Consider the following 72,089-nt stretch of genomic DNA (forward strand, 5'->3'; position numbering starts at 1 on the left):
CGGACCAGCGAAACCTCCGCAGTCATGCATGCGGGAGGTCCGCTGGTCCCGCGGCTCCGGTGCACCTCCCGCAGGCATGAGTGCTTGGGGCGGCCAAATTGCTAGAGCCGCCCCCGCCCAGGAATGTCTATTGGGGCCTCAAGGCTGCAAACTCTGGAAAAACCCACACCTGGTTAATCAATAATCAGAAGGAACCTCTTGCTTGACCATTGAAACTGCTTACTTAACAAGTTTTCTTTAAGGGACATGTCATTCTACTACAAATATATAAATAAGGGGAAAAGTTTGAGGTAGTTGGACTCTTTTGGACTCTCCCTCTGGATACATCTTGTGGTCCCCACCAGCAGACGGAAGATTTGGCCACTGGAAGCCTGCCACTATGTTACTCGAGAGCCACACTAGGCTGGGTATGTGCTTATGCAGAAACAGCAGCTAGAATTTTAGGATTTTGCCTCTTGTCTGTTATACAACATCAGTAGTTATGCTGAGTAACTGAATAAGTGTTTTATTCTCGTTGCTGAATGAGAGCGGAGCCGTGGCTCAGAGAGGGAACAGATAATCTGCTCATTCAAATTACTATGTTAAAATAGTTGCAGTATTCAGACTTGGGAGGGACGTACTCATGGTTCTCAGACTGAAGCTAGAAGAGAAGAGACTAGCAACAGAATTTATTCCTGTCAAAAAGAAATATTTCAAAGATGAGGAAACACTATAAATTGTGGTACATGGCAAATCTAGTAGAAGTACTGTGAAACAAAACACCAGGGTCGAATGCTGTATAGAGCAGGTTACACATAGAAGAAATAAAGTGGGAGAGCAGAAGAAAGGCCAGTTTTGTGTGAAGCTCATTATACCTATAGAAAACATTATGCCGCGAGTGGAATGTAAGGCAAAGGAAATAGCCAGGCTTGTGTATATAAAAGTGCATTAGAATATAATTAACCTAACAAATTACTGAATTTCTTTCCTTGCTAACTGTGGTCTTTTAGAAATGGAACTCCTAACACAATTGAGTGAGAGGGAGGTAAGCTCTTATAGGCAAGGGTTGTCTCTCATTTCTACAGTGCTAACACAATGGGGTTTGGGCCTCCAGGAACCTCTAATATCATCCTGAAAGCCCTGTAGTAATCAACAAAACACTTTAAAATGGCATTCTAAGTATCTGTGGAATATATGGTTCACATAACATTCTTGATCTGTTTTGTGAATGCTTATTTTATCCATGTTAACATTGCTTCATTTTCTTCCCAGGTCATCTCTTTAATAACAAAGCTCAGGTTCAAGCACTCCATCTAATTTATGTCTTTATTAATATTGGTCATAATTGATTCTCATTCTTACTACAGCAAAATGGATTAAGTAGCAAACTACTGATGGCAATTAGCTATGTTTAAAGAAGTGTTAATGCCATTCTCTGCGTATTTATTCCTTCCAGGGGCGGCTCTAGGCACCAGCAAAACAAGCTGGTGCCTAGGGCGGCAAAATCTAAGGGCGGCAATCCGCCAGCCGTGCCGCGCCCAGCGACCAGTCCTCATGTGCATGCTGGAGGGAGGTGCTCCTGCTGCCCAGGGGGCCTCCGCGCAGATGACTGCTTGGGGCGGCCAAAAAGGTAGAGCCGCCCCTGATTCCTTCTGGTTCATTCCTTGTGCAAGTAAAATTAACAGCTGGTGCACACAGGGCACAATCATCTTGTCATTGAGGTCAATGGCAGTTTTGCCATTGAGTTTGATGTGAACAAGATCAGGCCAAAAAACAAAATTCCCTTACCCATCAAAATAAACAAGAGTTCCATCTGCCAAAGCCAGCTGGTTCCATCAAGAGCTGCACAGATCTGAGGGTAATCTTAGTGATATAGGGCGTCCTCTTTCTCTTCCAATCTTCTCCCTGTTCTGTTTCCTATACCCGATCCTGGCACCACAACCCCTGTCCATGGTAGCAAGGATGAATCTGACCCATTAAGTATATAGTAGAGAAGAATAACTACATCCGTTGCAGAAAATATTGGGTGAAATTCTGTAGCCTGCATTATGCAGGAGGTTAAAGTAGGACCATTCTGATCACCTTTCTGGTCTTAAAAATTATGAACTATTCTTTACAGCTCCACTTTGAGATACAGAAATTCAACTGGCGCTGTGGGCAGGGGAAAAGGATTTCCCTTACAAAGACTGAAGTAGGACTTAGGAGATACATTCGCCCAACATGGAGACCCACAAGGCTCAGTAATATTAACAACTACAGACACCATTTAACTGAGTGGAAGGATTATATAGTGGCTCATCTGTAAAATAAGGATACTATTTTTTTCTGCTTCTGATGAGTGTTGTGAGAGTAAATACATAAAAGATTGTGAGATGGTAATATATTAGAGAGAAACGGAAAGAAAAGAACTTTCACAGCTTCTCCATCCTGTGACTGGAGGCTAGGACTAATTAAAACAGGCTGACTAGCATGCATTGCTGCTATCTGCAGGGGCAGCTCCAGGCCCCAGCACGCCAAGTGCGTGCTTGGGGCGGCAAGCCGCCGGGGGCACTCTGCCAGTCGCTGGGAGGGCGGCAGGCAGGCTGCCTTCGGCGGTTTGCCTGCGGAGGGTCCGCTGGTCCCGCGGCTTCGGTGGAGGTCCACCGAAGCTGTGGGACCGGCGACCGGCAGAGCGCCCCCCGCGGCATGTCGCCGTGCTTGAAGCGGCGAAATGTCTAGAGCCGCCCCTGGCTATCTGAATCCAGAATACCACACTAAAGCCAAAGCCTGACAGGTATTGGGTGATGGCAAGTGCTCACCTCTGAGCATTTAGCCTCAAGTGTCTATTTACCTGAGAGACTTGTACGACGTCACACAAAACTGTACACAGAAAAATCCGATCCCAGGCACTCAAGAAACACTAGTTATACGACCGCATTATTGTATTTAGAGTGAAAGGATCCTAGGACTTCAAACCATCAGAATAAAGGGAAAGACACTCCAGTTGACTGGCTAATGGAGTAATATATAAACTTTGAAATCTGGAGACGGTTCTAAGCAAAGAAAAGCTATTTGACAACACAAAATGGTTACACTGCCTCTAGAGCAGAGCAGCAATGCTCTGAATGCACAGTTGAGCAAGAACAACCAGGAAGGAAATACAATCATGGGTAGCTTCAGTTACTTAAATTTAAACTATGCTTAAGACTGGGGTCTGGCCTCCATGGCCCAGTAAGGGAGAAGAAGGCATGCCCCATACAGCCTCTTTGCTTCTGTGATGTATTGAAAATTGTGTTAAAATTGTGATCTATCACATTAAATCCTTTTTTTGGGGTGTGTGTGGGGTGGTTCCTAGTCCTGCTTTCAGGCTAGAGGGGTTTGTAGGAAAGCATGCAACCAGCTGATCCTAGAAGCAGTCAGTCTGCAATGAGCCAGCCTAGAGCAAGGTAAGGTGAGTTGTGCCACTCTGCCTTAGGGAGCAGCCTTCTTTGTCTCTCTGTGTTGTGCTCTTGTGAGTTAGGGTTCTGGAGTTTAAGAAATAAAGTAGTGTTACATTGCAGCCTTTAGAACAAGTATTTTTATGCTTTTGTCTAACTTCTCTGTCTGCGTGCTGTGAATATCATACTCTCCACAACAGCTGCAGTGAGAGAAACCAGTTGTTTCAGCTACTCCTTCCCTTCCCTGGAGGAGGTGGTGGGTGAGTGGTGGGAAAAGGGGAGCAAAGAATGGGAGTAGCCTTATCTCCACATTCTTCCCATGCACCAGCTGGTTCACCTCAGCCAGCATGGGGGAGGGAGGGAGACAGTTGTGCTTAGTAAATTGCCACTGATATGGGCCAATAGTTTAATGCTCTCAGGAGCAGGGAAGGAGTGGTGCCTCTCTGGTGGAGTTGAACGTGTCTTCTCAGGGGCATTCCTTGAGAGGGGTGGTCTAGCTGTGCCATACACAGGGCAGTTTGATTAAGCATAAACTAACCTTAGTGCTTGTCAATGATGACGTGGTATGGAGAGAAAACATTTAATTTGTTCTTTATTTTTCCCGGTTTTGGCCTTGTTCAGAAACAGAAGCCATGTTAGACTGCATAAAACAGTAGGTTTATTGCTAAGTCCAGACCCAACATAAGACACAGATGACATTTACCCCAGTACCCAGAACCCACCACTTAAGCCTTTCCAAGGAAAAATCTGCTGTCCAGAGCACAGCATCATTAGCTGACCTGGTTTCAATGGGGGTTGAAAGGTTTCTTCCCTTTCAACCCCCATTGACTGTGCCTAGGACTTCAGTGAAGTTGAACCTGGTGTTACATTTTCAAGTCACATTTTCTCTCATGTGTGCGGTACCTGTTTGAATTCTCACCAGTCCCCATTTACAGAATAGAAAAGCTGGTGAAGCATTTGGTAAAGGTTTATTGTTTATTTTATATATGTCTTCATTGCCATCTGTCAGTACAGTTTAGTAGGCGTTGTCATCCTTTGTCTGTACTGCAATTGAACCATATGTGCTTTTTGTTTAGATTTATTGGCACGTCTTACAACAGGAATTGCAGTTTAGTGTTTGTAATTAATTTTTTAATTTTTTTTTTACAGTGCAGAATTTTTTTCCCTAGCAAAATATATATTACATTTCTCCTGATGACTTTTAAATAACGAATTACAATTCTGCTTCTCTTCACACAACAGCAGATGTGACTTAATCTCCCCAGTTATTTTACATTTTGCATGTCTAATAAAATAATGTTAAACACTTAAGGCTTTATTGTTCCAGTCTGCTCTGAGTAAGGGACAATTAGTTAGCTGCCCTAGATGCAGACCAAGGAATTGTGACTCATTTGAAAGAGAAGAAACTTGCTGGTGCTTTTGACCAGCAGCATGTTATTTCTCTCCCACCCTTGCTGTGACAGCTCAGCTCTGCTGATTAGTACATGGGAGCAGGGGGCAGAGCCAATGCTCCATACACTTCCTGCTGCCACTATTCCACCCCATGTGTGTTTGTGTGTGGTGTAGAAAGAAGTCGTGAGTGGCTCCACTTAGATTGTTCTCTGACCTGGAGCTATGAATGACCATTCAGATAGCTTGATGCCTCCCATTCCCCACCCTCCAGGACACATGGAGCAAGTGCCAATCTTGTCTTTAAATAGTGCTTTCCAGCTAAAAATTTCAAAATGCTTTACAAAGCTCTATTTCCTTATCCCTGTTTTACAGACAGGGGACCTGAGGTGTAGGACGACTAAGTGACTGACAGGCCAGACAGCCGTTTTAAGATCTTTATAATACTAATATACAGTTGGAAATTGTAACATTTTACTCCTGTAAGGGTGCCTGGGACCCTGATAGGTGTTGGAAGAGGGAACAAATATGGTCCCAGCCTGTGTTCAGAGCTGCACAAAGATTTTTGGAGGCCCAGGGCAAAACCTGAAACTGAGACTTCCCACCCTTCAAAATAGTCACCACTGAGGGGAAACCCAGGACATTTTGGAGAGTGAGCTTGCTTCACACTTTCCCTGCAGCAGAAACTTCTGTCCCATTGGGCCATGCCCAACTTCCTGCTCCAGGAGTTGCTGTGATGCTGGCAGACCAGGTGCCACCCATGCCAAAGCCCCGGGCCTCCCTGAATGCTTGCAAAGGCATAGGTGAAAGCCAGGCCAATTCACTTGTGTATTAGTACAGCTCAAAGTGATTGTTAGATGTCTGAGTGTATTTGGTATTTAAACTTCATGGAAACTAATGGGAGGTTACTTGCATTGTTTTCACGTATCTGTATCCTGGTCTAATGTAATAGCCTACATTTACATTGTATGTACCCCTGTAACTAAATAACCCATTAAATGAGAAAGAAGCCGCGTGGAATGCAAATGAAGAAATTTAACAGAAAAGCGCTAATTTCAAAGCAAGTGGGCATTGTGTGTGATGATCGGAGATCAAAGACTCTAAGTACATCCCTCAGTCTCTGTCCTCAAAGGAAGAGCCCATGTGGGTAGTGACCCTGTCAGCTTATTGTCTGTGAGAAGAAGCTGTAAGTATGGATTCAGGGAAAGATCCTTCATCTCTGGCCCATTTGGACTCTTATAGGGAAGGGTACCTATCAGATGCAAAGTGGAAATCCCCAGAGACAAGTCTTGCTGAAAAGACTTTTGGCAAACGCAGTTTATTATATCTCTGCCACTATTTGGAATTACAGACTGTGACTCACCTATACATATATTTTACCTGCTTTAGCCTCTTAATAACTCTCATTCTTTTCTTTTTTTTTTTAGTTAGTTTGCTACAGAACTAGCTACCTGCATTGTCTTTGACGTAAGTTCGAGGGTACCAATTGATCTGGGGTAAGCAACTGAAGGCTCAGAGATGTTTCAGGGTTGTCCAAGTTAGTGCATTGGTCTGGCGATAATGGATTTTCAGGGTTGCGGTGTATCTCTGGATTCTACTGGGCCACTCTGTGAGCATTTGCTGTGTTCCTTCTGTGAATTTTAGATCACATCCTCTGCTCTCTTCTGCAAGTCAAGATGCATGGCTGTCAGGGAGATGGTATCAGAGACTGCAGTCTTTATGCTGTATATTTCATGCTTCTTTGCTGTCTTTTGTACTTCTTGACTTGTGGCAAACCTAATCTATTTAAATCAGTATCTGAATAACCATGAGAGAGAAGTGAAGATATGTAACCAGATAACTGTGGTATTCAAATCAGGATTGTGATCCTAACTACTCAGGAGGTGCAGCTGTCACTGGGTCAGTAACATAGCAAGCTTCTGAAAAGCTTGGATTACTTCTTGTTTGTTTATTTTTAATCCATTTCTGCTTCCAAGCAGGAACTGAAGTGCCTAGCATATGGACAATATCCAAATGTAATGTGTGCAAGAAATCTCATGAAAGCATCTCATCTGTTAAAGAGCTCAAAACAAAAACCCAGGCCCATCTTCTGAAGATCACATCTAAAATCTGAGTGTGTGCTCTGTTTGGACAACTGTAATAGCCACCCTGTTTGATTACCAGCATATGCCCTGTTCATATTGCAATTTTCTCAAAATCAGACATTTTGTTTGATCTTTTGTTGCCTTTGTTTCTCTCCAGTAACCATATTATTTAAAGGTCTTCAATGGCTCTCTGATTTTATCTTAGGCTTTCAGCCTAATATTTTGACCCTGGCATTTAAATCCCTTCACTCTGGAACATGATTGTGCCCACACAATCTAGCTTCTGTACATACATAGACTAGGAATCATCACTATTTCTGGTCTGGCTCTAAAATCTACATTCTCAGCATCTGCCAGGTCTAAATATCAGTGTTTTGCTGTGTCTTCTAACTGAAGTAGAATTGTCAGCCCTCCGAGATTCACATTCTATGTCTTCCATTTTAAAGCTTTGACTTAAATTGAATTTTCTAGCCAATATAATACACTGCTAACTCTCAAACACCAGGTGCATCTATATATACAAAAGGTATACAAATAATCTCTTCACAACATTCTGCTCTCTGTTCCCAAACAAGACACTTCAGTGGCCACAGCCTTACTACAGGAAGTCAAACTAATTTCTAACTACAAAATCAACACATCCAAGGCAGATCCTTGATAAGAGGACACTCACCATTAGAAGTCAATGTGCTGTAAAGGGAGGAGAGAAGCTGGAATAATTAATACATGAAAATAAAGACAAGAGCAGAGTCTAAAGGCTGTTTGCCTCAGTCATTATGTACGTCAGGCAGTAAAAAGTGAAGAAGGCCAAGGGTCTGTTCATTGAACAGTGAAGATAAAAATAAAAATGGAATAGCTAACTCATTCACTCTATACCATCCAACCTGTAATCACAATCCATATTATAATGCAGACAGACAGGGAACGGAGGTAGGGTTGAATGGGCAAGAAATGAACTCAGAAAAAATTGTCATTATTCACAGGCTACCTAGATCTGTAGTACCTAACTAAGATTTATATTTCCCCACATTCTCTCTCTAAAATCACTTCCCATTGCAGTTAATGAGGAGGTTTCATTTCCTTGGAATCTGCAGTGACCTAAAACTACCAGTTTTCCTGGGTAGACAATACCTGAATTTCTAAACTAATCTCAGAAATGATCAGACACTCTTCTTTCTCCCTCCTCCCACACCCCCAAGACACACAGATAAAGGAAGCTTCATAGGATTTTTGTCTATCATAAAGAAACAAAACGGGACCCAATTGCAGTAGCACCTAGTAGCCCCAGTCATGGACCAGGACCCCATTGTGCAAGGTGCTGGACAAACACAGAACAAAAAGATGGTCCCTACCCCAATGAGTATATAATTAAGTATAAGACAAGAGACCACAGGTGGATACAGACGGATGGGGGAGCACAAGGAAGCAATGAGGGAGTATTATTTAGCATGACAGGCAGTGGTCGCAACACAACAGCTGCCTAACTAGTGCTGTGTTAGGGGGTTTGGTTTGGTATTTTTGTAGACCTCACTAGGTAGGGATTTTTAGGAGACAATGAGGTGACTTAATGGATGTATATAGGGCGCTCCACCCATGAGTGAAGGGCAGCATGAGAGAGAGCACACAGGGGCTTGTTTGGGAACAGAAGTGGACCGTGAAGGCTGACATCATGGGCTCATTGGGGTGGGAGTAGACCTCTCAATAGTGAACATTTCTTACTGAACTCTTGTTCACCAGGAGAACAGTTTTGTTGCCTTTCCTATCTTTATATTTTGCATCCTTTCATGTGTAGCTATTAAATCCCATATGTATATTCTAAATCATTAATCCAAGCTTTTCAGCTTTAATAAAGTATTAATACATTTTGAATCAATGAAAGTTAATGGAAAATATTGTAACACAGTCAAGCCACAAGCCAGACATGCCCCAGGGGCAATGTGAATATAACAGCTAACATTTGATTTTTAGAAACATGAGATTTAGATGGGGGAAATATTTTAAATGTGGCAGAAAAAATATCCACTTGTACAACATATGCCAGTGAAGACAACCAATATTCTGGTTTAAGACAAGAGTAAAATGCAATTATTTCAAACAAGGCCTGATTTTAAAACTCCTGTTATACACATAATCCAATGGCATTTTCACACTTGATTTACAGCCCAATATTGAAGTGGTGTCTGGCTTCAGTGAAGTGTTGCATGTCACAGGATCAGGCCCTTCCCCCGATGGATTTGGAAAAAAGAGGAGATTTATGCACATATTGTTATAGTGAGACAAGAAAGGAAGACCTTTGGCTTGAATGCATAGAATGAGTTAAAGCATGAACATGATGCATCCGACGAAGTGGGTATTCACCCGCGAAAGCTCATGCTCCAATACGTCTGTTAGTCTATAAGGTGCCACAGGACTCTCTGCTGCTTTTACAGATCCAGACTAACATGGCTATCCCTCTGATACTAGAATGAGTTAGGCACTTAAGTCACAGTTTTGGGATCACTGCAATGCACAAAACTCCTGCTGAACCCTGTAGGCATCTGAACTCACTCCATGCCTAAGTTTTTGCAGGAAAGTTTCTGCCTCTGAGCATGCTGCTGCTTCCCTCTAGGTGCATATCTCCCACTTAAGCTCCAGAGTGCTTCGCAAACCAGGGAAGATAGGCATTTGGCTGCCTACATTGCTTGTAGAGTCTGCTCCAGTAGGTGTGTTCCCACTCCCTCTCTGGCCTGAGTGACTGGGTTTCTGCATTCACGCACAGGCATGAGTGACCCCATAGCCTGGTGGCTAGAGCACTCATCTCTAGGGAGTTATTTGTCCATAATGCAACACCTTCAACAGGACAGACCTAGGGAGCCCCACATCAGAGTTTCCCATTGTCCAGTGGTTAGGGCACTCATGTGAAAGGTGGCAGACCTCTGTTCAGATCCCTTCTCCCCTCATGTGGAGGGGGATCTTGAACAGGGGCTCTCCTGCATCCCAGATGAATACCCTAAATAACTCGGATCAAAGTTATGAAGGAGGTCCTCCTCCCCACCCCCTAGCTTCTTGCTAAAAGAGCGTCAGCATCTAACACCGAAAGAAGTTTGCAGCTGAGAATCCCAAGCAGAACTAGGTGCTTCCCTACAGCTTGGATTGAGGCACCTATCTGAGACAGCCATAGGGTATGTACTGGTCCCTTTGGACAGCGTCTCCCATTGGCTAGGTTAGGCAGCTCCCTGCCTAGTATGTTGGCTTTTGTGAAACCTATCCTAAGGCACCTGTCTCTCTATTCGTTGTGGAGGGATCCTAGGTACCTAACTCAGGCTTTGTGAATTGGTGATTTTTCTAGATGCCTAACTAATTCCTTTTGTGCATCAGACCTTTGTGACTGCTGCTTACTGTGCCAAATATACTCATTTTGCTTCTACCATGTCATTCCTATGCTTGGTTTTCTCCATCTGTTCCTCTAGTCACAATTTAGATTATAAGCTCTTTGGGGAAGGGACTCATATATATATATATATATAAATGTGCATTGCACCTAATACAATGGGAACCTGGTGCCTGACTGGAGTGTCTAGATATTTCTGCAACAGTACAGCAACCTCTAATTTAACTATAAGATGGGGACAAGAAGGAGAAAGAATGAGCCACATGAAGCAGAGAAGAGGAGAAGGAGAAATGAAAAGGGGCAAGCTAGGGGCACTTGAAAAGGTCTGTTAAGTGAGAAATCACAACACAGCCACCACTGTTGCTGAAATGTGTGTACTGTGGCTCTGTGGATGAGGGGAAAGCAGTGGATGTGTTATTCCTTGACTTTAGCAAAGTTTTTGATATGGTCTCCCACAGTATTCTTGCTGACAAGTTGAAGAAGTATGGGCTGGATGAATGAACTACAAGGTGGATAAAAAGCTGGCTAGATTGTCGGGCTCAACGGGTAGTGATCAATGGCTCCATGTCTAGTTGGCAGCTGGTATCAAGTTGAGTGACCCAAGGGTCGGTCCTGGGGCTGGTTTTGTTCAATATCTTCATTAATGGTCTGGAGGATGGTGTGGACTGCACCCTCAGCAAGTTTTCAGATGACACTAAACTGAGAGGAGTGGTAGATACGCTGGGGGTAGGGATAGGATACAGAGGGACCTAGACAAATTAGAGGATTGGGCCAAAAGAAACCTGATGAGGTTCAACAAGGACAAGTGCAGAGTCCTGCACTTAGGATGGAAGAATCCCATGCACTGCTATAGACTAGGGACCGAATGGCTATAGGCAGCAGTTCTGCAGAAAAGGACCTAGAGGTTACAGTGGATGAGAAGCTGGATATGAGTTGACAGTGTGCCCTTGTTGCCAAGAAGGCTAACGGCATTTTGGGCTGTATAAGTAGGGACATTGCCAGCAGATTGAGGGACATGATCATTCCCCTCTATTTGGCATTGGTGGGGCCTCACCTGGAGTACTGTGTCCAGTTTTGGGCCCCACACTACAAGAAGGATGTGGAAAAATTGGAAAGAGTCCAGCAGAGGGCAACAAAAATGATTAGGGGGCTGGAGCACATGAGTTATGAGGAGAGGCTGAGGGAACTGGGATTGTTTAGTCTGCAGAAGAGAAGCATGAGGGGGGATTTGATAGCTACTTTCAACTACCTGAAAGGGGGTTCCAAAGAGGATGGATCTAGACTGTTCTCAGTGGTAGCAGATGACAGAACAAGGAGTAATGGTCTCAAGTTGCAGTGGAGGAGGTTTAGGTTGGATATTAGGAAAAACTTTTTCAGTAGGAGGGTGGTGAAGCACTGGAATGGGTTACCTAGGGAGGTAGTGGAATCTCCTTCCCTAGAGGTTTTAAGTTTAGGCTTGACAAAGCCCTGGCTGGGATGATTTAGTTGGGTATTGGTCTTGCTTTGAGCAGGGGGTTGGACTAGATGACCTCCTGAGGTCCCTTCCAACCTTGATATTCTATGATTCTACTTACCACTGAAGAGCAGTCAGAAATATATTTTCCCTTTCAGAAGTCTGATCCATCTTCTTTCAAAGTCAGTGGAAAGCCCCCTATTGGCTTCAGTGGGAGTCAGATTGGGCCCCAAATTAGTTATGACCCACTGAGTTCATCCCTCCACATAAACAAATCCCTTATTTTTTTCTTGTTTCTCCTACTCATTTCTTCTGTCTTGTTTCAAATTAGACTGCAAGCTCTTTGGGGCAGGGAATATGTTGACCTGTGTTTCTGCACAGTGGAGCTCCTATTTGCTAGAACAGGGTAAAGAGGCCTTTGTGTATACATAGTGAGCCAAAATCAGTTTTCAGTTACGTTGGCAGGAAGGCAGCATTAAGGAGCAGAATTCAGACTAGTGCACTATACTTCAAAACTTGATTAGAATTGTTCTTTCCCCCTTTCTCTGCTCCCTTTTTCACCATCTCTCTAGATTTGTTTTTCTTTGCCCACTCTGATATACTTCCACCCTCTTTTTTTCCCCCCACTGGATTTCTCTCTGCTAAGCAGAATAATAACTCAACGATGTTCCATTCTGAGTCAAACATTTGTATTCAGGATGCTACCAACAGTCTGAAATTAGGGAAGGTGAGAGATCTTCTATCCCTAATCTAAAGTCTTTTTTTTTTTTGGCTGGTTGGGGTGGCTGCAGTAGGAAAAAGAAATTTGTACTTAGCAGCAAAAATGAGCAAAGATATTGGAGAGATGGAACTATCAATATTAGCTGTTACATTTTTGGCTGAGGGAAATGTAGCACACTGGGGATGTTTTCATTATTTCTATAAGAAATCACTAGCGTTTTCTAGGTTGGGTGAATGATGCTAACCCCAGCAGAAAAGCACTGTTTTAAAAATGTAGATTGCATATGATTGCAATATGTTCATTATGCACTCTTTCCCCTAGGAAATGGTTATGGATTTCTTTAGTCTCAATGTGCTTAACATAATCAAATAGCTAAAAGCATGATTTGACTAGTTTCTTGCTGGCATCCTACTTTTTTACAACATATTTCAGGATTCTCTAAATCAGTGCTAACTTTGTAATGTCATTCCCACAAGTAAGCTCTCTCTTTCTTTTCACTTACATGTTTTACTTGTCCATTGCATGTGCTTATAATGGTTTCATTAGCATAATATTTCACCAGCTTGATGTGCTAAAGATATATTCAGAAAAAAACACCCACGGTCTATAAATAAAGAAGCCCGTGTCTACCTAATATGAGGAATAATATTAAAGTGTTGTCAGATATCTTGAGCCCATTTCTCAAAATACTGTATTCTACTGCATAACTTGCAACTCCCATAGTAACTTCACCGTGAATGAGATTCAATGACAATTGAGCAGAGTTTTCATAGTGGTAGTTCATCACAACGATATTTAGTAGTTATTCAGTATGGCAGAAGTACAAAAACATAATTCAGTTTTCAATAGCCCACAAATTTACATTCTACTCAGTGAGGAGTTATGGAATTGTGGATTGCAGCTTAATAGAACAGAACACATTCTAAATGGAGCCTCCAAGCATGCTTTTTGTCAATAGCAAATACAGACTTTCTTTTCCTGATCTCTTCCTTATCACCACTACATCTCCCACTCGTGGGTTCTGTGTTCAAATAGGCTTCCACTCTTACCCCACCAGAAATTGATTTTAGGGTCCTTTGTTTGCGTCTTGGTTCAAATCATGATTGAAGGTATTATAATCCATGCAGGCTTCATCCTGCATGGTGCAGCTGTTCTGAATTGAGATGGTCAGATACTTTAAACGACACTCACAAAAATATTTGAGTGAAAGTCAGAGACTGGTTTATTGTGATTCTTGAGGAGATTAATGTTTGACTATTCAAGAAAATGGCTGCAAATCCTAAATTTCCCACAAATGTTTATCTGAACTCAGGAATTGCTCCCACAGCTATCTTGTGGGTTGGAAGATGAAAGAGAGGAGGTTGGGTGACACGGGAAGTGGATTTTAAATTTGATAAGCTGTAATAACAAGGTGCAGTATAAAGTTTCCATGGCACAATCTTGGATCTGGATCACTAACTGTTCAGGAGAATGTATGTTGCTCAAGCTGTTCTTTTAAGATCAGATTGTACTAACCTTCATGGGCTAGTACTTTGTTTCTTATTTTTAGTGGGCCTTTGAGGAATAAGCTATTAAACCCGGCAGAGTGGCAGTCTGGCCCTTAATTATTACTTCTATTCTCAAGTAATCAGAGGCCTGTTCTAATTCCTGTTGTAGTTAATGGGAGTCTTTTCTAGAAGAAAATATTAATTTGTTGCTAATGACCACCCTGTAAATCACAAAAGGCTTAGATGAAAAATCCCAGAGTTCTCATATTTAGTGCTGGTCACCAAATTGTTTTGTGGAAAAATGGTAGAGCTAGCCAGGGGGTATACTTGATATGAAAAGGTTAATTTAACATCTCTTAAGATTCTGCTTGGAAGAGATGCAATTGAAGCAGGAAAGTAATTGTAGGCTATGCAATTTTAAAATAGTGTTCATATCAACCTCAGTTGTTTTTCTTCAGTTCAGAAATGATATGGTGGTTGTAATGGGAAATTAAATTAAATGCCTTCTGAAAATTCTAAGTGAGCTCTTTCCTTCCCAGATAATATATTTTAATAAGATCATACCTGACATCTAGGAGAATATCAGGCAATATTATTAATACAGAAGTTAATGCTACATTTGTATTATAGTCCTAGTCACTAATGTAGAACAATCAAAATTTTGTAAATGATGTCAGTCTGAACAAAAATGAAAGTATATTAATATCCTAATCTCATGCAGACAGCAATTAATGCAAATCATGCCAGAAAGAAGGTAACAGGACACTTGTAATGGCATAGAGAACTGTTTAGTCTCTTCATTAATAGGTTATACCTAGTGTAAGTTGATAGTGATCAAAATTCCTTTCCACCTGACACCTAAGACCTGATTCTATGTCCAATGAAATCAACGGAAAGAGTCTGTCCCATTGGCTTCACTGAACTGGATCCAATCTCTAGGCAGTAGCCTATGTGAAAGGAAATTGTGTCCTGTTCCTATAAATCTCCACCTCATAAAAATCAACAGGTGTCCCCCAGAAGGAAAGCTTGCAAGATGATGCCCCTTTTTTGCTGTCATAGCAGAGATTCAAAGGTTTCATGAGTCACCATGGAGACTGAAATGCCCATCTTTATAGTTGATTATTCTAGGGAGTGAAACTGAGAAGGTTCAGAACTGGGATTTGGCTTGGATAAGCCTCCAAAGGCTTGGATTCTTATTTGACATGTCAAATTTGTCTGAAAAGCTGGATTGTATATTTTACAATAACAGGCAGTCTCATGGTGTTCCTGCTACTATCTTCTTCTGGTCCTGGCTGAAGACTGCAAGGAAAACATCCTTTCTGGTGGTGTTTAGTACTCCAAATCATGGTCTCAGTCAGAATCTAGAAAATGGGTGGGTGGGGGGGACCTTATCCAAATATTTCAGACCTTCACCAACTAGGTTTGAGTTGTTTGTTTATATAAGTTGGTAGAGGTAGCAGGGGGACCTATGTAGGTGGGGAGAGTTAGCAGAGTGGTTAATAGTTTGTTCTTATTTTATCTGAACTGACTTGCCCATCCCAAGCTGAAGTGCATTGGAAGGGTGGTGAGAGAAATGTAGCACTGTGCACAGTCTGCCATGAATCTAGTCTGTGGATAAATAGACCATTTGAACTGCCCTCTATCCAGCATTTTGTCCAAGCAATTACATTAAAATGTCCAAGCAATTACATTAATTGTCCAAGCAATTACATTAATTGTCCAAGAAATTAACTTAAAATAACTTCCCCCAAAAGAGTCCCTTTATCTGCTTCATTCCACTACTGTAATATTGACTTTCTGTGTAAAAATATTTAGATCCAAACCTAGGCATGTGCCAAGCATGCTGTTGCACAGGGCTCTACGCTATTGGGGTGCTTTCTTCCCAGCAAGCCCTTTTGCCACATTCCCTGCCAGATGGCCTGCAATGTCTTGCTTTCTTCACCCCTGTGTGCGCACATTCACCCACCTTGAAAGATGAAGCTTGGGACCTCCCACCCCTCCAGTAACACATGCTCTGATCACTCTCACAAAACAGGGGGACTGGGAAGCAAAATGGCAGATGAAATTCAATGTTGATAAGTGCAAAGTAATGCACATTAGAAAACAGAATCCCAACTACACCTATAAAATGATGGGGTCTAAATTAGCTCTTACCGCTCAAGAAAGTCATTGTGGATAGTTCTCTGAAAACATCAACTCAATGTGCAGCCACAGTCAAAAAAGTGAACAGAAAGTTGGGAATCATTACGAAAGGGATAGATTATAAAACAGAAAATATTTTCTTGGCTCTATATAAATCCATGGTACGCCCACATCTTGAATAGTGCGTGCAGATGTGGTTGCCCCATCTCAAAAAAGATATATTGGAAAAGGTGCAGAAAAGGGCAACAAAAATGATTAGGGGTATGGAACAGCTTCTGTATGAGGAGAGATTAATAAGACTGGGACTTTTCAGATTGGAAAAGAGACAAATGGGGGGGGATATGATAGAGGTCTATAAAATCATGAATGGTGTGGAGAAATTTAAATAAGGAAGTGTTATTTACTCCTCCTCATAACACACAAACTAGGGGACACCAAATGAAATTAATTGGCAGCAAGTTTAAAACAAACAAAAGAAAGTATTTCTTCACACAACCCATAGTCAACTTGTGGAATTCTTTGCCAGAGGATGTTGTGAAGGCCAAGACTATAACAGAGCTCAAAAAAGAACTGGATAAGTTCATGGAAGATAGGTCCATCAATGGCTATTTGGTTTTGCATCTCTGTCCATCCTGGCTTTCTTTGAAGTGTTCTAGCCTCTGTTGCCAGAAGCTGGGAATAGGCAACGGGATGGATCACTTGATGATAGCCCATTCTGTTCATTCCCTCTGAAGCACCTGGCACTGGCCACTGTTCGAAGACCGAATACTGGGCTAGATGGATCATTGGTCTGACCCAGTATAGCTGTTCTTATGTTCTCTTTCCATAGCCAATCTTTCCTCCAGTTCTTCACAAGCATATATGTGTGTTGCTAAAGTCTGTATAAAGCTGTAGCACACCTTGTGAATAGAGTCCTTGAACTTTTAGAGATGACCCTGAGCAAATATCATATCTTATAGCTCAACGTTCAACTCTTATTTTTAATGGAACAAGTAGAATCTAGCTTTCATTGTAATTCTAACCATAGCAACTGAGCTTGCACTCTATTCAGATTCTGCCACAAGATACTTCACCAACACTAACAATCATATTAACTTTTCTCCTCTGCTTAATGATGATGAACAATCACTTGCAGGTAGAGCAAGTTGAATTATTTGTTGCGTATTTATCTGATTGCGAATCATTTGATAATGCTCAGATACTGTAATGCTGTGGCCCATAGGAGTAGATATATTAGATTACTCATTTCTGCAAATGTATTCTTCATTCATTATTCATAAATAGTCACTGAATAGTTCATGCAAACAAAATACAGCCTATGGGTGATTTGTAAATTGTTGAATTCAATGACTAGCTATTTGTGATGTGTAATTGGTCATTTCAGTTATAAATTATTGCTTCATGATTGGATGAGTGGAACATTTTAAACATTAGAATAACAAAGCCATCTGTTATAGATTCCAAGGCCAGAAGTATGACCCAGAAACCTCTTGCTGTTGGGTGCATAGTTTTTACAGAGATCCCCTGGGTTGGATGTATGCACAATAGTTAAACAAAGGGTGGCAGGTCAGGTGTCTACCAAGAGCAAGTAGCCCACTGGTCATCACAATCATTTCAAAATGGATGGCTGGATAATGTTTAAGGAGTTATGTATTTATACCAAAATTATGTTCTTAAGGTCACGGAGTTAAAGCAGATCACCAGGAGATGACATACCTCAGAAATGTTCCTTTCAGGAGGGAAGCAGCAGACACCTATCTCCTTTGCTGGTCTTCTGTGTATTCTATGCCCCACAATGTAAGCCTATTTCCATACTGAGCCACAGGCACAAAAAAAGATGGTGAAATCTTTGAGATGAAATTCACAGGATAAAACAAATAGCAGGGGAGTGTCCTGATAATAACTAAAGACAAAGGGTTGTTATGATATCTTTGGGGTTCAAGAAAACACACTGGAGCCTTCACCTGGGAGGCAAGCTAACAGCGTATTTGGGTCACAGCCGGCCTGGCTGAAAAGTGCTGCAAGGATTTTTGGGTGAGCCAAACTCTACAGGACATGAGCATATCTTGCTAATTAAGTCTAGGCTCTAGAATGTGTGTTATGACTATTTTTACATGGAACCATTTGTTTCCAATACTTCTACTTCTAGGGGGGAGGGATAGCTCAGTGGTTTGAGCATTGGCCTGCTAAACCCAGGGTTGTGAATTCAATCCTTGAGGAGGCCACTTAGGGAGCTGGGGCAAAAATTGGTCCTGCTAGTGAAGGCAGGGGGCTGGACTCAATTACCTTTCAAGGTCCCTTCCAGTTCTAGGAGATTGGTATATCTCTTATTATTACTTGCTATTACTTGAATATCTGTTTGAGTATCTGTGCTTTGTTAAATAAAACATCCACTTGATTTCATTAGAAGAGCTCTATGTGGCTCGAAAGCTTCTCTCTCACCAACAGAAGCTGATCCAATTAATGATAGTATATCACCGACCTTGTCTCTCTAATATCCGAGGACTGACCCTGCTACAACAATTGGGTATTAAGCAGAGCAGTGATCTGAGGTGAAACTGATAAGCTGGGGTGTGCTGTTTCACAATATTCCCAAATTCACCGCTTCCAAAGAGTGTGCAGTGGACTTGGGGCTGGACACCCCAAGGAGATGTTCAGAAGGCTTGAGGGCTGGAGCATGCCTATCACTAACCTACAGAGTAACAGCAGAGCCTATGAGGCCTATAGGGGAGTGATTGTGTTGTCCATGGTTAGTGGAACTGGGGTGCTGACCTATGGCAGGCACAGACAGGACTTCCTCATGCTAACAGCAGGTGGTAGAGAGGTGCCTCATAACCCTGAGGATCCCCAGGAAGTGTCACAAGAAGGGACCATTGTGATTATTTACTCTGACAGCCTGTATAACACAGACCATAGCATTCCCCAAAAATAATCCCCAAAGCATAACTTTTAGAAAAACAGCCAATCTTGATTTTAAAATGTCCTGGGATGGGAATCCGCCACAACCCTTGGTAAATTGTTCCAGTTGTTAATTACTCACTGTCAAAAAATATATGCCTTATTCCTAGCTTCAACTTCCAGCCTTTGGATCATGTTATACCTTTCCTCTACTCAACTGAAGAGCCCATTATCAAATATTTGTTCCCCATGTAAGTACAATAATTAACTCACCCCATACTCTTCTCTTTGTTAAGCTAAATAGAGCTCAATGAGTCTATTGATATAAGTAGACTGAAGGCAACATTCAATTTATTTTTATATAATTGTGACAGATTTTATTTTTTTAAAAGGAGGTACAAGCAATTTTTTTAAAAAGCAATTTTGTCTATCAATTATAAATTTTCATGGTTGTGGGAAATTTGAGGGATGGGGTCAGACAATTATTTAATGACAAACATTGAGATTCTAAAAGTCAAAGCTTTATAACCATTAACACAGAGATTGTCAACATCACAGGTCAAAATATACAAAGTAAATATCCCTAGATCAAACTGAAATTCTCAAGTAGCATTTTTCTTAATTTTCCTAGCTATAATTTTCAATTTATTATTAATGGAAATTTTTTGTCTGTTTGGGTGTATTGTGAAATCAACATTTGGACATTTACAGATAAAAATCGAATCCTGCCAAGACTCACTATAAGGCATGTTTTCTAATCTTTTAATTGTTCTCATGCATCATCACTGAACTCTCTTCAGGTTATCAACATCCGTCTTGAACGGTGGACACTAGAACTGTACACAATATTCCACCAGGAGTCGCACACATTTTTAGTATCTGTTTTCATTCAAAGAAATCATTTGTGCTAAAATTCATGGACCTGCAAGATTTCACAAAGAACTAACATAATATCACAAATAATAATGCAACAAGTCTGCTGTGTACATATGTGAAAATATTTGCTAATCACTTGACACTGAATTATTAGGGAAAGTTCTGGTCCTGTTGTCCAATGGCAACAAAACATGAGGGTCAGAGTCGGAAAGTGACCTTTGTGCTTGAGGCATTTGTTTAGTTAGGCATTGTTAAGTTTGGCATTGTTTACCAGTTTTGTTATTACTTTTAGAATTACTTGTTTTCTGTTTTTCTTTTTATTTCCAATCCCTTGTAGTTCATGTGAAAAGCTACTTTTGTCATTTTAATGTTCTGTAATTTTACTGGCTTCCCACTTCTATTTTTCCTTGCAAAAAAAAAAGTTTATAAAATCTTGAAACAGTTGGGTAGTCGATAAGGGAATAATCTAGTTGAAGCAATGCACCATATAATTTGCCTTCCACTGACTGCATTCAGATTTGGCTGTTATTCTAATGACAAAGATGTAACGACAATGAAAAATAAAGCAGTATACACATAAATGTGTTTTTCGTTGTAACTTCAAAAACTACAGTCTGACATCCTTAGTTGAGTAAGTTAGCTTATATCACAGAAGCCGCATCTAGAGAAGTAGGTAAATAGGTCTCTGTTCTCCCTTTAATATTGGCATAACACAGAGGAGTACTGGTAAGAAACTGGTCCCTGGCTGTAGTCACATGACCTGCCTGGGCCACGGTTCCATAGGCAAATAACTGTTACGATATGAGACCGGTCACTATCTGCTGCTTAAGTGATCAGCATTACACATCTCCAACAGTTAGGTAGGGAGGGAGGACAAAACTATGGGCCTACCATGAAAATTGGACAAAGTGTCTGCAGCTATGTCAAATATCTCCCCTCTCCCATCCCCAATATAGTTGCCGCTTTATTTTTTCAGGAATTCAATGTGGCAGAAGTGCCACAGAGAAATGGGGGTAGTGGCTCAGAGAAGCAGGGAGGAGTTAGAACAGCTTCCCTAAGTGGTAGGCTCCCCCCACTCTCCATTACAGTCACATTCCTGTTTGAAGTCCAATTAAGTCCTCTGTGTGCCTTGTCTATGATCTTGGAATCAATGGAGGTGAGTAAACTAGGCTGGGTAAGAATGGTGTCCCTAGCCTCTGTTCGTCAGAGGAAGGAGATGGATGGCAGGAGAGAGATCACTTGATCATTGCCTGTTAGGTTCACTCCCTCTGGGGCACCTGGCATTGGCCACTGTCGATAGATAGATACTGGGCTAGATGGACCTTTGGTCTGACCCGGTAAGGCTGTTCTTATGTTCTTATGGCCCCGCTGCTGTGTGGATAGGGTCTGACTGAAACAGAGGGAGAGACCCTCTCTGCTGCCATGTAAATGTTCTCTCTCACACATCTTTATGCGGGGCAGTACATACAAATTGTAAGTAATAGAAGCACTGGAAAAGTCTATAAGCTATGGAATTTGAGTCTGTGGGACAGGAGTTTGCACAGATATGCTGACACTGCAAAACACAAAGCCATAGTAAGTGGAATTTATTCTGTCCCACAACAAAGATCTGATCTTTACATGCCAAATGTGTGTGTAATATTATAAAGACATGGCCTTATCCTCCTCTTATTTCAATAGGTATAGACCTGTGTGTTTTCCACTGACTTCTATGGAGCTAGTGCCTATTGACACCAGTGTGAGTGAGTGTGGAATCAGACCCATGGGAAGGAAAGCAATGAGTTCAGGCACCTGTGTGGAAAAACTATTTATGTTTGCTTCGTATATTCTAGATGGAAGAGACTGAGCACTTGCATGATTTAATAAAGACATGTATTATTAAACATAGTATCTATTCATAATTTATACTCCCATTTGTTTATTTCATCCTTAAAAAATTCTACTCTCCTACTTGCCCAGGGCAAATAATTTTTTTTAAAGGAAAATAAAATATTTTCCCCATTATTATCAATCATTTTAAAAGGCAGGTGAGTACGTTTTGTCTCAGCTCAAACAAATTTTAAGGATAGTTTTGCAAGCCTATGATATTTTATTTATTCTGACTTAATTCCAAGCTCCCATCCTAGCTGATAGATAAATAAGTGTATCAAAAATAAAGGTAATCAAATTGGAACAGGTATATTTTAGACTGTCCATAGAAATAGCAATATCTGCTAATAGAACCAAAATCCCCAGTAACTCCATGTCTCACTATCCACTTCCCTTAGATCACCAACTTAAAGATGTTCCTGAGGAATCACAGCGTTTGGGTAGCTTTACGTGCAAAGTAACGTGAAAATTCCTCCACGTTTGAAACCCTGATTCTGTTTCTGAGTGGCGACAGCCAACATTAATCGGTGTATATAGGACTTTGCAGATGTTGTGTTGGAAGCAAAGAAACTTTCCTTCATTTCTTGTATAGTCATGGCTGTATAAGACTTAAATATCAATTGGTCAGCACCAACACTCTAATAATCTCATCTCTTGCCTTCTCCTCCACAAGCCATCTGTAAATCACAGTGACTTGCCCATGAGAGTAAAACCAGGGGAGAAAAAGCCCTATGGGGACAATCCACTGATAGTTGAGGAGAAAAGACTCAACTAGTCATGGAATGGTCTGTCAGCTGAATGATATCCTCCCCTAGAGTCCTCTGGAAATAAATAAGGGTATGCATTTTCATGTTAGTCAGTAGCAGAGCTAGCACATTTATTTTGTAAAGCATCTTTCCTGCAGGATGCAATAAAATAATGCCAAGGGTTATGGATGATAATTTTAGCGTATTGGTGAAGCCACCTAAATATCAATTAGAGTAGGCCCTACACAAATAAATACATTAAAGTGTACCCTCCATCAAAAAGGAAGAAAGTGTCATTTCTCTTTCCCTGTAGGATTTGAAAGAGATATGGAGGCTATCAGCTTGGAGAACAGAGTAGTAGCCAAAGGCAAGAAGGAGACGAGACAGACAAGTGAAAGAAAACAGAAGTTAGAGCTGCTTGCTGTGACATTTGGTGGGTTGCTTCCCTGCATCAATGATTTTGTGTGTGATTAAACTTCCAAAGACAATGTCTTCAATTCCATACTGCAATCCAATCATGCCCCAATGTTTACTAAAAAAAAATCCTCATCTTTGTTAAACAACACTTTATTATCTAGGATTAAACTGAATTGGAATGGTGGCACCTTCTGCTAACTGGAAAAAAATAAAGTCTTAGAAGTAGATTGAAAAAAGAAATTTAAATTCCCTCTTTGCAGCCTTTAAAGCTTATATTGTGCAGAGATATGGTTGGCAGAGTCTGACCTCCAACTGTGGCTGGAGGAGAAAAGAACATGATCAATGCAGAGACAAGAAATATGAGATAAATGGAGTGTGGGACACAGACTACAAGAATACAGGAAACGTGCCTGACCAACCCCAACTAAATCATCCCAGCTAGGGCCTTTGTCAAACCGAGTCTTCAACCTCTAAGGATGGAGATTCCTCCACCTCTCAAGGTAACCCATTCCAGCGCTTCACCACCCTCCTAGTGAAATAGTTTTTCCTAATATCCAACCTAAACCTCCCCCAATGCAACTTGAGACCATTGATTCTTGTTCTGTAATCTGTCACCACTGAGAACAGCCGAGCTCCATCCTCTTTGGAATCTCCCTTCAGGTAGTTGCTATCAAATCCCCCCTCACTCTTCTCTTCTGCAGACTAAATAAGCGCAGTTCCCTCAGCCTCTCCTTATAAGTCATGTGCCTCAGCCCCCTAATCATTTTTGTTGCCCTCCACTAGACTCTCTCCAATTTGTCCACATCCTTTCTGTAGTGGGGGCCCCAAAACTGGACACAATACTCCAGATGTGGCCTCACCAGTGCCAAATAGAGGGGAATAATCACTTCCCTCGCTCTGCTGGCAGTGCTCCTACTAATGCAGCCCAATATGCCATTTGCCTTCTTGGCAACAAGGGCACACTGTTGACTCGTATCCAGCATCTCATCCACTGTAATCTCCAGGTCCTTTGCTGCAGAACTGCTGCTTAGCCAGTTGGTCCCCAGCCTCTAGTGGTGCATGGGATTCTTCCTTCCTAAGTGCAGGACTCTGCACTTGTCCTTGTTGAACCTCATCAGATTTCTTTTGGACCAGTCCTCCAATTTGTCTAGGTCACTCTGAATCCTATCCCTGCCCTCCGGCGTATCTACCTCTCCCCCCAGCTTAATGTCACCTGCAAACTTGCTGAGGGTGCAATCCATCCCATCATCCAGATCATTAATGAAGATGTTGACCATACTGGCCCTGGGACCAACTGGAGTGCCCCAGGGGTTGATACTGGCTGCCACTAGAGATCGAGCCATTGGTCACTACCCATTGAGCCTGATGATCTAGCCAGCTTTCTATCCACCTTATAGTCTATTCATCCAATCCATACTTCTTTAACTGGCTGGCAAGAATACTATGGGAGACGGTATCAAAAGCTTTGATAAAGTCAAGCTATATCATGCCCACTGCTTTCCCCATATCCACAGAGACAGTTATCTCATCATAGAAGGATATCCAGTTGGTCAGGCATGACTTGCCCTCGGTGAATCCATGTTGACTGTTCCTGATCACCTTCTTCTCCTCCAAGTGCTTCAAAATGGATTCCTTGAGGACCTGCTCCATGATTTTTCCAGGGACTGAGGTGAGGCTGACCAGTCTGTAATTCCCCAGATTCTCTTTCTTCCTTTTTTTAAAGATGAGCACTATATTTGCCTTTTCCAATCATCCAGGACCTCCCCCAATTGCCACAAATTTTCAAAGATAATGGCATTCTGTCACACACATACAGAAACTTTTTGAGCTTTAGTTAATACAGATGTGCAGTAAAATGGTTATCCTGTATTGTTCATACTTATAACTTCATGGAGATCGTTAGAAACAAAGACGGAAGAAAAAGTGAGTGGAAATCATTCCTAGAGATGGGTGCTGGGCAAGGCTTCCTACATAGTTGCCCCATGTCATGGTCCCAGTGTTCTAACTAGAAGTTGGTCTGACTATTTTTCTTATGTCCTTTTTCCTTACACCCTCCACATCTCCAGGACCATATTTTAGTTCTCAGACCCTTGCCTAGCTCTGGGTGACCACAACTAAGATTTCTGATTGCTTGCATAAGCTATTCACATCAGATCTTCCCCAATGGTTTCGATACATAAATGTGGCTTCTCATGGTTACATGTACCTCCAAATTCTATAGAAACCCATTATTTCAACCCTTTATAGTGTACTTGTATAACAAGATGTATGTTGCTAAATCTTATAATCTTAAATCAAGCACTTTAGGCTAACTATCAAGGCCTCATACTTTAATAGATAATGTATTTTAAATAAAACATTTTACATTTGTTAACTCAACATGTATTACTGGTCTAATGACTTCCATTTTACTATCTTAGCACATGATATATAATTTGATCTTGCACCCTAAGATCAGATCAGGGGTTACAGGTCAACACCATCCTAGGAAGCAGTGACTCTGAAAAAGATTTGAGGATCATAGTGGATTATTATCTGAACATGAGCTTCCAGTGCAATACTTGGATGCATAAACAGGGTATCTCAAGTGGTAGTAGAGAAGTTATTTTACCTCTGTATTTGGCACTGGTGTGACTCCTGCTGGAATACCAAGTCTAGTTCTGGCATCCAAGGTTCAAAAAGGATGTTGAAAAATTGAAGAGAATTCAGAGAAAAGCCAAAAGAATGGTTAAAAGATTGGAAAACATGACTTATACTGATAGAATCAAAGAGTTCCATCTATTTAACTTAACAAAGAGAAGGTTAAGGGGTGACTTGATTATAGCCTATAAGTATCTACATGGGAACAAATATTTAATCATGGGTTCTTCAATCTAGCAGAAAAAGGTAAAACATGTTCTAATGGCTGAAAGTTGAATTTAGATAAATTCAGACTGGAAATAAGGCATATATTTTTAATGGTGGAAGTAATTAACGATTGAAACAATCTAGCAGGGGTCATGGCAGATTCTCCACCACATGCAATTTTTAAATCAATATTGGATGTGTTTCTAAAAGATATGCTCTGGGAATTATTTTGCAGAAGTTCTATGGTCTGTGTTATACAGGAGGTCAAAGTTGATGATCAGAGTGGTCCCTTCTGGCCTTAGAATGTATGAATCCATATTTGATCACCATATGTGGGGTCAGGCAGAAATTTTCCCCAAGTTAGATTGGCAGGGATGTAGGGTCCCCACCCCACCACACACACACTTTCTCCTGTAGCATGAGGCCCAGGTCACATGCTGAGATCATTTGGCTATATCTCAATGAATCAATTCCCTGCCATTGCAAAGGCCTCAGGCATTGGTTCACTTTGATCCTTTTTGTTCTTTGTCTCTGGCATACAACAGACTAGTTTCCTGAGGGCTGATATGCTTTGGTCTAGTTTTGGTGTTTGGGTTTAGTGTTTGGATGCTCATTGGTTTTGATGGCCTGTGATGTACAGGAGGTCAGACTAGCTGATCCGGTGGTCTTTCCTGGCCTTAAACTCTGCTTCTATTTGGATAAATACACATTTATTTTTATCTAATTATTTATTTAAAATAAATGATCACATATTTACATCATGACATAGTGTATCACACCCATAACATTGATGTCATCTCAAAGAAACGCATCACATAATTACTGTTTAATTCACTTTATTTGCACCATGCATTTCATTGAGAGAATTATAAAATACCAGTCATAAAAACAGTACAGCATAAATATTTTAACCATGCTATGTACTATATTCCAATGGGAGGAACAGCATCATTTATTCACGGTATATGTGATTTGCGTGTGTGTATAATGTGCGACTGAAACAGAACATACTGGTACTCAGGTGGTGCGGTGATGGGTATTCTAGAAATACCCTGGGTCCCAGACCTGTATTTGATCATATACAGGTGGATTACTGGGCCAGTGTACTATTGCAGGATCAGAGCCTTAGATAACATTTTATTTACAATTTACAGTACCCTAGTGAGAATGGCAATGTATGTTTTATAGATGAAAAATGGTTTATAGGAGGTTATTTTAATATATACAGATATTAAAATTCTGTACTATTTTTTTATTGTGGAAGAGGAGGAATAAACCCTTCAAATGTTGGCTTTAAAAGAAAAGGGTAGAAATTAGAAAATATAAAGTAAGAAGTAGTTGGTGTAGCAATGGTAATTGTGGATATTGATACAGTGCAATACCACAAAGTATCTGGAACTTTGCCTGGTCATGATGACCAATTGTGAAATCTGTCAAGAAGTCAGAGTATATGTTGCAAGTAGTTTATAGGCACATTGTCTTGTGTCTGTCAAGAAGAGTAACTTGCAGCCCTCATTGTGATGAAGCAGAAAACAAGACATGTTTCACAGGTTAAACTTGTTAAGAGATTGATGGGGAAGTTACTATGGAACTATTAGCAACAATGAGGAGACTCATAAAAACTGGGCACAGCTTGTTTTCAGGAGAGAGCTCATGGCTCTGGAACTCCCTCCCAAACAAGTGGTGAATGGCCAAAAACCGGCTTTCACCTCTTTTTTTCGCTTGGGCTTTCACAGTAATTAACAAGCTAGGATGGGGGAGGGGAATCCAATGACTTCTTGTAACTCATGAGAGAAGAATGGCAGGTGTTTTCACCTTATCACTTTTTTCTTATTTTTAAAGCGCTCATGTACTGTGGTGATGGGTATGGTATAAGAACCTTGATTGAATAGATTCAAGGTAACTTTTAACAGAGTCCTTTCCTGAAGTCACACTGAGTAAGAATTTCATTGGGTGTTTTTCTTGCGGCAGGACCACAGCCACAGGCCCACAAATAGCAGTGGTAAATTGAGGAAATTTGTAACATGAGCCTTTTCACCCTGGGAAAAGTGGAAGTAATTTTTCCTCCAAAATTTAAAACTTAGCATACCTTCCATAGCCTGCACTCTGCAATCAGAGGAGGCTGATATAGGAGCCATTTCTTGAGGAGTATGTTAAAATTGACTTTGGAGGGTTATGCAAGAATGTAACCCAAATGGAAAATGCCATTCTCTAATGGCAAATTCCAGAAGATAAATTCCATTTAATCATTTACCACTACTGACTCCAGGATTGATCTTGCAGCACATGATTTATGAGGAGAGGCTGAGGGAACTGGGATTGTTTAGTCTGCAGAAGAGAAGAATGAGGGGGGATTTGATAGCTGCTTTCAACTACCTGAAAGGGGGTCCCAAAGAGGATGGAACTCGGCTGTTCTCAGTGGTGGCAGATGACAGAACAAGGAGTAATGGTCTCAAGTTGCAGTGGGGGAGGTTTAGGTTGCATATTAGGAAAAACTTTTTCACTAGGAGGGTGATGAAGCACTGGAATGGGTTATCTAGAGAGGTGGTGGAATCTCCATCCTTAGAGGTTTTTAAGGCCTGGATTGACAAAGCCCTGGTTGGGATGATTTAGTTGGGGATTGGTCATGCTTTGAGCATGGGGCTGTACTAGATGACCTCCTGAGGTCCCTTCCAACCCTGATATTCTATGATTCTAATACTTGGGCAAAAAAGTCCTTGGAAGTCAATTGGCCTGATTTTGATTTGACTCATTTACACCACAGATTTGAGTGGGGTTATTTCTGATTTACTCAGGGGTAAGTGGCAGCAGGTTCAGGACCATTAAGGCAATTGCCTGAAATCCCCTTTATTGGTTCCTTAACAAAGACTATTTTTAAAAATAAGTCAAATTGTAATTACTGGAGAAATAATAAAAATATTTGATTTTGCTGCACCCAAAGAAAAAAGCGAGAACTGAGTTTTTCTCCGACAACTAGCATGGCATAAAATGCACTGGACATGCACTTGTAACATCAAAAAGAGAGAAGTCAGTGTCCTTTACCAGCTAGCAGAGTTTGTTGTTTTTATTTCAGTGCAGGGTTTTTTTTAGTCTCTAATATTGTTTGAGAATGGCAGGAAAATGCAGCTTTTAAAATAAATTAAAAATTCATGATCAATTTTTAAACTAAATGGAATTACTGGACTGTCTAGCACTATGTGTTGGTCCAGCACCTAGCACAATGTAACCCAGCTGTCAGCTGGATACCATTGTTATGCAGATGATCACCGTTCCAATCTTAATCATTTGCTACGTCACACTGATTGTTCTGTCAAGTTACCTTGACCTGGTTGTACAATAACTTTCCTCCGACATACTTCTGTTTTGGAAGTTGCTGAGTAAATGTCTGGCTGACCCCAGTCCTGCAAACATTAGAGAGATGCTTCACTTTAATCATGTGACTAATCCTACTGACTTCTTATGTCAAGTGCTAGATCAGTGATCAATTCCCAAAATGCAGTAATTTCACACTGGGTCTCCTAATCATTCATGTGAACGAACGAGGCTCTACTTTAGCACAGTAAAAGTAAAAAAACCAAACTTGCCTTGACAATGTATTTGAATCACAAGGCCTTTAAGATTATGGGTAGGCCTACACTACAATCATAGGGTATAACTGCAGTTCATGTAGACATATATGAGGTAGCTAGATTAAAGCTTTAATCTGGCTAGTTTGAGCACCGGTAGTAAAGCTGCAGGACAGTGTACAGTGTGGGCTGTACAAGCCTGCCTGGAACTCTCAGTAATAACTTGGGCAGCTAGATCACGCTGAAACTTCTGCTGCCACAAATTTACTGCTACCAATATCAGTTAGTTTAAAACTCTCAGGCATGTCTACATGAGCTGTAATCACACCCCATGACTGTAGTACAGACATACCCTTAGACTCCGATTTCCAAATATGTCCAATAATTTTGCTGCTTCCATTTGAAGTTCCTAACTTCAGACACCTCATGCCTGGGTTTTCAGAGGTGTTGCACATTGACTTCAGTTGGAATTCTGAGTGCTCAGCATTCCTGAAAACTGGGCACCATTATGGCTCCATAGCTGTGTTTATTAATATAGGATAATAATGTCACTATCCTGGGACTCCAGATGTTGCTATTCAAAGGCTCATGGAACTATTTTGAAGTATGATATGGTCTAAATTCTGTTCTCAGTTACACTGGAGCTCACTGGAGTTATTCGAGTACCAGTATAAGAGAGAACAGAATTTGGACCTACGTCCATTAAACTTTACATAGTCTGATCTGTTGATTAGTAAAATAATGCTTCTGAAAAATAACTACCACAAATATATTAATTACATTTCAGAGTTCAATAACAGGATCAATTTCAATCTTTAAAGGAACATCTATCATAACACTATTGTAATAATTAATACTTTCTAAATACATTGGATTTTTTTTCCAAAGCAAGAGAATGACAAATTATCTGTCAATGGAAGATGAGAAATTTTTTGACAGTTGTAGAGCTAGAGAAAACTGTTGATGTAAGGTATGTTCTATAAACAAAAACTGTAATTCAGGCAGAAAAATGCATTCCATAGCCTAGCAAAATTTAAATTAGAACTGCCAAAGTTATGAGAGACTCAAAATTGAGTTTTTAATGGAAATGCCAGTACAGCTGTAATTATAGTGACACTGTCAAGCACTGCTGCATGAAAGAATTAGATAAAAAGGCAAAGCAAGTCACAGGAAGAAAATGAAGTGGAAAGTAATACGCAGTGTGAGATTAGAAGATCCCCTATATAACAATCTAACCTCATGTAAGCACTATACCCACTGCTCTGACAGAGAAACCAAAGGAGCACAGGTGATTTCTCCTCAGATTCAATATGGGTTATTTCTACTACACAACCTACTGTAGTATCTAGTCCTTTGCTAGGTTATGTGAAATCCTAGGTACCTTATAGGCTCTCAAAGCAGCAAAACCTCTCCCTAGAACCAATTGGCAGAAGGTTTCTACTGGATTCATATTACCAATATGAAATTAATTGGACTTCCCTATTACCAGAAAGTTAACATTCTTTTTTTTATTATTATTGGTCCATTTCCCAAGTACTCTTTGTCCATAATGGAGCAATGGCCACCAACCAATGCTGACTTTGCCTGTATTCTCACATGCAGAGAGGAGCATTTCAGACCATGCCCACTTTTCTACAGAGTGCAAGAAAAGTGAGGAAACCATTTTGCATCACATTGCCAGGGCACTCCCTACTCACAAGGGGAAAGCAGGGTAGGATTTATTTTTGTTGTAACTTCATGTAGGGCCAAATTCTGTCCTATGGAAATTAAATGCAAGACTCCTCTTGAATTTCACAGGGCTGCAGTGGATTGAGTGCAGCTTTATCCCTTTCTGTAAACCACAATCCTCTGATCAGAGGGAGAATCAAGCTCCTGCTGTATGCTGTGTCTGTTGATCTAGGTTTTCCCACTGTGCCCATGACACTAGTATTTGAACACTTCTTACGTATTTCAAACTGAAGTAATCTCTCTGCTTTGTTCTTAGCCATTAGTAAAAGAAAATAACTTGTTTTGCTTATAGTTATTAGGTAAAGGGTAAATTTAACTCCCTTTCATGTCCGTAGGAACGCTTCTATTGACGTGGATGGAGTTGGCTCACGCCCCGAATGAAGAAATTATTGTGGGAAAGCTAAGGTTTTTTTTAAAAAAAATGAGTTTTGCACTTAGTTCCAAAATTGCCAAGATCAACACTAATTAGTATGTTTTCTGGGATTGAGTCCCACAGCCTGGCTGCACAAATCTTCCCCGATTAGTTGATAGGTTCATTGTTACAATAGAATATACGGTGGAGATTTCAGAGGAGAAAAACTCCCTGAGAAAGATAGGGTCAGTCCCAAAGAGGACTCTGAACATGAAGTCAGAGACTTTGAATTAGGCTCACTAAGCACTGGAAAGTCAATGTACAGAGTGGAGCAATGGGTCACGGTGACCAGCCTTGCCTAGCAGAGAGGTTGTTACTTTCTGTAGCAGCTAGTGCTTTTTAAGGTTGAGAACTTAGAACAAAGAAACACACATAATCCAAAGCACAATAGCCACAGCAGCAAATGGCGAGGGGGGTCTTTTTGTTCCAAAATCTCTCTAGGAAGAGTAGAAAAATTGTAATCACAATTATTAAGTTGTACCACCGTCTCCCACTGCTATTTGTGCTCACTAGAAGCTCATTTTTTAAAAAATCTATCATTTCTTTTTAAAACTATAAATTAACTTCCCTGTTTATGCAAGGAGCATACATATTCATGAGACAGCAGGCTCTCATTTCCTTTCCATTAGAGAAGTAGCACGCAATCACATACATAGTTTTGGGTTTTTTTTAAAAACCCACTGATGATATTTCAGCCCAATTTGAACTGAAGGCTTACATTTTAAACTCGAAACACCTGTCTTGCAACTGAAAAAATGCCATTACGTGAAAGCAGAGCTTTAAAGGGCAAACAGAAATGCTGCCAGTGGGAAATATTTATTCCAAAAGTGACACTTAAAAGCAAAAGCACATGATGGCTTGATTGAGAGATTATCAAACTATCCATCACATTTCTTCAAGTGTCTATTGTATTTCCTCTGCCCCCCAAAATGTTTGAAGCGGGTAACCAGTCTCAGATAGCTAGAATTCCAAATGTTGTAATAAATCAATTATGGGATGTTATTAAATTGTCCATCTTATTGCAGCATGGATGTGAAGCAATCTAGCAGTGCTGAAGCCACTGAAGTAATACATCCAGCCCAAAGCCTTCCTAAGTAATACACAAACCTCAATTAACAGATTTATTCAATCTCTTAAACAACTCCTTCTAAATTGTCATTTAAAACAACACACTTTGTATGATGGAAATGCAAAGAGACAAATGTCATTGCAGCAGCCAGGTACTCATCACCATAAATGATAAGTCTACCCTTTTTATCCAGACTTTATAAAGGCATGTTTATATTTCCCTAGGCTTTGATTGATTTTATAGTCCTCTGACAGTTTTACCTACTTGTTTAAACTAGGCTCTCTCTTTTCTTGAGATGTAAGTATGCTGTCATATGTTAAATGTTTTGAGGTACTATGGATATTCGGGGCACATTGATTAAAATAGCTATGTGGCTGTTGTGGGATGTATAGACCCCCACAATCCATGAAGGCAAAGAAAGGGTTAACTGAGGCCCAAGGAGAGACAGAAAGTGGGCTAGCTTGGTCCAATTGCAGATACAGTTCAGTTCTAGCAATCAGAGACTAAGGCCTGGTCTACACTTGGGATGGGGAAGGGGTCCGATGTAAGATACGCAACTTCAGCTACGGGAATAGTGTAGCTGAAGTCGACTTATCTTATTTTGACTTACCTTCTGTCCTTATGGTGCTTGATTAATGGCCGCGGCTCCCTCGTCGACTCCGCTTCTGTCTCTCGCCCTGGTGGAGTTCCAGAGTCGATGGGAGCATGTTCGGGGATCAATTTATCGCATCTAGACAAGACACAATAAATCAATCCCCGATAGATCGATCGCTACCCGCTGAGCCGGTGGGTAGTGTGGACGTACCCTAAGATGGAGAAAGAAGGTCTCCTTGAGAGATGGATTCAGGACCCTACAAGCTGTAGGAGCCTGTGAGTGGCTGTAATGGACGAAAGTGATACACATGGTGGTCAAAAGGTATCTCTGAGCCATGGTGAGTTTTGGGGTTGGAAGCAGAGATGCCAAACTCATGAAAAAAATGCAGAAATTTGGCTTGTTTTTGGCTTAAGTGGTTTGTGAGTTGCTTGTTGGCTAGTTTTTGGCTTGTGGCTTGTTGTAGAGTCCCAGCACTTCCCTCTGCCTACTTTTCAGACCGCCCACTGAGGTGAGTCAGGGTGTGGTGGCAGAGGCAACATGTGGGGTGGTCAATTGTTACTCCCCTTCCCATCCACAGATACATGTCGCCTCTGACTGCTGTAAGCCTGTGACCAAAAAGGCCACTAAAAGTGGTTCCCTAAACAGTCTGACATTGGTACAAATTTGCAAGGTTTTAGGGTGGCTAATAAGACTGTGTGCTGGGCCTGTGTTTCTCCAGCAGTGAGGTTAGAAGTGAAAATCAACACTAAAGACAGAAACAGCATTTTATGTCGCTGTTCTTTTCTTTCCCCTTCTGGGTGTGTTTGTTTTGTTTTATCTTCTAGGAAACTGGATAGGACGTTAATACTAACAGCAGCAACAGGAACTCCAGTCCTTCTCAACTAACTTCTCTTTTCCCCAAAAGTATCAGAGGGGTAGCCGTGTTAGTCTGGATCTGTAAAAGCAACAAAGAATCCTGTGGCACCTTATAGACTAACAGACGTTTTGCAGCATGAGCTTTTGTGGGTGAATACCCACTTCTTCGGTATGCATCCGAAGAAGTGGGTATTCACCCACGAAAGCTCATGCTGCAAAACGTCTGTTAGTCTATAAGGTGCCACAGGATTCTTTGTTGCTTTCCCCAAAAGGACAGTTATTATCTTTAATACCATCTAAAAACTTTACAATGGGTGGGGGAGGGGGGCAGGAGGAGGGCATAGGGGAATGTTTCCTTCTAAAAATCTCTCTCCAGCTAAAGGGAGCAAGGGATGTTCTTAAAATAAAAGCCTGACTTAATATTTTACATTTAACTGTTTTTCCTTGTTTTTCTGTATATTTAATACAAAATTTAAATGATTTTAATGGTGAGTCCCCTGGTACTAAGCAGGCTAAGGTCTTTGTATACCAAACACCAAGTCTTGGTTAGTGATGGACAGTTTCAGGGTCATGTTAACACCTTTGACTCTTTGGGCCTTTTTATTCCATATAAATGAATACAACAGGAATTCTGCTTAAAAGCTAGTAGTACAGTGGTGGCCACAGAGAATTGTGGCCCCCTTATAGCCAATAGCTAGTGCACTCACCCAGGCTTTGGGAAACAAAATACCCACTCTGCCTGATTCAGAGCCAGGACATGAAACTCAGACTTCCACCTCCCAGGTGAGTGCCCTAACCACTAGGCTACAGTGTCATTCACGCTGTCTCTGTTCCAATTATCATTTAAATATTTCATACAGTGAAATATCTTCAACAGGTGAGACCTGCCCCTGACTATCCCATAACCCAGTGGTTAGAGCTTGCACCTAGGGGGTAGAAGCAGGGGCGGCTCCAGGCACCAGCACGCCAAGCGTGTGCCTGGGGCGGCAAGCCATGGGGGGCACTCTGCCAGTCACCATGAAGGCGGCAGGCAGGCTGCCTTTGGCGGCCTGCCTGCGGAGGGTCCTCTGATCCCGCGGCTTCGGCAGACCTCCCGCAGGCGTGCCGCCGAATTCGCTGGACCGGGGACCTCCCGCAGGCAAGCTGCCAAAGGCAGCCTGCCTACCGTGCTTGGGGCGGCAAAATACCTAGAACCGCCCCTGGGTAGAAGACATGGGTTTAAGCCTCTGTTCCAAATTAGGCCAAGTGGCAATTTGAACCTGGGTCTTCCACAGCCTGGTTGAGTGCTCTAATCACTGAACTAGTGGGTCTGGGGGCAAGACTATTCTGAGGAAGTTCTATTGCCCGTGTTATATAGGAGATCAGGTTAGATGATATGGTCCCTTCTGATTTTGCACTCTTTGAATTATGCTAAGACCCACAACCTCCTCCCCTTCAGCTGTCTTTTGTGCAGGGTAGGCATGAATGCCTGCCTGATCAATCCCACAAGCAAGATAGGTGGGGAAATGCCTTGTTTGTGAATCCGACCAGGGTTTTGGCTTGAGCTAAGCACCGAGCTGCTTAGCAGTGTTAGGACTTAGGTGTCGGTGCATATGTCTCCCAGCAGATACGTAAGTGCCTTCTGGAATAGGCGGCAGCCAAGTGGTATTTTTTTTAATGCCAGTGCTTCCTAAATGTTAGATTTCGGTGCCTAATTCCCCCTTGTGACCCTACCAAGCATTTAGAGCTATAGCTAAGAGGTGACTTAAGTGTGAAAGAAATGCAGGATTAGGTCCTAAAATATCAAAGTCTGAACCAAAGTGAACAGCTACTCTGCAGCACCAGTTAGCAGGTCCTTTATTTAATCTACCATACTGCAGGGGGCTGAGGAGGGACAAATGAAAAGCTAGCAGTGAGAATTGAAAACTGACTGCTGCATACAGTCTCTGATGTAGATCAATCCAAGGCCACTGAGGTTCCTTTCAAAAAACTTCTCTGAAATGTGCTAGTACATGTAGTAATAGCTGTATCAGTATTTCATAGCCATGAACTTGAGAAAAGTGTTTTTAAAACAAAGCACTAACATTCTCTTTTTCTAGAGATTGGCACTTCAGCTTCCGGAAAGTAAAAACCATACAATGCTGTAGAAATAGGAAAATACAAGTTGCTGGTGTATTTATAACAGAGAATTGGGTACTTCAGTCTGAAAAGTCCTGCAGCCTTCATGATAAAAAGCCCAAATTCTGAGAGGTGCTGAACACTTATCATTTTCTTTTGTAATCACAGTGGGAAATATGAGTGCTGAATACTGCTCGAGATTTGACCCAACGACTTCACACGGATGCAAGAAATTCAGCAGAAAATACAGTTCTGACTTCCCAGTCAAGTGAAGTGGAGATTTCAGAACCAGAAAGGTTTGTTTTCTAAACTTTTCTACTATAACCTTCTTGAGGCTTCTTGAGGCTGGTAGCTCTGCATGTGGAGACAGTGGTTCAAGCACCTACAGGATCCTGTCCAGTCAATGAAGAAATTTGAAAGGGAGTCAGTCCTATCAATTCTTATTGAGCTGGAGGAGAATGGTGGCCATAAGACAGGTTCTCAGGATTCTGGGAGACTCGTACAGATCAAAAAAAGAGATCTAGAACCACCAAGTCTGCTTATTGAAACACACACACACACACACACACACATGATAGTGCAGAGCAGAGGCTGCATCAAGCAATGGGGAGAGTGAGGCCTTCTGAGATGGCCCAGGTGCAGGAGGCTATCTGCTCACTCACAGCATGGGAGTAGGGTGTTGTAGGATGCAGGGGAGGGCTTCAAGGAAAGGTTAGAGATGTCAGAGGAGTCTAAGCTGATAGATTTGTGGGTGAGGAGTGGAAATTCAGGCTATGACTTAGCTTTATTTACTTAGTGAAGAACCTCTAAGGTCCATATGAACCTCTTGAGGACTTTGGGGTTAAAGCAACTTGAGAAACATGGTCGGGGGGGGGGGAGAGCTGTGAGAAAGATGCTGCTTGGGTTTGTTTTGGGGCACAATCCTTTTTAAGCTGGCTGCTGCTGCTGCTGCTTTGATTCTGGCCTGTCAGTTCAACAACAATAATGGGACCAAATGAAGCATTTTCTGTTCTTCATTCATTTCCTGTAGTCTAGTATTTTGCCGAGTATTTGACCATAACTTATTGGTAAGCATTTGAAGGTCCAACTGCGACCGTAGCAGGTTTAGTATGCCAGTCAAGGCAAGGTCTTGGGGGGGGGGCGGGAAATTAAGGTGCACACACGTCTACTTAGAGTTTTTTAAACTAGCTATACTTTTTAAAAGTTCAGCAATAAAATTAAAAGATCAGCAATAAAGGCAGTCACTCAGCAGCAAGAATTAGACAATTAAGCTTAGTGAGAGTTTTCACTTCCTTCAAGTCAAAACCTGTATTGCACAGCTTGCATATGAATACATAAATTGAACTATCTATCGATAATATTGCAATTCGACAAAAACTGTTCTGTGAGAAAGGCCTATAGAACTTAAGTATACAACCATTAGACTTCTGCAGAAATTGCTCTAAAATATATTGAATTAGTAGAGAATGATATCCTTTCTCTAGATTTCCTGAACCGTCCAACAGGAGGTAATTCTATAACAGGAATATAATTCTCTAATTAAATTCTATAGGCTAGTTCCAAGAACCTACAAGAGGAAAGGATATAATAATTCATTCAGTTCAGTAGGATTTTTTCACAAGGGAAGAACTGGCAGAACCATTATCTGAGAATTCAGATGCAAATGTATTAATAGCTACACTATGAAAGTATAAAGTGCTGCATTTGATTACTTTGCTTAAACAGAGGTGATACTGAATAGAGTAGAATAACTTTGCCACAAATGAATAGTTACTAAAGGTCTGATCCTGTGAGGCACTTAGCACTTTGTAAGAAGGACTGAGCATCTTCAACTTCCATTGGTATATTGGAGGTCAGGGAGCACCCATCTGACCCTCTCAGGTATATGTGCATCTTTGACATTATTCTACTCTTACCAGGGGCGGCTCTACAAAGTAGGCTGCCCCAAGCAGCGCGGAGCGCTGCGCCGCCCTTCCCCAGTCCCGCGGCGGGTCCCCTCTTCCCGCGGCTCCGGCATCCTGGGGAGGGCGGCATTTGGCTCCGGTGGAGCTCCCGCCGGCATGCCTGCGGCAGGTCCACCGGAGCCCGGGAAGAAGACGTCCGGGCTCCGGTGGACCTGCCGCAGGCATGCCGGGCGGAGCTCCACCGAGCCAAATGCCGCCTCCCAGGATGCCCTGCCGGGCGCTTGGCCCGCTGGTGCCTAGAGCCGCCCCTGACTCTTACTAATTCTACTGCTGGGGCAGAGTTAACTAATTGCTCTGAAATGCTGGAGCCTGATGTTGCAATGAGATACTCTTGTATTGATTCTTACACATCAGACCCTCCCTTGTGGGAGAAATTTATAATGGAAAACCTTCGGCTCACTCCCATCCTTGTTTCCTTGAGTGGAGTCAGCTGCAGACTAAAAGGTAATGTGAATGAACAGAAGACTCTTGCTAAGATCTGTACATTTTTGATGTGGCTGTTAGATGTGTCAGTGCCTTTGAAAGACTGTACAGATTACATGGGAAAAGCGCTATCAGATGCCTATGTAAATCCATTAATAAGTAGGTCACCAATTCAGGAACACACTTAAGCAATCGCTTAAGTCAGGAAAGCATGTGCTGGAGTGCCATCCGGAACAGGTCCTGATTCAGGAAAGCATTGCTCTGCATCAAATCCTGCCGCCCAGAATTGTTGGGTTTTGTTCAGGCTTCATTATTCTGGAACAGATGGAATGGCCCCTTTGGGTCTGTGTAAGAATCTGCAAGAAGTAGATACTGTAATTAAATCAAATAATCTGTCAGCTAGTGATGCAGAAAGTACATATTTTAGTCAATTAATACACAAAACAACTCAAAAGATTACCATAACACAAATTACTTGCCTGACTATTATTAATTTCTCAAACAATTCTGAAAGGCAAGGTGCAGGATTGCTTGATTTATTATTATTATTATTTCTATTATAATTATATAATATATATATATTTGCTAGTTAGAGAGCCTATCGAGGACTTAAAAAAAAAGAAATTCATATGTTAGTTAAATGGAGAGATACTTTATCTGATGCCAAGTTTGATTTTTTACCTGGAGATGCAGGTTCACAAGGAAGAAAAAAAAATAATTTGTAATATAAATCTTCCAAATACCTAAGATAAAAATAATTGGCTCCCATAGGTAACATCTGAATGCTAAAGTTTTGAACAGAGCTAGTCAGAACCTGGAATTCCTAATGTTTGGGCAATTTTAGAATTTTTTTCATTCCATATTTTCAATTTATATTTTAGATTGTATTATAAATTATATTACAGCACAATCCCATTTATCTGAATGGCCCGGAGTCCATCTGAAAGTTTCCCATAACACGGCATTTGGATAAATGGATGTGCTATTTAATTAGCATAGAACTACATAGGGAGGACAATGTGGATTTGAATAACTAGGGACTTTGGATAAGGGGAATTCAGATAATTGGAAGTATACAGTACATAAATCAAAACATTTTGAATATTACATTGTCATAATATGGTAACTGGTACTTGGTTTGCTAAACTGATATTCTAACTGGTCATTTAAATTGTTCTAATTGGTAGTTGGTTGGGTAATTTTCTATTGTAACTTATAATAGAAGATTAAAATTAAAATAGAAAATAGGGAGCTAGCTGGGGAGTCCGCCCACACACCAAGTCACCAGAGAACTGGCCTGGGAGCCCAGGGAATCTAAGGAGCCAGGCAAGCCAGGACTAGCTAGGAGGGAGTTCAGGGACCTAGATATTTTGATTTCCTGACAGCCCTTTTGGCACCTGGAACATCCTGGAGACTGTTTTGATTCCATTGAATCAGCATCTTCCAATGGAAAACTGTTCCAGGGGAAAAAAATTGACCCAACTCTAGTTTTGAATAGGATATATATATATACACAACTCTACCTCAATATAACGCTGTCCTTGGGAGCCAAAAAATCTTACCGCGTTATAGGTGAAACCGTATTATATCGATCTTGCTTTGCTCCACCGGAGTGCGCAGCCCCATCCCTCCAGAGCACTGCTTTACTGCGTTATATCCAAATTCGTGTTATATCGGGTGGCATTATATTGAGGTAGTGGTGTATAAGATAACTATGAGCAAGTATATCAGGAACAGAGTCACAACAATAACTTATAGTCTGAATACTCAATAAGGAGGAAATGTGATTTGATGGAAGTGTGATTTCACTGAAGTCCAGGGCTAAAATTTTCAAGAGCACCTAAGTGATTTAAGGGCCCATTTCCCATTTTCAGAGTGATTTAGGCACTTGATGCCAGTTTTTAAAGGTATTTAGGTGCCTACAAAGGCAGATAGGCATCTAACCTGTTTAGGTGCTTTGGAAAATCCCACTACATGCCTAACTACCATTGAAATCAATGGGACTTATGTGTCTAACTGATTTAGACACTTCTAAAAATCCCATTAGGCGCCCATTTGCAACCTCAGACACCTAAATACTTTTTAAAAGTCTGAGCCCAAGTGCCTAAATCACATTAGAAAATGGGACTTGGGCACTTTTGAAAAATCTTACACCATGACACAACTCCTATTGACTTAAATTGGAGCAGGATGAGACTCCTGAGAATTTTACTCCTCTTTGAAAAAAGACAGCTCAGTAAATAATGGATGAAAATCAAGTGAGACTTATATTTCTCTGGAAACTCTTAAGCATTTTCCCTGGCTTTGTATCCTAAGATAGTATTCTGATCTTAACCCATAGCTAAGTGACAGTTGCATCATCTTTTAATACTAATGCCAAAATTTTTAGAATTGCTGAGTAATTTTGTGTGAGAGGTTTTTGCATGCCCCCAACGCACCTTGTGTCTCACTTGCAGAGATGCTAAGGATTCAGATGCCATCAAAGTCAAAGGACACTCCAGGTCCTCAGCACTTCTGAAAATTGGGCCCATGATGGCTCTAGTTGGGCACACAAAATTAGTCAAGAATTGTGCAAATGTGGCTGCCTGCATCCTGGGTTTAATTAACCTGGAGACTCACCCACCTCTGAAGTAAACAAACTTTTGAAGGTCGCTACTCTTACTAACGTATGTGATCAGGATGAGTGAGAATAAGTGTCGATGCAGGTAATCACTGCAGTTATGCTTTGAGGGTGGGCAAGAAGCATTGCCAGAGTCCTGCTGCTCTCCTCTGGCTAGCTCGGGAAGTGTAGTGTTGCCACCAGTACTAGATTACTTAAAGGAAGTGGAATGTTTATGGCCTAGTTTCTCCCTTCAGGAGCTGAACTGGCACTGGGTGGTGGTGGTGGTGGTATAAGCTACAAACTATACAAGTTTTGGAATTTCATCTCCAGATAGTAATTACGTCTAGCATCCTAGATCATTCTGGATGAGTCACACAGAAGCCGGGACACCCTCCTCTTGTGTAGCACTTGATTCTCCCTTCCTTTGCCCACTTACACATGCAAGCACAGGCTGTGGCTCAAAACATGGATAGGCTTATATTTCCTAAGCATGAAATTACCTACTATTGAAAACAGTTATTTTTCTTTGCTGCCTGTCTACGCATCCCTTTCTTCCTTGATAAAGGAAATCTTTAAAAAGCCGATCAGTAACTCAGTCATTGTGGAGTTGTCATCCCTATAATTCGTTATAATTGCTGGGCCCATTTTCTCTTTAAACTACTCACTCTGCTACACACCATTGTCTTTAATTCTTCCCCACCTACCTTACCTGATTTACTGTACCTTTGTTTGGTTTATTTCCAGTTCTTCACTAGCAGTACAGGGTACTTCATGCCTTATATCTTTTTGAAGCTTGTGAAACAAGCTCTCCCTTACTCTCTCTTACTCTTTGCATTCCCCCCCCCCCCGCCAAGAATAATAGGGCCAGATCTTCAGCTGGATTAATTGCAGTAGCTGATGGTTAAGACATTAGAATGGAACTGAAATCTGGGTTCAATTTCTCACTCTGCCACAGACTTCTTGTGTGACCTTGGGAAAGTCATTTAAGGTTTCAATGTTTCACTTCCCTCTCTGTAAAATGGGGATAATAAGCCACTAGCCCAGTTTTATCTTGTCTATTTAGATCATAAGATCTTTGGGGCAGGGCCTATCTTACTGTGTGTTTGTACGGGGCCATGCACAATGGTCCCTGATCTTGTTTGAGGTGTTCAGGAGCTACTGTAATACAAACAAGTCATTTAGCTGCACTGATATGTGTAAACTTAGCTTAAGGCCCTAAAAGTCTGTTTCACCTTAATTATAATGTATTTTAGAATTCTCAAGCTGTGCTCCAAACTTGTGAATTTTAGTGCTTCTTCCCACCGGGCTATGCTCACTAGATTCGCTGGAAGCTGAACTTTTCAAAAAAATGCTGGGAGTTGAGTATTTTCAGGTCAGGAAGTTTCATAAAAACAAACTTTAAGAACATGACCTAACTAGAATCTTGTTATATTCTGTAAAGCTGCCCAAAGCACTGAAAGCTTTGTCAGTCAAAAGGCCCCCTTGTCATCTCAGACAGGACTACATCAAAGATAACATTCCACATGGATTTTAGACAGATTCCAAAAGCAGCAGTGGACTGGACCGGATTACCTTTTGAACTACAATCTTGTTGGGTCAGATATAATGCTTTTAGTAAGCCACTGGGAGCTGATTAACATTCTTTGTATGTTCCAGGCAACGGACTATGTTTACGCCAACAGCTTCTGCGTTCAGGTCAGGTTTGCTTGAACCACACTCTGTATTCTATACTCTATTCAGTTTCCTTGTGTTTGTGGCCATCTCTGACTGATATTTACAAGCTTCCATACTAGGTTCCTCTTTCTGAGAGCAAAACCCTCATTTAGATCAGAGGCCCTTCTAAGGGCAACAGGTACAAACCCTTAGAGCCACATTCGGACCTCTGCTGCACTCCTGTGATGCCTGCTGATAGGCTTCGGCCCTTGTCTCGATCAAAAAATTTGATTTAAAAAAAGGGGAGAAGGAGAATCAGGGAACTACACACTGGTCAGCCTCACCTCAGTCCCTGGAAAAATCATGGAGCAGGTCTTCAAGGAATCCATTTTGAAGCACTTGGAGGAGAGGAAGGTGATCAGGAACAGCAAACATGTATTCACCAAGGGCAAGTCATGAATGACTAACCTGATTGCCTTCTATGATGAGATAACTGTCTCTGTGGATATGGGGAAAGCAGTGGGCATGATAGAGCTTGACTTTAAATGACTTTATTAGTTTTTATGGATGAATGGACTATAAAGTGGATAGAAAGCTGGATAGATCATCAGGCTCAATGGGTAGCGATCAATGGCTCCATCTCTAGTTGGCAGCCAATATCAAAAGGAGTGCTCCAGGGGTTGGTCCTGGGGCCAGTTTTGTTCAACATCTTCATTAATAATCTGGATAATGGGATGGATTGCACCTTCAGCAAGTTTGCGGGTGACATTAAGCTGGGGGGAGAGGTAGATACACTGGAGGGTAGGAATAGGGTCTAAAGTGACCTAAACAAATTGGAGGATTGGGCCAAAAGAAATCTGATGAGGTTCAACATGGAGAAGTGCAGAGTCCTGCACTTAGGACAGAAGAATTCCATGCATTGCTACAGGCTGGGGACTGACTAGCTAAGTGGCAGTTCTGCAGAAAAGGACCTGGGGATTACAGTGGACAAGAAGCTGGATAGGACTCATCAGTGTGCTCTTGTTGCCAAGAAGGCTAACGGCATATTGGGCTGCATTAGTAGGAGCATTGCCAGCAGATTGAGGGAAGTGATCATTTCCCCTCTATTCGGCATTGGTGAGGCCACATCTGGAGTATTGCATCCAGTTTTGGGCTCCTTATTACAGAAAGGATGTGGACAAATTGGAGAGAGTCCAGTGGAGAGCAACGAAAATGATTAGGGGGCTGGGGCACATGGCTTATGAGGAGAGGCTCAGGGAACTGGGCTTATTTAGTCTGCAGAAGAGAAGAAGAGTGAGGGGGGATTTGATAGCAGCCTTCAACTACCTGAAGGAGGGTTCCAAAGAGTTAGGCTGTTCTCAGTGGTGGCAGATGACAGAACAAGGAGTAATGGTCTCAAGTTGCATTGGGGGAGGTTTAGGTTGGATATTAGGAAAAACTATTTCACTAGGAGGGTGGTGAAGCACTGGAATGGGTTACCTAAGGAGGTGGTGGAATCTCCATCCTTAGAGGTTTTTAAGGCCTGGCTTGACATAGCCCTGGCTGGGATGATTTAGTTGGGGATTGGTCCTGCTTTGAGCAGGGGATTGGACTAGATGACCTCCTGAGGTTTCTTCCAAGCCTGATATTCTATGAGTCTATAAAATCCTTAGTCTGGATTTGAGGGATAATTTGCCAGATATCACATTTCATGGTTGTCAGGTAATACCTAGGAGAACAGGGATTCTTCAAGTATTATACAGTAGTTTACATGGGGGCACAGGGAAGAGGGGCAGGGAATGGAAAACAAGGGAGAAGTAAATGTGAAAAATCCAATAAAAGTGTTTGAATGAATAAAATAGTTTTCAAATGGACAGATCAGTGAAAGTAGAGAATAAGGTTTGATCTCCCAGTTTCCCTCTTCTTCCACTATCCTCACCCCAAAATACGTCTCTAGGCCCAGCTCTCTATACTGTAGTCCTTTTACATAATAGCCCCAGCCTACAAGGCAGAGACAATTTAAGTGTTCTCTGCTATCCCCTTTCTTAACTCACAACACAGAGGATATTTCTTGCTGACCCTAGCTGAAAAACCAGCCCCTTACCAGCCATTCCACCAGTGTAAGTTTGAGCAGCCCCGAGGCTGTTCTAACTTTAGCTGGACTGAAGAGGGGAAGCACAAAGATGGCTTCATTCAGTCTTTGCCCCACATCTCATTCATGGGCAGAGTGGAACTTCTCTGGAATGGAGAATCCAGCGCTCCTTACCTCTATCTCTGTTAACAGCTGAGAGCTGCTCTTGCTCTGGGCTGGATGGTAGAGAGACGTTACAAAAGTACACAAAAAAGTAACCCCCGCTGAAGTTCTTCAGCTAGAATTCTACCAAAAACATTCCACAATCAACAAATGGGAGGGAGGGAAGTGATGTGGGGGATCGGCGTCTCAAAAATGTGTCTGACTCATCGAATGCAGAAAACAGGACTAACCAAAAAAAGGCTGATTTCTTAGCTGCTGTATGATTCTCACAATTAGAAAACATTCAGAAAATTTTGCAGAGTAGTTACATATTTTCTGTAATGGCCTCTATTGCATAATGCCAGATTATCTGGTTTCTGGCCCCCCCCCAAAAAATCACTCGTTCTCAGCATCTAATGACCAACACACACTACTTAGGGCTTCATCCTGCAGGCTACCAGCCACCCACACCTTCCATTGCTTCTCAAAATGTATCTCAGGTCACTGAGGGTGTTCAGCATTTTGGAGAATCAGGCCATAACCATTGGAATTTATATGTATTTTAAAATTGAATAAACGTAATAGATTCCTCTGAAATTAGACAGTTCAGATCTGTCACTTTCAAAATCCAGTATCTCATAAATCCCAGCACAAGCTCTATAGAAACCTGTTGAGAAACTTTCCTATTTTGCTCTACAAACTCCTTGACCTGCTCTTGTACTTTAACTGCTCCTGCTGCTGTTTTTCCAGGAACTCAGCAGATCAAAACCAGGAATAATAATCTGAAGTTGCTAGGACATTGGATCACTAAATGCTAACGTGCAACTAAATGAACTGATGCCATCTGACAATGGCTGAGCAGGTGGTGAGCTGAGTCTACTGCTTATTAGATAGTACACATGCTCATTTTTCTGTTGCTTCATCCTACTCCTTTGCCACCCAACTTGTCTGTTTTACCTACTGTTGCTTCTTGTCATAAACCTGTGCCCTGATCCTGCAAAGACTTAAGGTCAGATTTACAAAGGTATTTAGGCACCTAAAGATGCAGATACGTGCCTAATAGATTTTCGAAAAGTGCCTAAGCAGGTTAGGTACCTAACTCCTATTGAAAGTCAATAGGAGTTAAATACGTAGCTTATTTGGTGTACAAAGGGTCAGATTTACAAAGGTATTTAGTTTCCTAAAGCTCCAAACATGTGCCTAGTGAGATTTTAAAAAGCCAATAAGTACTACTTCACACAACACACACTCAGTCTATGGAACTCAATGCCAGGGGATGTTGTGAAGGCCAAAAGTGTAACTGGGTTCCAAAAAGAATTAGATAAGTTCATGGAGGATAAGTCCATCAATGGCTAGTACCAACGTGATCAGGGTTGCAACCCATGTTTTGGGTGTCCTGAGCCTGTAACTGCCAGAAGCTAGGACAGGATGACAAGGGATGGATCACTTGATAATTACCCTGTTCTGGTCATTTCCTCTGACCCATCTAGAATTGGTCACTGTCAGAAGACAGGACACTGAGCTAAACGGACCATTGGTCTGATCCAGTATTGTCATTTTTATGGGTACAGTATCAAGATGAAGGCAAAATCAGAATCATTGCTTTAAAAAATAAAATGTGGGAATTTCAGAATTTTCAGGAAAACTTTAGTTCTAACTTTCAGCTGGTATAATACAAAGACTGAGAAGAGTTTTGGATAGAACTGTCTGGAAAATGAAAATTCTATTTCACAAAAAAATTGCATTCTGATGTGAAACAAAATGGAAACATTTTGAAATTCTTTTGTGAAAAGATTAGTGCAAGAGAGAATAAGAGACACCTCCGAAAGATAACCTGCAGGTTAGGGCTCTCAACTGGGATGCGGGAAAACCATGTTCAGGTCCTTTCCTGATTTGGAGCAGTGATTTGAACCTAGGTTATAAAATCAGTCTTTGTTTTTTTCCCTTTGGATCTGTTCCACTTTGTGTAAATATTAACTGGGTAGAGCCAGCAAGACTGACTCTATAGCCCCATGGTTAATAAACTCACATAGCATGTAATAAGACCAACGTTTAAGTCTCTCTTCTAAATCCAACAGAGCACTTGTTTGAAACCGCCTCATCTGGTTCTGATAAAACTTTTGTTGGGAAAGTTTCTCAGGTTCAGGATGGAATAAGAGAAGTGTTGAAACAAGAAAGTAAGACAGACAGACAGTTGCTCTTTCTCACACACCCAGAAATTCCATTGTGGACCTGAGAAACTCTTCAGATGAATCAGCATTGTCTGATTGGGAACTTGAAAAAAAAATTAACTGAAAATCAGTTTAGTTTTGAAGCCTTTACCTTGCCCACTTGGGCTCCTATTCAGAGGATTTTCAGATCCAGTCAAGCACATTTTAATAGGAGCCAGATTGAAGTTGCAATGCAAAAAGTGTAAGTTGTTTCAGGAATAAGTCCAGTAAACATCTGTTATATCACAGCCCGTTCTCCAAGCTATTCTACATAAATGATTCAAGGTCTTGAAATTCATTAGTCACTTCTCAACAACTGTTCTGTCAGCAGATGCTGCCAATGTCTCTTCTTCTTCTGCCTACATGTGACAGTGGAGATGGAGACCTCAGGATTAAGTGGAGTAGAGCTTCATAGAACAGATGAAGCAGGAATAATAGGCACTTGCTCCTTGATCAATCACTGACTCATTTTGAGAGGGAGAGAATCAATGGGGAACAGTGATTTGTGGATTGACTCATGGAATGATTTAAAATAAGGCGTTGTATGTTGATCAGTTTGAGTACTCAAAAAAAACCCAACAACCCTGGTATTAAAATACACACTAAATCTCTGTTTGCAATTCTGAACCTGTTTTTCCTATGGACTCCAAATAGTTCATTATTGGGGGCGGGGGGGGGGGGGGCGTGGAGAAGGGTAGGTGTAGACACAGACATACACATATGCATACACAGTCTGTGATATAGCAACAGATTTTCAAGTGCTCAGAACTAATGCTGACTGGGAATTTTTCTACTGTATTTTTTCATAAGAAAAATGTCAACTCATCAAAAAGGCTTTTCTGGTCTCAGAGAGCACCTCCCCACAATAGCCAATAGCGCAGTGGTCAGGGTGCTCCCCTGGGATGTAAATCTCTATTTCAGACTTTTCTGGGATGGACCTTGATCTTTTTCTGATGTTTTGCAAAATGTTTTCAAAAAGTTTTTCCAGAAGCGAGAAAATTTTTGAAATTGCAACTAAGTTTGTGGCCTGGGGAAACCATTTTCCAACTAGCTCTACTCAGAACCCACTATTGGAAAAAGATTTCCAGAAGTCCTCACCACGCAGCACCTCCTACTCTGACACATTTGTCGCCAGAGTTTCAAAAGCACTCAGCTCCAACATTGAAAATCTGATTATTTATTTCAGTGCTTGAATGGGAGTTGAGAACGTTTGAAAATCAGGACCTAGGTTAATATGAGAGGATTTCCTGTTGATCAGAACAAAAATAGAGAGTACAGAATTGGCCAAGCCTCAGCATTGTTAGAGAACGCCACAGATTTATTTCCGTGATGTATATGGGGTTCCTTATGACTGGTTTTTGCAAACTCATCTCATAAGGTAAAACTTTGTGTGGAGGGACAGTCCAATACAGAGATATAATATAAGCTGACATGAGACCAAGAAGACAAATAAGTCCAGTCAAGCTACTCTCCCTAAGTAAACCTTTTGGTTGAGATTTTCAAAAACAACTAAGGGATTTAATCTCTACCTTAAAGGGGATTCGTTGGACTATATCCCCTTGACATCTTCGAAAATGTTACTCTAATCCTAAATAGATTTCCATGCTTACTTTTTGTGCAATTCTTTTCTGAATATAGGTAAGGTTTTTTGTTTTTGTTTTTATTATGCACATAGTAGGGAAGTCCACACAAGGTTAAAATATTTAGCTTAATATCCTTTACTTTTTTTAAGTCGATTATGTTCTGAGGTTTATTTTCAAAGTTTTATCTCCTTTTCCCTCTCTATCTATTTGTGAAGCCTGAAAACTTACAGCATTTCTCCACTCAGATGTTTTATTTCTAGTAGGCACAATACCATTTAAATCCTTTCAGGAACATTAGCTTTTTTACTCCTGTGCATGTTTAATTAGAACTGGGGAGAAAATTTAAGTTTTCATTCAAAATTGGAAAACTGAAATATTTCAGCAGGAAAACAAAACTTTTTGATTTGAAAATACTGCTGCTTCGCCTCAGGGAGTTGTAGTTTGGGTACCTCAAGCTCTCAGTCTCCTCTATAGGCCAGGCTTTCTGGTTGTACTATGTCTCCCATGATGCACCAGGGTTTTTCCCTTTGGCAAAGGGACGCAGATTATCATGGGAGCCCCTACTTGTCATTCACTATGGAAGGTGTAGTCCAGAAAGGGAGCCCAGCATCATAGAAAGTGGTGACATGAGGTAACCAAACCACAACTCCCATCGCATTTCCAAACTGAAATAGTTTGGGTTTAGGCCAATATATTGGCATTTGGGTTTTTAACAAAAAAATCAAAGTTTTTTTGTGAAAAACAGACACTCCTTGTGAACAATTTCCTTTGGTCAAAAACTCAGTTTTTCATAGAAAAATTGTTTTAAATTTTTGACCAGCCCTATCTTTGATATTATGCAACTTCATCCCTTTACAAATATTTTCAATGAATTGCTACTCATTAAGACCAGTCTTAATGATGATAATTTTCTACTTCCATTTTAGTGCTGGCTAGGTAGGAAAAAGCCTGTATAGCATGTAGGAAATTCTGTGTAGTTTCCACTCATAGTACTTTTTTCTACTACTACTGTCGTGAAAAGAATTTACCCTGATACCCACAGCACCTATGAAATTAGGCTAATTCTGCAGATGCTCTGAGAGTCATGTGGATAGATTTTTAATTTCAGAAGGTACCATTATGATTTTTCTGAAATTACCATTTACATAACATTGGACATAGAATGTAGCCTAATTTCCACCACACAGTATTGAATTTGCTGGAGGAATTATATCATATCTTCTAGAACTGGGTTAAAAAAAGAACTAGATAAATTAATGGAGGATAGGTTCACCAATGGGCCAGGATGGGCAGGGATGGTGTCCCTAGTCTCTGCCAGAAGCTGCGAATGAACGACAGGGGATGGATCAATTGATGTTTACCTGTTCTGTTCATTCTTATGTTCTTAGAAAGCAATCCAATATTGATTTAAAGTCTTCAAATGATGGAGGTCCCACCACAGTCCTTGACAAGGTGCCCCAGTGGTTAATTTCAGTGACTTCTTTGTTTTGGTCTTCACCGAGAAGTCTGAAGGATTGCCTGACATAGTGAATGCTAATGGGAAGGGGGTAGGTTTGGAAGATAAAATAAAAAAAGAACAAGTTAAAAATCACTTAGAAAAGTTAGATGCCTGAAAGTCACCAGGGCCTGATGAAATGCATCCTAGAATACTCAAGGAGCTAATAGAGGAGGTATCTGAGCCTATAGCTATTATCTTTGGAAAAACATGGGAGACCGGAGAGATTCCAGAAGACTGGAAAAGGGCAAATATAGTGCTCATCTATAAAAAGGGAAATAAAAACAACCCAGGAAACTACAGACCAGTTAGTTTAACTTCTGTGCCAGGGAAGATAATGGAGCAGTAATTAAGGACATCATCTGCAAACACTTGGAAGGTGGTAAAGTGATAGGGAATAGCCAGCATGGATTTGTGAAGAACAAATCATGTCAAACAAATCTGATAGCTTTCTTTGATAGGATAGCGAGTGTTGTGGATAAGGGAGAAGCAGTGGATGTGGTATACCTAGACTTTAGTAAGGCATTTGGTATGGTCTCGCATGATATTCTTATCAATAAACTAGGCAAATACAACTTAGATGGGGCTACTATAAGGTGGGTGTATAACTGGCTAGATAACCGTACTCAGAGAGTAGTTATTAATGGCTCCCAATCCTGCTGGAAAGGTATAACAAGTGGGGTTCCGCAGGGGTCTGTTTTGGGACCGGCTCTGTTCAATATCTTCATCAACGACTTAGATATTGGCATAGAAAGTACGCTTATTAAGTTTTCAGATGATACCAGATTGGGAGGGATTGCAACTGCTTTGGAGGACAGGGTCATAATTCAAAATGATCTGGACAAATTGGAGAAATGGTCTGAGGTAAACAGGATGAAGTTTAACAAAGACAAATGCAAAGTGCTCCACTTAGGAAGGAACAATCAGTTTCACACATACAGAATGGGAAGAGGCTGTCTAGGAAGGAATATGGCAGAAAGGGATCTAGGGGTTATAGTGGACCACAAGCTAAATATGAGTCAACAGTGTGATGCTGTTGCAAAAAAAAGCAAATGTGATTCTGGGATGCATTAACAGGTGTGTTGTGAGCAAGACACGAGAAGTCATTCTTCCGCTCTACTCTGCGCTGATTAGGCCTCAGTTGTGGCCTATTGTGTCCAGTTCTGGGCACCGCATTTCAAGAAAGATGTGGAGAAATTGGAGGGGGTCCAGAGAAGAGCAACAAGAATGATTAAAGGTCTAGAGAACATGACCTACGAAGGAAGGCTGAAAGAATTGGGTTTGTTTAGTTTAGAAAAGAGAAGACTGAGAGGGGACATGATAGCAGTTTTCAAGTATCTAAAAGGGTTTCATAAGGAGGAGGGGAAAAACTTGTTCACCTTAGCATCTAAGGATAGAACAAGAAGCAATGGGCTTAAACTGCAGCAAGGGAGGTTTAGGTTGGACATTAGGAAAAAGTTTCAAACTGTCAGGGTGATTAAACACTGGAATAAACTGCCTAGGGAGGTTGTGGAATCTCCATCTCTGGAGATATTTAAAAGTAGGTTAGATAAATGTCTATCAGGGATTGTCTAGACAGTATTTGGTCCTGCCATGAGGGCAGGGGACTGGACTCGATGACATCTCAGGGTCCCTTCGAGCCCTAGAATCTATGAATCTATGAATTTCAGTCACTGTTTTTAAAAGTGTGCCTTATTTTGAATTTGAATTTGTCTAGCTTCAGCTTCCAGACACTGGATCTTGTTATGTTTTTCTCTGCTAGATTAAAGAGTCTTTTAATATATGATACCTTCTCTCCAATTGGGTATTAGGACACCCATGGTGGCCCAGCCAGGTTCATTTATTGCCTATAAGATTATCAATATACATATCCCAAAACATTTTTCCTCCTATTGCAAACTAGAGCTGCTGAAAAACACACACACACACACACACACACACACACACACACACACACACACACACAAAAGGATTTTTTTGTTGAAAATTTTCAGGGCAAGTCTTCAAAATTCCGATTGAAATGAAAACAGGTACATGAACATGAAAAAGCGAATAAGAAAGTTAATTGAAAATCAAAATTCAAAACTCCAACCAGCACTTTTGCACACCCATATATAATATTTCTCCTAAGTTTTGTTTTGCAATCTGCCTTCCCAGTTTTCCTTTCCACAAAACAGACTATTTTTCTCTGTCATCTTTGTATTTTTCTGGCCTTAGTGGTGGTTGCAGTTCCTTCCAGTTTAGTGTCCTTTGCAGATGTCAGGAATCCTCTTTTTAGATTATTATATAAATGCACATGTAATAGCAATTCTTGAAGTACCCCCACTATATACCTTCTTCCTTATTCTGCCCTGTGCTTCTGCTGCCCCTCTGCCTGGCCCAAATCTGAAATACTTCCTTGTTTTAACTGGTATTTACTCATGTAAATAGTCCTATTGAACCCAAGAGAGTAAGTACTACTCACTGTATAGACTGCAGAATCAAGCCCTCTGTATATTATTGATAATTTAGTCTGTTCCAATCTAATTTGAATTAATTTTGAATAGATCAAAACTTTTTCAAATGCTTCATAAAAATCCAAATATATTGGGCCTCATTCTGACGTCTCAGATCAGTGAAGCTACTGATTTAGACTGATTTAGACTGGTGTAAGTGGAACCAGGATCAGGCTCGTCATGTCATCTGCATTCCCTTCAACCATTGCGTAGTTCCACTAAGCACATGCTTGTACCCTACACACATGTGCGGCTAAGATTAAAATATAGAAAAGGCAGTGTGGATTTAACTTAAATCTATAACTGTATATTGTAAATTATAATGCAATTGATGGGCAAATCTAGGGGTGGTTATTTTGGGGAGTCACTATATAATCACACATCATCAATGACTCATGCACATACCCTTGTATAAATTACTCATGCTCCTGTCATTTAATTGGGGGTGGTTTGTGAGTGAGACTGTTAGGCTGTTGCCAGCCAGAATAGGGGTGCTTATTAATGTTGCTTTAGAGGTGGGTGGGTGTGTACACATGGTGTCTCAGTGGCATTTGAGCAACAGCACTGAATCTGGTACTATGTATTTTAAAAATCCTTTCGTTTTGTTTATTCCAGTTGGATCCTTTCCAATAGCTTTACCACCCTCTCACAAGCATCCATTAAAAATATCTTGGACAGCTTTGAGCAAGATATTGTAAAATGCATTTAACCATTCAAGACCAGCCTTGAAGTCCGCCTATCCCAAATACACATGCGAGTTAATGATTAGAATCGGATCTTGAGTATACACTATTCTGCTATCAGCAAATAGTTATAAAGTATTTTCAAGGCAACTGATTACTTCCATGATTATTTTAATGGAAGGGGTTTTAAAATTCAGAAGACCTCACAGTGCATAATAATATCTCCTAAAATGCAGCTGTGTCTATATAAATTGCAGCAGTAGGATTTCCAAAGTGAATATGGACTGGGTAATATTGCTATATTAGCTAAGTGCCCAAGTTTGGTGAAAATGCTTGGGGGAAGGGATTTTCATAAGCACTGTGCATTGGCTTACCACTGCTCTCATTGGTTTGACTCTGCCCCCATTGAAATCAATGTTGAGTGCTTCTGAAGATTACACTGACAAATTTTACACAGAACTCCTATTTTATGAGGAACACATCACATCTTGTTGCTTCATTAAGGCAATAAAACTGAACTGTTTAGGCTGGAAAACACCACGAATGAAGTAGGCAAAGTGATACACAGTACTTAGAATCATAGAAGATTAGGGTTGGAAGAGACCTCAGGAGGTCATCTAGTCTAACCCCCTGCTCAAAGCAGGACCAACCCCAACTAAATCATCCTTCTTGCTTCGCACTGCATATTAAGCTTCCATTTATAAATGGTTAACAGATGATTAATGGATGCCACAGACATATGTGAATGTTACAGATGCGCTGTAGCTGTTTATAAGCACGCCCATAGAAGGTGTTACAGACGGTTATAAAAATCTGTCACACTCAATCTCAAATCTAAAACTAGATTAACCATTTAACAATCTACACGAGAGGTCCACTTCCTAGACACCACGGTGCAAATAAGTGATGGTCACATTAACACCACCCTATACCAAAAACCTACCAACCGCTATGCCTACCTTCATGCCTCCAGCTTCCATCCCGGGCACACCACAAGATCCATTGTCTACAGCCAAGCACTGAGGTACAACCGCATCTGCTCTAACCCCTCAGACAGAGACCAACACCTACAAAATCTCCACCAAGCATTCTCAAAACTACAGTACCCACACGAGGAAGTAAAGAAACAGATCAACAGAGCCAGACGTGTACCCAGAAGCCTCCTACTGCAAGACAAACCCAAGAAAGAAACCAACAGGACTCCACTGGCCATCACATACAGTCCCCAGCTAAAACACCTCCAACGCATCATCAGGGATCTACAACCCATCCTGGACAATGATCCCACAGTTTCACAGGCCTTGGGTGGCAGGCCAGTCCTCGCAGACAGACAACCTGCCAACCTGAAGCATATTCTCACCAGTAACTGCACACCGCACCATAGTAACTCTAGCTCAGGAACCAATCCATGCAACAAACCTTGATGCCAACTCTGCCCACATATCTACACCAGTGACACCATCACAGGACCTAACCAGATCAGCCACACCATCACCGGTTCATTCACCTGCACGTCGACCAATGTAATATACGCCATCATATGCCAGCAATGCCCCTCTGCTATGTACATCGGCCAAACTGGACAGTCTCTACGGAAAAGGATAAATGGACACAAATCAGATATTAGGAATGGCAATATACAAAAACGTGTAGGAGAACACTTCAACCTCCCTGGCCACACAATAGCAGATCTTAAGGTGGCCATCCTGCAGCAAAAAAACTTCAGGACCAGACTTCAAAGAGAAACTGCTGAGCTTCAGTTCATCTGCAAATTTGACACCATCAGCTGAGGATTAAACAAAGACTGTGAATGGCTTGCCAATTACAGAACCAGTTTCTCCTCCCTTGGTTTTCACACCTCTACTGCTAGAACAGGGCCTCATCCTCCCTGATTGAACTAACCTCGTTATCTCTAGCTTGCTTCTTGCTTGCATATATATACCTGCCCCTGAAAATTTCCACTACTTGCATCCGACGAAGTGGGTATTCACCCGCGAAAGCTCATGCTCCAAAACGTCTGTTAGTCTATAAGGTGCCACAGGATTCTTTGCTGCTTTTACAGATCCAGACTAACACGGCTACCCCTCTGATACATTTAACAATATTAACCTCTTATAAACTATTTATAAATGGAACATTAAGATCAAGGATGAAATATTCATAATTGAAGCAAGTTCTGAAAGCTGAACTACTGGTGTATATATAATTTATTTTGTTTGTTTAAACTTAGTGTTCATTCATAAAATTACTGGAATCCTACAAGATCCTATTTTATGATGAACACATTACACTTGGTTTTGTTGCTGTTGGTTTCTTTGTTTGTTGGTTTTTGTTTGTTTTATGAAGGCAATAAAACTGAAGTAGACTGTTTAGATGAATGATTATGTTTTTGTTTTGGTACAAAATAAATATATTGATAGTGTACATAGAGTACAAATATACTAATATTTATTTTTGGTTTCAGATAAAGACACAAACAAACTAGCAAAGAAGCAAGCAAGAAAAGCTTGGTACGCTATGCATAATACAGTGAGTAAAGCTTAGTGGCACTTACTTTGGATAGCAATATTAGGGCTAGTATTTGTTATAATCTGCAGCCACAGAGGGCGAAATGAATACCCTTCTCTTGGCTGGAATGGGTGACCCAAGTATCCTAAGGCAGTGATGTACATGTATATTTAGGGGAAGAGGTACAATACAGACAAATGTGACTTTAAGATGACATCTTGGCAACTAGAGCTGGTCAGAAAATATTTTTGTAAACAGGTTTTCCCATTTTCTGTTCAGCTGCATTGACAAATAAGGGCAGCTTTCTAAAACTGTGTATAAAACATACGACCAAAAATCACGGAGTAAAAGAACAGGGGCACTCCACTACCTAGTATTTTAGTGGGAATTTATGTAGTTGTATCTTCCCTCATTTACACTCATGCAAACAACACACAAGAGCCAAATCCTACCCTGATTTATACCCCATTGCACTCAGTTGAGTTGCCAAGGGTGTTAAGGAAGGGCAGAATTTGATACCCAGGAAAAGCAGACCCACAGCTGATCTTGCATTTTAAGATCTCATCTGAAAGGCCCCCTCCACAATATATTTGTTTTCTCTGTCTTGGAAGGAAGAACTTTTGAGTCAACTGGACTGGACTGGATTTAAACCTGTGGTTACCAGTACTTCAGATAGTTCACAGCAGACGCTTAGACAATTGTACTATCCTCACTTACTGGGTTAACTTTTTAGAGAACCATCATTCTAGCTTACCATGGCTGATTGATTTAAATGCACCCATGGGTCTGTACAAGACATTACAACCAGATAACTTCCCTATAATAGGGGGGTCTGCCCCTTTAAGGGCCATAGGCCTGAGGCCAGCTGGCCCTGTTCATTAATCAGGTGCAGCTGAGGAAGGAACTGGTGTTCTCTATAGAGATCTGGGCTGTCAGTAAGGAAGTAGCAGGAGTAGGGAGTCCCCTGGGAGGGGAGGCAGTGCTCAGAGCACAGAAGAATCCTGCAGCCGACCCTGAAGGAGGAAGGACAGATTGAAGAAAAGGGGGGAAAAAACCCTGGGAGCTGTAGCTCCCGGGTGGGCTGAGGAACTGGCATTGTGGTTTTTGGCCTATGTTTGGAACATAAAACTGTGCCTGGAAAGAGACCTTGGTTCCTTTTGTGGGTTGGGCTCAAGCCAGCTCCTTACGTTCCTACCAAAATGTGATCTGACAAGCTGGGCTGCAATGTGCGATTTCTGTGGGAGGATGCTCAGCACCTCACAGGAACTGTGGGGCAATAACCATGCTGCAGTAGTGATAGAAGAATATCATACTTAAACCACCTGTGGCAATTTCCGGTGGCAAGAATGAAAATCAATTTGCCTCACAGGATGAGGCATTATAGGCTGTGGAGATACTGCAGCTGGGTTCTATGCCTAAGAATGGATCTATGTATGAACCTCCTACCATGAACTGCCTTTATACCAGCATTGTGGTAATGTGATTTCACAGCGGTACATGTGAGCAATCCATAAGCTCTGTTACTACTATTTTACAGCACCATAAGTATTTGTGCTTCTGTCAAACTCGGGATATGTTTACACTGTGATAAAAAATATGCAGTACCAAGTCTCGGAGCCTGGGTCAGCTGACTTGTGCTCAAAGGGCGTAGGCTGTGTGGGGCTCAAAATAGCAGCGTAAATGTTCAGGTCAGGCTGGAGCCTGGGCTGTGAAACCCTCCCTGGCCTGGGCTCCAGTCCGAGCATCAACACTGCAGTTTTATAGCCCCAAAGCCTGAGCCCCAAGAGCCCAAGTCAGATGGCCTGGGCCAGCTGCAGCTGTTCCCTGGGTCTTTTCTCACAATGTAGACATACCCTCAGTGGTAAAACTCCCACGGACTTCAGTAGGGTAGGATTGGGCCTTAAGTTTGATATTACATAACAAGTGCTAGTGACAGACAAGAGGGGTTGGGGAGTAAGAGACGAACAGTGATTACAATAATCTGGCATGCTGATCCCTTACAATCTCCAAGATGCATACTGTATAGACACTAAACTGCAAGAGGTTCTCCATCAACATTAAGTGTCTGATTTTATTCTTAGTTGCATAATTCATAGGATTTAGACACATTCTGAAATCTATATTGATTTGCCTTTCTTAGTTGTAAAAGTAAATAAGTTTTACGACTTAACTGTGATGTCGGCTTCATTTAGACCTGGCTAGACGCTGCTTTTATACCTTAAATAGCCCTAGGATATTTATTGAATGGCCCAGGTTATCTACACACAGAATCAGATCCAATGGAGCTATGCCTGTTTACATCAGTTCTGGATCTGAGGCCTAAACTATAACTTTCAAAAGTGTATTTAAATACACCTGCCTGTATTGCAAAATAACTTAACACTTAAGCTTATTTTCAAAGAGGATATTTTAATTGGATATTTTAATTGGCAGCAGGAAGAAGGATTTACCATTAAGCAGGCTGCTTTTGTACTGAATCAATGCCCAGTAGGGGTGAGGTGGCAGAGCAGAGCAATGCGTTCCTAGAGGAAATTTTAACAATTGCATAAGGTATTTAGGAGTTCAGATCTCATGGGTACTTTTGAAAGCTTCCACACACACCGCCCCCCATCATTTGGATGAGGTGTAAAATCAAGATACTGACAAACTACAAACAAGCAAAGATGCTATGGAAGTTTTAGTTTATTTTAGGTTTATTGGACTTGATGTAGGGTAAAAGATGGGTCTGGATTTGTTGTGTATTTTGCTCTTTACACAACAAACTTAATATGAAGGAACCATAGAGGCCTGCTGGGGTCCAAATAACAGTGTGTAACGAAGATAGGCATCGTTCAAGGACTGCAAGCTACATTGAACACTGGTGCTCTGGTTGCGTTCTGCTGTCTTCAAAAGCATAGAGATGAGAGTCACCACTACTCTATTTCCATACACTATAGATTACATTTGGGAGCTAGTAGCAATTTCTAGATTTAGATTGTCTAACCATTTCCATTATAAAGGTTTCTTACAACCTTTTCTTTAAAAGCTGTCACACTTCTGTTGTTTGCTGCATGACTTTGCTATCTGGCAGGTAGAACACCTTCAGCTATAGAAGTGCCTTTTCTTTGTCCCGTGAAATTCTTTTCAGTTTTTGCTGAAATATTAAATGTTTAAAAAGTCACCATTCCCCTTCTCTTATTTTCAGAACATGCCCATGCCTTCTCTGGGGGAACCCAGGATGGGTTCTCCTCTTTCCCATAAGCCCCCTGGCCCCAGCAGCCCACTGATCACCCGTATCCCATTCTCTCCCCCTTCTCGGGTACCACATAGGCCTGGGGCTCTGCCAGTTCTCAGGGTGGGTTGGAGAGAGGGCGAGGCTGGGCAGAGCTGAGCCTTCTACACCCTCCATATCCCCCTTCCCCATCTCTATTCCTAATTCTGAGAGCTTGCTACCGGTTAATGTTGTTATTGCTACCACTGAGCTATAGGACTCTTTACTGCCCTGCTGATGCATGATGGGAAGTTGATGCAATAGTACATAATATACTCCTGGAAGAATGCTGTGCCACTGTGCAAGCACAGAATTAATGTCCCCCACAGATTTATTTCCCCCCCACCACCGCCGAGTAAATGATTCTGAGGGAGAGGTGAAGGGAAGTTGCAGTTACACCTTTCACCCACCAGGTGGCTGACTGAATAGGAGAGACTATGGCTCAAACAGATTCTGCATGCGGGAGGCTCCCCAACTCCCTAACAATCCCCCCCTCCCCCCACAAACTATTCCATACTTTTCCCACCCACACCCAACAATCCTCCATGTTCACTCCGAGGCTACTTCCAAGCAATCACTTCCCTCTCCCTCAGCTCCTCCATTACCCCAACTCCCCCAAGTCTTTGCACTGCTTCTGAGGGGTGCAGGAAATATATTTCTGTGTTGTAGTTTAAATGAATTATTACTCAAAGTTCTGTATTAATATGGCTAGTAAGGAATCTATTTGTCAAAAAACATTTCCTGAATCTTTTTTGTTTGTTTTAGACGTACTTGGTGATATTTTGAAAGAAATCACCAAAATAATTGAAACTGACGTGATTATATTGTGTTATCTCAACAAATAACATATGCAGAATTTTTTAGAATTTTAAAATATTTTGCAATGAATTTTTTAATATTTTGACACAGAGTTCCCTCTGGACTAATAATAAAATTATATTTTTCCTTCCCTAGAAAATCTAGGAAATTGCCAACAACAACAACCTGTTAAAATAATCTTATTTAGATTGGAAAATGAAACATTCAAAAGTAAGGGAAAATGCTAGATTTAGGGTTGCCCAGGCAACACTTAATTCTTCCCCTCTCTGCGTAGGCATTGGCATACTGTCTCAAAATACATAATCAGATACTATTTTTTCCATGAGACCATGACAACATTCAGTGCACAGAATGGGCACAGAAGGGGACAGACTTAAAGTTGCATGGGTCATGGTAAATCTGGCATTACCTAGCTTTCATATGCTTCACTGTGCAACCTAAATAAGATCCATTTAAGGTTCAGAAGTGGGGAGGATTGTATGTATTAGTATATTTTTAAAAGCTGAATACAGAATTAAATACCCAGTGCTCCTAAGTACTAATCTAAGCAAGTGCTATTAGTTAGCTTGAGTGTCTGGCCAAATTAGTTTGGATAATTACATTTTTTTCAGCTAATTGCTTCAGTTGGAGATATTCTTTAGGCATTGTTGTGTAGAAGTTTTTGTTCTCTGTAAAACAAACACCTGTACCAACCCAGAGGTGCTGGCATTCCAGTGTGTGGGTGAAAGATGAGTTTTTTCCATTATTACTATATATTGCTGTCCTACAAACAATGAATAAGTAACTGTACAGGCTTTGTGTGGTATAATTAAAAGCTCCAGAATGTGAAATGCGTGAATATTTTATATTAATATTGACATGTTTTTTCTGAGAATAACTATGAAAAACAAAATGTAAATATAAATATGCCTTCAAGTAAATCCTAATTTGAATAAAGTTACATCTCTTTTCACATTAATATGGCAGATTCTGCTCCAGGAACTGCATATCAATACACCTTGCCACGACAATGAATTACTGATGTCTGAACAGTTCAGTATAATAATTTGAGGATTTAGTAGCCTATCATAACACATGAAGCTGCAACAAAATATTTACTTCATAAAACAAAGTTTAAGACTGATGAATTTATAAAAGTAATGGTTTGATTTAAATGACACATTTCAGTCATGGTTGCAGTGCTGTTGTGTCCATGTTGGTCCTGCGATATTGGAGAGACAAGGTGGGTGAGGCAATATCTTTTATTGGACTAACTTTTGTTGGTGAGAGAGAGAAGCTTTCAAGCTACTCAGAGCTCTGTGTAGCTCAAAAGCTTGTCTCTTTCACCAGCAGAGGTTGGTCCAATAAAAGATATTACCTCACTCACCCTCTCTCTCTGTAATATTTCAGTTGTGTTCAGTAGGGTTTAGAGGAAGCAGTGAAACAGTTTTTCTGATACCTGGATAGAGCTAACCAACCAATTCAACCTCTTCCTCTTGTATATGGTTATATCACTCCGTAGAAGTGACCTATCTTAGGGTTTTGTACTGCTGCCCATCATCATAGTCTCTGAGCACCTTCTTGAAGTGAGAGGCAGAATAAGTGACTATCTGCTGAGTGTGTGAAAGGAAGAATTTTCATCTTCAGAGGTGGCATCACTCAAGATCTCCTGCTGGGTCTGGGAGGTTATAGAATTTAAAAAGATGTCTTCCCGGCACCTCCTGGGCAACAGTGAACTTAAGCAAATCAGAGCAACTGACTTTGTGGCCATTTAATACATTTAGAAAAGATACAAGCACTTTTTTGTTCCCCAGCCATTTTATTTATTATTATTAGGATTATTTTATTAGCGAGAAAGGGTGGCTTTATGATTAAGGCATTGACCTGAGATTTAGGAGACCTGAGTTAAATTTCTGGTTCTACTACGAATTTGCTGAGTGACCTTGTTTATTACTTAAACCTTCCTAACTGTCCAGGTAGTTAAGCACTGGAATAAATTGCCTAGGGAGGTTGTGGAATCTCTGTCATTGGAGATTTTTAAGAGCAGGTTAGACAAACACCTGTCAGGAATGGTCTAGATCAGTGGTGGACAGCCTGCAGCCCATCAGGGTAATACAATGGCGGGCTGCCAGACAGTTTGTTTATATTTGCACAGCCACCCGCAGCTCCCAGTGGCCACAGTTCACCATTCCCGGCCAATGGGAGCTGCGGGAAGCGGCGGCCAGCACATCCCTGCTGCCCGCTCCCCTTCCCACAGCTCCCATTGGCCGGGAATGGCAAACCACGGCAACTGGGAGCTGCGGGCAGTCATGAAAATATAAACAAACTATCTGGCAGCCCACCAGCAGATTACCCTGATGGGCCATAGGTTGCCCACCACTGGCTTAGATAATACTTAGTCCTGCAATGAGCACAGGGGACTGGACTAGGTGACCTCTTGAGGTCCCTTCCAATCCTATGATTCTATGATTAATCTCTTTGTATCTTGCTTGTGCATCTTTAAAATAGAGATAGTGATATTTGTCGGTCTTATCTATTTAGATTGCAAGTTCTTCAGGACAGAGTCTCTCCCTTACTCAGCCTCTTCAGTGACTAGTCCAATGGGGACCTAGTCTTGGTTGGAGCTCATTATGAATAAAAAACAATGTATTTTATGATTATACAACACAAAATTGGTTATGCAACACAGAATGTTTCTGAAAAATCCTTTTTGGGGTATGAGCTGAATTCCACACAAAACAGGAGGACATGATTCTGCATTTCATAGGGACTTTTATAGAAATGGCTCTAGGCTGAAATAGGATATATGCACAATCCTGCTTCAGATAGTGCATTCAGTATGGATTAATCACTTTTAGTACAAATTCCAAAAATTCTCCTGATCAGTGAACCAACTGTCCCAGGCACAAGGAAAGCAAAATGACTTGCTTTACAGAGTTTATCCAACAAGATCTCAGAGCCATTAGCTTCGTGATGAATAATAGCTAAAGGAAAAATATCTAGTGTAGAATGAAAACATATTTTGGCCCAAATCCATTCTGTGAATTTCTTGCTTTCTCACTCACAACACTATACAAATTAATTGGCTGCCCAGCTGCTTAGGCCTGCCTGCAAGAGACAAAATTATCTAGATTCTAGTATGGTATAGTTCACAACCAAAAATAATATCTTAACCCATTAAAAACAAGTTAAAGGGACAATATTAAGTAGTTTAAATAAATATTAAGATTGTGTATAATTGTTTTTTGTATATGGGCACAGCTCCATTGACCTCAATGGAATTTTGTCCATTGACACCAGCTGAGAACCTGGCTCATGGTGTATCCAATCTAAAGAAAGAGTCCTGCCACGGGAATGGAAATTTTCATATACAAGACTAAGATCCCCTGTGATGAAGCTTGTCCATTATGTCCTTAACACCAAAGTCTGAACTAGGAAGTAGAATGAAGGGTTCATACTTATTTAATCTTCCTAATATTCTTGTGCCTGATTCTCGTCTGTATTGCACTGTAGCAAATTAGGAGTAACTCCACTGAAGTCTATGGACTTACATAGATGTAAAACTGGTGTAAGGGAGAGGAGAATCAGACCCCTTGTTTTGTTCTTTTCCTGACCCCTGAGGTCAGGGCCATTTGAGAGTCTGATAGAAGCAGATTTCGAGTAGCAGCCGTGTTAGTCTGTATCCGCAAAAATAACAAAAGGAGTACTTGTGGCACAAATAAATTTGTTAGTCTCTAAGGTGCCACAAGTACTCCTGTGCTTTTTGATAGAACCAGAGTGGCCTGAAAGCCTATCATTTTTAAAAAAAATCTTGCCTTCTGAAGGGGCTTTAGATTACTGTCTCATTTCAAATTTTCTATCCTAGGTTCTTGCAGTTAGTCTTGTTGCTTTTTCTTGGGGAATGCATTCTGGGCTGTGTGAACACTTGAGTTTTTGCATGCTGCTAGAAAATAATATTCTGTCACTTTCATCTCTTGGGTTTGTTGTGAATGTAGTAAACTATTTGGTTGCCATTTGCGTAATCTGACACTCCCCACACTACGGGGGAGACAGAATCTGGATTGTCTCCTCCAATCTCCACCTCCTGATAGGATCTGAATCTACATCCTTCCAAATCTCTTAAAACAGAAATATGAAAAGGAGCCAACAACTTGACACTTTCCACCCACCCAGCTGTCACTTGCTCTAACCAGACTGGAAAACATCTGTACATTAGCTGGCATCTTGGCTTTTGTGCAGGAGCCAGGGAAACATGATGCTTACACTTCAAAACAAGTAACACTGCTGGCAAACTGAAGCAAGAAAATTTGTTAAGGGTTTGTCATCATTCTCTGACATAATTTGGAACTCTCAAAATTAACATCAATTTAGCCAATGTGGGTGGAATCTGCTATTCAGTTACAGAAGACTTCATTTACAGGTGCTGTTGTGGGTTTTTAGTTTGGTTCCCCCCCACCCCTCTTTTAAATATAAAATGATGGAACCATGAGTTGAAATCCTGGTCCTTTTAAATCAGTGGCAACACTCTCATTCACTTAAATAGGGCCAGGATTTCACCTTGGACTTATTATCAAGTAATTATCAAATCAGCATGAGACAAATTGCTTACTGATGTAAGGGGTTTAAGTGAATCAGGGCTCTGGATACGTAGCCCCCCATGCTTGTGTGAAGCTACACTGACTTCAGTGCATTAATACAAAGAGACCCCTGTGCCTCCAGAGAGCCTGGTTTTTTCCATATAAGAAAAAAGATGTAAGCAAATACTAATAGGAGATTAGTGACATTGGTTTTGGTTCTAAAACATTAATAACGTTAAACTTCAAGTACCATCTCTTATCCTCTGGTTTAGCGATTGCAGTGCATTGTCTCTTGTTTCAGATCTGGTGCGTTAAAGAGAAATGCAAAGTGTTCTTGTTGAATAGGAAGTGTACAACGATGAAAGAAAACACAGTTAGCGCAAGCTGCAAGGAATGAAAAAAGGTAACATGATAAAGAAAATGCAAATTGAGATTCTCCTACACACTTTTCATAGAAATTAAAATCCTGTTTTTGCTTGGTAACAATGATATAGTATTGTATTTATAAGGTAGTCATCAAAACTAAGCAAACCAGGATATTTGTGCCATAAATCTTATTGATGATGATAAGATAATTAATATTTAGATGATGTCTATCTACTTTATGACCTTGGAGCTGCATTCCTTAACAAGGTATGTAATTTGTGGTTTTTATCAATGAGTCAGGGTGGGAATTCAATGCCCAATTTGTAAACAATATGGATCATGCTGTTCCGGAGGTATGATAGCTATGGCTTCACTGACATTAGACAGATGGAAATCTAATCTTGGTATTACAAGTATCCAGTTTATTCATGAATGGCCAAGATGATAACATTTGTAGAAAAATCACTTCTGAAGGGGTTTGAAATAAAAGACCACAATAGCCAAAGATAAAAGCAACATTGGCTAAGTACATAAGAACTTAAGAATGGCCGTACCAGGTCAGACCAAAGGTCCATCTAGCCCAGTATTCTGTCTACCGACAGTGGCCAATGCCAGGTGCCTCAGAGGGAGTGGACCTAACAGGTAATGATCAAGTGATCTCTCTCCTGCCATCCATCTCCATCCTCTGACAAACAGAGTCTAGGGACACCATTCCTTACCCATCCTGGCTAATAGCCATTAATGGACTTAACCACCATGAATTTATCCAGTTCTCTTTTAAACGCTGTTATAGTCCTAGCTTTCACAACCTCCTCAGGTAAGGAGTTCCAGAAGTTGACTGTGCGCTGCATGAAGAAGAACTTCCTTTTATTTGTTTTAAACCTGCTGCCTATTAATTTCATTTGGTGACCCCTAGTTCTTGTATTATGGGAATAAGTAAATAACTTTTCCTTATCCACTTTCTCCACATCACTCATGATTTTATATACCTCTATCATATCCCCCCTTACTCTCCTCTTTTCCAAGCTGAAGAGTCCTAGCCTCTTTAATCTCTCTTCATATGGGACCCGTTCCAAACCCCTAATCATTTTAGTTGCCCTTTTCTGAACCTTTTCTAGTGCCAGTATATCTTTTTTGAGATGAGGAGACCACATCTGTACGCAGTATTCGAGATGTGGGCATACCATGGATTTATATAAGGGCAATAATATATTCTCAGTCTTATTCTCTATCCCCTTTTTAATGATTCCTAACATCCTGTTTGCTTTTTTGACCGCCTCTGCACACTGCGTGGACATCTTCAGAGAACTATACACGATGACTCCAAGATCTTTTTCCTGACTTCTTGTAGCTAAATTAGCCCCCATCATATTGTATGTATAGTTGGGGTTATTTTTTCCAATGTGCATTACTTTACATTTATCCACATTAAATTTCATTTGCCATTTTGTTGCCCAATCACATCTGGAAAAGCAAAAAGCAATCTATAGGTTTTACCAAATTGCATACCAAAAGCAAATGAAACAACTCAAATCCATCTAACTCTGCACAACCGCGCCCTCTGTAAATGCATGTTTTTTTTACTGTTCCCTTGTCCTGCCTGTCCTTTCCTTTTTATTTGTTATACTCATTGTCCAATTATTTGTTACACTGATTTGTTTCATCTTGTCTCATCTATAAGTCGTAGGGGTAGGGATTGTCTTATTGGTGTGTTTGTCCAGCAGCCAATGCAGCGGAGCTCAGATCCTGATTATGTCCATTGGGAGCTACTATAATACAGATAATTGATTATACCACAAGCTTTTGCTAGAAGGAAAAATACTTTGTACACAACATACCCAAACTTTTTATGCAAAGATCCCAAAACATTTTGTGATGTTTCATTAAAGCCTCACAATACCCTTGTGAAGCAGGTAAACCTCACAATAGCCATTTTGGAGTTGAGTACATTGAGAAGTGGAGTAATTATTTCAGTGTGTAGTGTTTGCTGCTGTGAATAGTCCCACATATCTTACTGCCATTTCAATGGAACTCTTGATAGTAGTGCGTTTTTGCAGGATAAGCCCCTATGTGACTTGTGGAAGTTCACATATAATGATTATGAGAGATGGGACTAGAACTCACTAGTCCTAACTCATCACACTTACCCTAGTGTCAAGACTTCCTGCCCGTAATATTACATTGCTCCAGTTACCATGTGTACTTCTAGCGTTGTATTCAGAATAGATACAAGAGTGCTAGACCTATGGTACTAGGAGCAATAAAGTGTGAGGTGGCATCACACTGGAAGAATCCAGGGACTGCTGGAGCAAGTGTGATATATTTTATGTATGGAGAAAAGTTCCACCAAACCCCAAAGTGTTGTGATTATTTGGGAACTCTGTACAACTTATGATATTACAAAGTAATTTCTGTGAAAATTGCTGTATCATGAATGCCTCTGTATAAGTGCTGACAGGGCTGTAAGCACATCTGTCAGACCAGGGACAATGGTTTGTCATTAGACATTAACTGCTCAGCTACTCAGGTAGAAACACCTGAATGACAATGGGTTAGCTGAGGCTGAAAGAAGTTATTTTCTCCAACTTGTCTGCGTGGGGGGGAGGGAAGGGGAAGGAGGAGAAAGCAGAAAATACCCCAGCAGAACAAAGGAACAGAAGTGGCAAAGCAAGGGTTTTAAAAGGAGTCACAAGGGAAATCTTTGGAGAGAGAGAGAGAGAGAGAGACAAGAAAAACATTTGGGCATGAGTGGGGAAGAGATGGTCAGGCAGGCAGGCTTTCATAGATGCAAGGGGCTGAGTTTATCTGTGAGATCCAACGAGGTCAGAAAAAGAAAGTTGACTGGGGCGGGAGAGGCTGTATGGTTCAGAACTCAGCCATGAGGCAAAAAGATCCTGTACCCCCTCAGAGGACCTTAAAGAATGTTCCAGCGTGGTGAGAAAACTGAGGCAGGGAAATGTTTGTATGGTTTATTGTTTTGATATAGATTGTGTCGCTCTCATGCTAACAAGTAAAGAGCAATGGTATTAGAATCCTGTGTAAAGACTGCATGTGTGTTTTGTCATACATGTATCATGGGCCCCTCAAGAGGTAATCTGTAAATCCAGAGCACTCACATGGCTGGAGTTGTGGGAGGAGGTGTTCAAGTTACAGGGGAATCTGGGAAATCAGCACTAGCATGGTCACTGCTGCATCCCCAGAATACCGGACATTTGGGTACTTCCGGGAATGGCATGGGCCTGCCCCCACCTGCATGAAATTAACACTGCCAACATGGCTTGCATGCAAGGTCACACCGCACTGAGGATAATGTGTGCAAGGTCATGCCAGCACGTCTGGTTTTGTCTCAGTACCAGACAGGAGACAAAACCACAGAAAAAGTATTGCCCTGCTTAGAACTGGATGCATGGCCTGCATAGTCAGCATTGGTCCCAGGGGTTGGGCCGGTCCAGCTGTCCTCAGAAGACAGTGCTAGACAGATCTGCACCCCATGGGTGTGCTTAGAGACCCCTAGCCAGGGACAGTGCTTGGACTCTATTCAGACTCCAGAGGCTTAAGGCACACAGGATCCGGTGTTTGGATCCCCTCACAGCAAATAGGGTGAGCTCAGGTAGATCTGTGACAGTGGTGCACCACTATAACCCTGCAGTTAAAGAGCTGGGATATGTAGGCACATTGGCCCAGTCTTGCTCCCATGGGCGTTCATCTTAGACTTTAATGGGCGCAAGATCAAGCCCATTCTGTTGGAGCTTCTCTTGACACCACATGTTGCAGAACCCTTTGTTTTCGTTTTTATCATCTTACAGACTGTCAGGCCAGATCAACAGAGCTAAGCTGATTTACACCAGCTAATGACTTGGCCTTGTCGTTTTTTTCTTTTCTCCATGTGCTCATTGATATCTCATTAATATTTCACCTACGGCTAGAGGAAACCCTATCCCTATGTGAGCAAGTGAAATTGAACTACTGATTTTAATGTACAGTTTCATCAAAAATAACTAATATTAAGAAACAGCATTAATTGGGTAAAGTATGGCCTATGTAAATAATTCAGACCAGAAAACTTGGCACTCCAACAAGCTATTAATTATTTCACCCAGAAAGGACAAACTTCCGAAAAGCAATCTTACAATCAGCCATCAGGATTGGGACTGGGCCATGTTGACCTCTGGGTCTCTCTTCTGTTTTTGTGAATACAGTTGAACCCTGTTATGTCGCCAGCCTAGGGGTTTGCCAAAAAGCGTCGAGATAACCGATGATCGAAATAAACAAAAACCAATATGGCGGCAATACATTAACATGTGCTTGAAATTTCTTTATGTACATGATGTGTCCAGTTTTCTCTTAACACCTCCAGACATTTTTAGAAGGGAAAAAATAAACAGAATAGCTACAGCATGTTATCCTTCGCGGCAGGCGAAGCGGGGACCAGGTAAGCAGGGCCGGGCGGGCGGGCGGGACCGGGTATGCGGGGCCGGGCGGGCGGGCGGGACCAGGGAAGCGGGCCGGGCGGGCGCGGCGGGACCGGGAAGCGGGCCGGGCGGGCGGGCGGCGAGGACCGCGGCGGGCTGGGCGGACGGGCGGGCGGCGGCGGGGACGCGGGGGCGGCTGGGGGCGGGAGCGGGGGGCTGGGGACCCGGGGGGTCGGGGACACGGGGAGCCGGGGCCGGGGGGCCGGCGGCTGGGGACGCAGGGCTGGGCGGCCGGTGAGCGGGCAGCTGGGGACGCGGGGAGCTGGGCGGCTGGGGCTGGGGAGCCGGGGGGTCGGGGACGCGGGGAGCCGGGCGGCCGGGGACGCGGGGCGGGAGCCGGGCGGCCGGGGACGCGGGGCCAGGGCAGGAGTTGCGCGGCTGGGGACGCGGGGCCAGGGCAGGAGTCGCGTGGCCGGGGAGGGATGCGGCAGGAGCCGGGCAGGGCCGCCGCCGGAGTTAGTAGTTTACCGGTAAGTGGCAAATTCGGCGCTCTTCTGTGCTCGAGATATTAGGGTTCGGCGAGATTAAAGAATCGACATAACCGATGAGAAACCGATAAGACAAAGAGGGAGTTTGGCGGTTCCACTTCTAAAACGTCGATTTAATACGATTGGCAAGTTAACCGAGGTCGAGATAAATGGGTTCGACTGTAGTTTATAGACTAATGTGAATTCTGATGACAGCCGGCCAAAATTAGGACTTTTTTTGGTGAAAACTATTATGAAAAGATGTCCTTTTAGTTGTTAAAAAATCAACATTTTTCAACCAGCTCTAATTCCGATTTGTTTTTGTAACTGGAGAGGTAGCACAGCCTAGTGGGCTGAGCAACAGTTCTAGTCCCAGCGCTGTCAAAGACCTGACTAGTCTTTGCTTCTCAATGTCCATTTCCCAAGCTCTCAGATAGAGTGTTCCCTGGCCTACTTCCCTATTGGTGTTCAGAAGATGTATTAGGTAATGTGAATGTACGGGTGTGATTTGAAAATGTAAGGCAGTATAGAACTACATTGCAGTAAATAGAGTAATAAACCACTGGTGTGTATGTGTGGTATTGCCCTCTAGTGGGTGAAATCAGATCTGCTCAACTTGTGACCTGCTATAATGCTAACTAGAGAGAAAAGAGGAACAGGATAAGCTACACACCATCATAGCCACTTGTAACTTCAAAACTCTAAGGTATAGAACTCAAATCCTCCTAGTACAAGCACAAGGACCTACCATTAGAGCTAATGGAGATTCTCAGTCCTGTCATTTCCTTCTCTATAATATCACAAAATCTATCTTCCCCTCTATCCCCATTGATAAAAACCCTTGAACATGTACAGGTCCTGTATCCTTTTCTTCTGAACCTTGTGAAATCATCTCCCTTTCCCATCACTCTGATAGACCCCTTCCTCCAGTTCAACTCCTCACTGGTTTCTTGTCTTTCGCTGAATCACATCAAGCTCTTTACCTCCACGTTTAAGACCCTCATAGTCTCATCCACGCTTCCATCTCTGAGGTGTTTCTCCTTCTAATCCTTCTCCTGGGAGAAGATATGTTTTGTCCTCCATTTTACACAGGGAGAAACAAAAGGACAAGAGGTGCTCAAGGTATCATGACAAGTCCATGGCAGAGCCAGAAATAGAGCTCAGAACCCTTGACTCAATGGGGTCTTATGTGCTCCCACTTACACAGGTTTTTCACATGTGTAACTCCATTGGCTTCAGCAAAGTTAGCCCTCATTTACACCAGTATACATGAGAAGAGACTCAGGCCCCATGTCTTGTGCTACAACTATACAACCATCCTTCCTTAAGTAGTTCAGTGTATCATGACTCTAGGGGCAAATTCACCACATTAATATCAACCCCCACAATTTACAAAGTCTGTCAGTAAAATGAATGCCAGGGAAACAAACATAATATAGAACTAATAGCAGGAATCAAAATATCATCTCCCTAAGCCAGAAACCTCCAAATTAAATTTGTCAACTTACCTAGGAACTAAAAGCTTTCTCTGAATGCTGCATTGCTGCTTAAAGATTGAATTAACCACTTCCATTACGATTTGTTTGTGGCAGCAAAGTCAATCTGACTTTGCAAAGTAGTCACAATCAATATGTATAACGCAATTTCTTACAGAGGCTGAAGAGGTATATTATCAGCACACTGCACTCTTGCAGTGAGGTGCGCAGTCTTCAATTGACTTCAGTGGGACACAAACACATGCGTAGGTTCTGCCCTGAATCAGGCCTTACTTTGTTCAGCTAGTCCCTGAAATTCTGCTTAAAATAAAAACCCTTTAAAATGTCCTCAGCATTCTGAAGTCAAATGACCCAGCTGCCGGTGATTACATTTTTTAAGAGAGACATTAAAAGTGGCTAGAACTGCATGAGTCAAAATGCTGAATCCCCCGTCTCCCAAAATATACCAAGTATTTTGAATTGTCTGAAGGTGTTCGGTAGGATTTGCACCAAAATCTGTCATTACTATTCAGTGCTAGTGCCCTAGGATGAAAGGAGGAAAATAGCAATGGAAATCCACCAGAGGATAAAAATGAAAGGATAATTTCTAACTACTTTACAGATTTTCTAAAATCTTGAAATTTCAGAAATGTTAAAAAGCCTCACACAGACTTTTACCTACAGCTTTTAAACACTGAGAGCAGCTCATTAATCATCCTGTGTATGTTAAATTCTTGAACTGCCACCCACCAGTCCCTTCTCTTCTCCCTCCCAAACTCTTATCATTATCTGGCTTCTGGCCCTTCTTTCAAAATGATCAGTGGGTTTTAAGAAGAGGAG

At 41.5% G+C, this 72,089-nt stretch overlaps 1 long non-coding RNA gene across 2 annotated transcripts; it reads left to right on the forward strand.

Annotated features, from left to right (window-relative positions):
- Positions 1 to 17,157: 17,157 nt before the first annotated feature.
- Positions 17,158 to 36,240, forward strand: LOC120405960. 2 transcript variants are annotated; one of them, XR_005599017.1, is made up of 3 exons: positions 17,158 to 17,176; positions 17,720 to 17,838; positions 36,185 to 36,240. It is a non-coding gene; the product is annotated as an uncharacterized LOC120405960 (long non-coding RNA). The 2 variants fall into 2 exon arrangements; XR_005599016.1 differs by lacking the exon at positions 36,185 to 36,240 and adding an exon at positions 19,110 to 19,166 and having other exon boundaries at positions 17,161 to 17,176.
- The last annotated feature ends 35,849 nt before the right edge of the window (positions 36,241 to 72,089 follow it).

Source organism: Mauremys reevesii, linkage group 5 (genome assembly GCF_016161935.1).
Source record: "Mauremys reevesii isolate NIE-2019 linkage group 5, ASM1616193v1, whole genome shotgun sequence".
Lineage (NCBI taxonomy): Eukaryota > Metazoa > Chordata > Testudines > Geoemydidae > Mauremys > Mauremys reevesii.